General features: G+C 40.6%; 1 protein-coding gene, 1 long non-coding RNA gene and 1 pseudogene across 2 annotated transcripts; 1 reads left to right on the plus strand and 2 right to left on the minus strand.

Moving 5' to 3' along the window:
- Positions 1–8,322: 8,322 nt before the first annotated feature.
- LOC145823533 (uncharacterized) lies at positions 8,323–20,454 on the minus strand. Its single transcript, XR_014365817.1, has 4 exons — positions 20,363–20,454; positions 14,800–14,873; positions 10,036–10,083; positions 8,323–8,542 (listed from the first exon to the last, which is right to left on the minus strand). It is a non-coding gene; the product is annotated as an uncharacterized LOC145823533 (long non-coding RNA).
- Positions 20,455–27,953: 7,499 nt separating this feature from the next.
- LOC114285218 (phospholipase A(1) DAD1, chloroplastic pseudogene) lies at positions 27,954–30,567 on the plus strand (annotated as a pseudogene).
- A 2,282-nt stretch (positions 30,568–32,849) lies between these two features.
- Positions 32,850–33,413, minus strand: LOC114285217 (protein SRC2 homolog). The gene has a single exon (XM_028228243.2). It carries the CDS (start codon positions 33,411–33,413, stop codon positions 32,850–32,852), a length of 564 nt encoding a protein of 187 aa, XP_028084044.2.
- Positions 33,414–72,089: the final 38,676 nt, after the last annotated feature.

Raw genomic sequence — 72,089 nt, forward strand, 5'->3', positions numbered from 1 at the left:
GTATCCCAAAGATGGGAATCAAGCCTTACGTAGTTCGGGGTTAAGGTACACTCGGGTATTAACCTCTCCTTTTTAGGCTCTAACTTTTGCCAAGGCGCTCGTTGTGGGTTTTCGACCTTGCGAGCTTTGTTTTTCTTTTCAATTTTTGTGTTCTTTTCATTTCTTTTGATTTTCTTTTTTTGTTCTTTTCTTTGCATCTTTCTTTTTTTGTTTTTTGTTCTTTTCTCTTTTTTGTTCTTTTTCTTCTTTTATTGCTCTAACTTTTGCCTGTGTCGCCTTTTCGGGTTTTCGGCCCAACGAGCCTCTCAAGGGTAAAAGTGTAGCTTCGTCCATGTCCAATGGTTTTGAGATCCTGAAGTCGTCTGAATCCAGGAGAACGGCTGCTGTATTGATTCGCTGAAGAACCCATCTTTGGTTCTTCGAGCACATTTGAAATTCCTTTGCCCCTAGTTCGAGGGGTGCTTTTGATTGAGCTTCGCAAGCTTCCTTTGATCGCATCTGATCTTCTTGATCTGACTTTCTTGCCCCTTGTTCGAGGGCTGCTTTGAATCTGGCCACACAGGCCCCACATTGTGATTGGCCATTGAACATCCTGAATTTAAGTCCAAGGTTTGAAAATGAGGGGTCGAGTCTCGAGGCTGAGAGCGATCCTAAGCTGCACAATCTCAAGAGCGATTCTACACAGGTTTTTGCAGGACCACGCAAAACATTTTTTTGAAATCTTCTAAGGAAGCGACCAGTCGCTCGCGCTGAAGACAGTGTAGAACCAATCTGGATCAAGCCAGGATCCTTCCCAGTACTCACACTAACAAGCATAATTTCATTCATTAAAGGCTTAGCATGCCTCTCTTTCTCTCAGTTTGATCAAAGTTTTGCAAATCCCGAGGAATTCCTCCCTCTTCGTTTTCACCGCAGTGTTCAAAAAGTTTTGAAAAACTTAGGTCAATGCAATAATTTTAGGGTGCAGAAGAGTAAGCGAAAAGTACTTCCGTTTCATTCAAACTTTCTGGCACAATTGGCGCACGGCCGAAGCAAATGCGAGAGCATGAAGATCACTGCTGTTTTATTCAAATCTGTCGGCACAACTGGTTCCCTGGCAGAAACAGACTCAAAACAAAACGAAAAGATAAACACAAAACAAAGTGGTGACGCCCGAGGTAACACCCCCCGGAATCACCCGACTCCTATACAACAGGACTGACTCGATACAACAAGACAGACCCAAAACAAAGAGAGACTGACTCAAAACAAAAAGACAGACTCAAAACAAAACAACAAGACTGACCCAATACCCTAGTCAGAAAGTACAAAAACTAACATTCACAAATGCTCGAAACAGTGCGTGCCATACGCCGCATCAGGAGTAAACTGAGCGCCGCCCGCAGGTGGTTCATCCCTCGATCACATCACATTATCCCCCCCACAAGTTCACTTATCAAGTGCCGATAGACTTTGCAGGACCTGGTGCGGGGATGACCCCGTTGTCAATCAAATTTTGTACCTCGTGGCGGAGACGGACGCAACTGTCGGTGTCATGACTGGTTTGTTAATGGAAAGCACAGTACTTAGTCGGGTCATGTTTTGGAGGGAGAGGATCAGGTAGAGGTCGTTGCTCTAACGGTTTCAGATGTCCTTTCCTGAGTAGGACCCCCAGGGCTTTAGACAAAGACATATAGAGTGGGGTGAAAACCCTCTTGCCTCGGGGTAGATAGTCTGAAGTTCGGGGGTTTGAAGTAGATGCACCAACAAAGGGGGTGGCTGCTCTTGGTGTGGTGGTGGCGACCATTCCCACTTCGGCAAATCTTGCAGCTGCGTCACCGCCGGTGGTCGCATTCGAACTGCGGGTAAACGCCCTCCTGGACTGCTTCTTCTCCTGGTCAAAGAGGCCCTGCTTCATAGCATCCTCGATCTGCACTCCCATCTCATGCAAGTGTGGAAAGGCAGGGAAAGGGAGCACGATCATTTTCTGCATTAGCTTGGGCTGGAGATTGCGCACAATCATCCGAATTTGATCTTTGTCAGTGGGCCTAAGGGTCATCATTAAAGCCTTGGCCCTCCAGCGGGCTACGAATTCTGAGAAGCTCTCATTCGGCTCCTGCCTCATCGTCTCAAGATCACGGGTCGTAATCTCGATTTGGGTATTGTATGAATATTGTGCGACGAAGGCCTCGGCCATCTCCTCCCAGCTTCGTTTCACTGAATCCTCCAATTTGGCATACCAGGTGACCGCAATACCCGACAGGGTCCTGCCAAAAAAGGGAGAGCTTCTGTAATCTCGTCAAGCCCATCAGGCGCAAAACATCTGAAAACAAACTCAGGTGGATCATGGGATCTCCTGACCCATCAAAACGGTCGATGTGAGGCATCTTGAACCTGTCCGACAGAGTTGCAGCTGCGTCGGTGTGCCCGTCCTCAATGCCCGGGATGGACTTTACCCCCTGGGATTTCTTGAACAACTTTTCAAGCTTGCTCAACTTCAACGCTGTGGGGTCGACCTCGAACTCGAAGGGAGAGTCCGGCAGATTGGTAGGTGTTTTGGATAGTTGAGGTAAAATTGGGGGCGGAGCCGGCCCTACCGGAATGTCCGTACCTTCCTGGACATTTGGCGTCTCCCCAGGTGCTGGAGCTCCTGCTGAGGGAGGAACTTGTTGTGAAGCGGACGCGCCGCTTTGCTGTTGCAGCTTGGTGTTGAGCTCGGCCTGCTGAGCCATGATCGCAGCCTGCTGCTTGGCAAATTCTGCCTGACGAGCAGCATCCTGCTGCACGAGTTTCATACTTTCTTGCATCTGGTGCATCATTGCCTCCTTCCCTGACGTGTTCTGCTGATCCATATGACTGATTGGTATCTATCCCTGCAGTAGAAACTGAGACCTCAGCCTTACTGTTCACTGGTGGGGTGGATAAGGGCCACTGATCTGGTAACTGCTGAACCGGTGATTTGTGCCCGATTAACCCTTTTTACCCTGCCTCTGGCGAAGGAACACTGATTGCCCTTGAACTAAATCTCTGACCTAGCAAAGTCTATCAGCACAAGTTCGATGAACCTCGGGGGATATCAGAGCCTTTTGAAGCTATGGTTCCCAGACTACCTAGCAAAAGAGAAAACAGACAGCATCTCAACCTGATTCCATCTTAACAGATACGAGCATAGTTGAATGAGTGTGCCCTCTACTGAATTCTGCCCCAAAATTCGGCCTGTAAACTGTTACCCTTGGGTAAAACTGATTCCCAAATACCGATGCCCGCAGGCCCGATGCCCTATACTACTAAACTGGTGCCCATAGGCCTGATGCCCAAACTTGCAAACTGATACATGCATTCCTGTAGAGACGCACTCTAAAGCACATAGCAGATAAGTGAGAGCCAAAACACCCCTATGTTGGGGTAGGGTTTCCCTGTCCTATTTTGTCAGGAACTAGGGTTTCACTACGCACACAGCGGTTTCAAACAACCTATATCAGGTAAGCAACCTGTCCTAGTTTGGAATCGCCACTATGGATCCGAATATGCACTAGGTTGAATGGTCAAAAAGGGTGCCCCGGTAAAAAACGAGGTTTGTGTTCCCATACTGGCAGAGCCCACAACCGGTCAGCCTTATGGTCATGCCTTGACAAGACAAGCCTCCGGCAAACCGCTCAGGAATAGCAGATGGAAAACACGGTGTCCTAGGTGCACCAATGCACATGCAATGCAAAGAAACACATAAGTGTAGTCAAAAACAGATATCACGAGTTCGAGTCAAGTTCTCTAAATCCCCAGCAGGGTCGCCAGAAACTGTAGACGTCCCCGAATGCCCCGGGAGGGATGAGCTCCCGTTCTGTTCATTTGGGGGTTCACTACAGCTCAGGACTCTCAAATGTCACGGTTCTTAATCTGAACCAAAGAGTCCAAATCCGGCAAATCGTTTTGAGAAAATAGATTTTGAAAGAAGTGCCAAACATGGACTGCTTTGCCAGATAGAGAGTCGCCACTTAAATATTTTATTTTGGAAAATTTAGGAAACCCTGACTCATTTGCCTAAGGCCACGTGTCCGTCATCACCAAAGTTGCCTCGGCTCGGGAACTTGGGTACGATTGGGGAAGGTCACTTCGTGAGCACCCCCGCTCGCCCGATCAAAGATCGGCCTCTGCTAACCATGATATCTAGTTTTGAAAACTTTGTGTGCTCTTATTCCGGTTATTAGCCTAGTTTTGCTATGTGATGCGCACAGCATACAAGTATAAACTGGGTCGCCTGAATTGGAACAAAACATTTCACGTTTGTTTTTGAAAGATGGTTTGCTACTCGCAAGTAGGCTTAAAATGTAGATTTTGCCACCCTCGGGTGGGCTTAGAAAAGATGGTTTTGCCACTATCTAGTGGGCTTTAAAACAAACAGTTGATGATTTATTCCAATCTAAACAACCCAACCTCCACCCACAGGCATTCAGGCAGTTATATCACATAAGAAAATAGCCTCATGGTAAGCATGCTATTCATGGCAGTCACTCACACGCATGCAAGGATGCTAAAGCATAAAAACTCACCGAGTACTCCAAGCCAAAACAGGAACTCATTAGAAATCCATGCATGATCCTAATTATACAGAAATGCCTAATGCAACACATGCAAATATGCAACTATAGCAGGCTCGGCTATTTCTAAACATGGAATATGGAATGCTACAGCTAACATGTATTCAATTTGGAATTGAAAATACAATGCAGTTAGTATGATGCGCCGAGCCCGGTGCATGCAAAACAAATGAATGATGCAAACATGCTGTCATACTGTATGCTAATTGAAATATGCCCTAATCTAACCATCATAAGCAGGTAAATAAAAGAGAAGAAAGACGTGGGGTTGGAAGACATACATCACACTCACCCACACTTATTACAATTATGCCCTCGCACAGAGGGTCCAAATAAATAATACAGTCCCAAATGAAAGAATAGTATAGTCCAAATATTACAGTCCAAATAATGTACAAATTCCTAATTTAATTTACAAATTAACTAAGAAAGCTGTAAACTGGCATGCAAGCCAGGGACTGCCTTGACTCTGATGAATGATGCATGTCTGCGCTGCCTTGCGCGGAAATCCACTGGGATGCCCCGATTAGCCTCTGTTTTGTAATTTTTCTTGGAAAGCGCGCCAAGCTCCGAAAGTTTGCTGATTCTTGATTTGCTGCAACAGAGAGCAGGAAAGGGGCATAGCAATGTATTTTCACAAATGTATGCATGCCTCGATCCTCATGCCACCAATCACGCACCTCGATCCATGATGGTCGAGGAAGCGAAATATGCAACTCAATATAGAATGAATGCACATGAAAACTCAACTAAAACCTAACTCCATCATGGATAATCCGGAGTGTCGGTGACTGGGGAATTGAGACACATTCCGTCACTCGGAGTACGAAATGCACCTCGTTTCCCGTGCCCGGGCTAACTCCTATCCCGAACACGATGCAATATGCATGACATGCATGAAATGCAACTAAGATATAATCCTAACATACACGATGTTATGGAATGGCATACAAGCTACACGAGGTAATACACAACCGAGCATACACAATGCTTATGGATGAAATGGCATACGCAATGCAATAATGGGCTTACACCAACATGAGAGAGCCTCAGCCACACTCACATAGGAGGCTATCAGATGAAAACAAGACAACTCGAAATGCGTGCACGCATGCACGCAAACCGAGGACCGACCCTCAAGTACCGAAATGCCACTCTAACGAGACATGGCAAAGACATGGAATAAGATACACTATAATGCAAAAATCAGAGGTAAAATGAGATTCAAAACAACCCCGAAACCCGGTAAAATGAAACCCGATGCATGGAACGAGCCCCGAAACATGGATTTTGGCGCATGAAATGGCCTGTAGCTATGCAATGCATGCATAATTTAAGCATGAATTATGAAGACAGAAACAAGGCAGCCCCTAGACAAGCACTTTTACAGTTTAAAGCATGGCCAAACAGCAAACACAAATAGGGCAAAACTAGCATGCAAAAATGGCCCTAAATATGAGATAAAGAAGCAACTCACAGCTTCTGACCTCAAACGGATTAGGGCCCTTCAACAAAGTTGAAGAGAGGCCCAAAAAATGATCTTTTACAGTTTATGGAAAACCACAAAAACCAGCACAGGTATGGTTAAACTCTCATGCAAGAAATGGACCAAAAGATGGCCAAAGAAGCAAGTGGTGGTTGCTGGCTTTAAACACAAAGAGTCCCTTCAACAATGTTGAAGAGGGGCGAAAAATAATGCATTTTACAGTTGATGGCCGGACCCAAAACAGTATGCAAATATGTCCAAAATGCTATGCAAAATGGGGCCAAAAAGAGAGATATAACACAAAGTATATAAAATATGCCTCAAACCATGAAAGACCCTTAATGAAACATGAATAATGGGTCAAAATAAGACTGTTTTAAGTTCTGAAAAGAGCCCAAAAACAGAAGCACAATAGGCTAACAAATCATGCAAAAATGGAGCCAAAATAGAGATATAAAGGCAAGTGGAAGATAGAAGCCTCAAACAGCAATTAGCCTTCAACAATGTTGGAGAAGGGCTCAAAATAAGCAACTTTTCAATTCATGACAGAGCTCAAAACAGTTTTTACACAGGTCAAAAATATTACACAAGATAATGGCATATAAGAAGGATAATGAAGCAAGTGCATTAAGGGGGCCTCAAACAGTGAGGGGCCCTTAAACAAAAGTGAAAAGGAGCTCAAAAAAATGCCACTTTTAGTTAGGGTCGGAGCTCAAAACAGCAAGCATGTATGACTTATGTATTGAACAAAATATGGACCAAAAGAGGGGAAATGGAGCTTACCCTTGAAGACTTGACTTTGGCACCCTTTTGGCTTGAGATGTAGCACTCCTAGGCCTTGAAGAAGAGCCTCCAGCTTCTGGAAATGGAGTAGTGGAGGTGATGCTAGGTAGTGATGAAGAAAAAGGGGTAGAACTTGGTTGTTTGAGCTTGAAAGAGAGAGATGGAGGGAGATGTGTATACAAGGCTTTTAGGTAATTTTTCCAACCCCAAACCAGCAGCTGGAGCTGCTGTTATAAAGGCAAAAAGGGGGGGAAAAGGGGGGGAAAATGGAGGGAAAACCAACCAAGTTTCCCTCCAAAAAGGCAACCCCCTCCCGGATACCAAATCCGGGGAAAATGAATACATATTTGTAATGTACCAACCCTGAGGATCATGGCCGGCCAATTATCCAAGCTGTAGGTGGCCGGCCGGCCACCTCTTATGGCCGGCCGACCAAGGGTCAAAAAGGTCAATGAGAATTAGTAGCCGACCATATGATATTGGTGGCCTCCCATGTGTGCACAACACAACCATGTGGTCAAACACTAGAAAAAGTGACCCAAGAGAGAGAACAACCCACTTTTAGGAGGGGTTCAAAAGGGTCAAGCAACATTAGTGGCCGACCATATGATATTGGTGGCCTCTCAGGTGTGTACATCACAAATATGTGATTTTGGGTGCAAGAAAGTGGCCCTAGGGTGGTCAACATTGGCTTGGAAATGAGAAAAACGGGCGTCGGAGGGCGCCGAAAGAATATAACCGGTTGCTGAAACAATTGCTAGCCTCCCACCCTTCTACAGCCTTCATGGTGATGAAACAGAGGTACCTGCCAAAAATGAACGAAAACCGTTGCAAAACGAATGTTCGGGGGCCAGAACGCGCAGTTTGGGGCCCCGAAAACTGCCTGTTAAGCACCGAAAGTGGCATTCGACCATGAAGTGGGTCTCTCAGACCTCAGTGTCCCTCAAAAGGGAGCAAATAAGAAGTGTGCCAAAAATCGAAGCAAATGGAGGTGGTTAAGCGGTCCCGAACCGAGGCACACGGCTAACGGCTCCGAAAAATCGGAAACCGGACTCCAAACGGGCAAAATGGCCTACGACCACAAAACGTAGCCTACGGCCACTGAGAGATGACCTACGAGACCTCTCCCTCCCTTCGCGAAGAGAAAACAGAGAAACCGAGCCTGGTTCGCAAACCAAGGCAAAGCAAAAAAGAGTCCGGAAGTCCGGAGGCAAGGCTCGCAGCCGAGACTCTAAAACTTCTGAACGAACACAAAATGCAACATCACCAAGCGCTCAATCGGTGACGTCTGAGTCTTAAGGTCGGTCAAAAATGGGGTGTCTACAGTACAATATTATTTTAATAGCAACTTTACCACATCACAAAACCTACTCTAAAAATCAGCTAAATCAAATAATACAAATCAAGACGCAACTAAAATGACATAAATTACATATAAAATTGCACAATTGTGCATTTATTTATTACATTGCTGTTTGCACTTTGTGCTTTAAAGCTTCAAGAAATTTTGGTTTTATTGTACTTTAGTCCTTCAATGACATAAACAATTCTCAATATCACCCACCAAAGTAAAAAGGGAAGAAGAAATAAAAAAAGCAATGAAAGGAAAAAAATAGATGGCCCACTCATCAATTTATGCAGCCTCACTATCAAGTTGTTTTTTCTCTGCAAATACAAAGAGCAATTCATGTTCTACAACCTGTGATAAAAAACAAGAACTGAGAATGAGAAACAACATGCAGTTTCAAATTAAATTTCAATGAAATTATATTGGCAACATTTAAATTTTTTTTTTCTGTATAAAATGTTGTGACAATGACATTTTTATAATTCTGAACTAAAATGATGAATTTCTTTACTTTTAAGAGTGAATATATATGTACACGACACATCATTGTGTATATAAATTTTATTTGTATATTGTTACCTTTACAAACAAAATATTATACAGAATGATATTGTTAAGTCGTGGGTGCATCATTTAAAAAAAAAAACAAAAAAAGAAACCATCAAAATGTGTCAATTATAAAAATATTGTTGTCGTATCATTTGAATAGATAATTATAATTATGTGTAAAACTTTTGAAAGAATAGGATTTTCTAATAAGCAAGTTCTTAAATTCCATTCTCAGGTGATTTAGAGAATAAAAAGAAGAAAAAAAAAGAAAAATATTATAATAGTAATTTTTGCACAAGGTTTTGAAGCTGCAAAGGCCCCCAACAACTTATGTTGGCTTGTGTGTTGCAAGTAACAAGAAACTCTGTGGGGTTTATACTGGGCATGCCCAGGCTCTGTGGTGGATTTATTTGATTGGTGGATTGGCACTAGAATCAGGAAGAAGGAACTCCAAATATGGAATGCCTTAACACTTGTTTTGTAGTCAATTTGGAAGCTCAGGAACAATTGTGTGTTCAATAGAGCCCTCTCCCATCTTTGTGTAGATATCCAAAACATTCTTCACTAATGCTTGATCAATCTCCTCTCCTTCGCGCTCTTGATCAATCAGAAACATATCACATGGACGGGTCTAAACTGTTTATGTATTAAGATAATTTAATCCAGCAACCATTTAATAAATAGTATTAAGCAACTGGATTGAATAAGGTATGAGATTGACAAATCAATCTCGCCAAACCATTTACTTTATTAAACTCTTTTTCAATGGGTGGTGGTGGTGGAGATGTTTAAATTTTGAATTTGTAAATGAAATTCTTTTTTTTTTCCCTTGTTTTCTTTTTGCCTTTACAAAATTTCTCATCAAATTTAAAATTTAAATACAACTTAAAGGATGGCTAGGTGAACCTTCCCAACCAAAATCAAGTAAAAAGTAAGGATTTAAATTGTACTGAGACTTGTGATTCTCATATGAAAAGTTATAGATTCAAACATCAAGGTAGACTAATGGTTAAAAGTTTCATTCTCCACTTTTCCTTGAGGTCATCCCAAGACTTAGATCCGATAATTACCAGATATATATGAGATAGACGGGTTACATGTATTGGGAGAATTAGTAAGGTGAAAGACAAAATCGTGAGGGACAAAAAAAAAAAAAAAAAGGCAATCATGAAGGCTAAATTTGGTGAGGTGTAAGGGGGGGAAAAAAAAAGAAAAAAAAGGAAGACAATTAGCCTTGTTAAACTACAATGAGGATATAATTACATTCATTTCAAATATTGTGAAACAAAACATACCATAGATATTACAACATCCCTCACTTGATCATTCATTTCCCCCTAAACCTAAACATGAAAAAAAAGTTGTTAGAATAATTTATGTAGAAAACCAAACAACTTTTAACAACAAAAAATGGCATTGCCTCACTAAAAAATGAGCGAATTTACATACACATAATTAAATTTAAAAAATATATCAAGAATGTATTTACACGATGGGGTGTACCTGAGTGTTTTTATTTACCAACATTCTCATAATTTTTATTAGAAGTGGGTATCAACATGTTAACATATTCATTCTTGATATTTTTCGGTAACTTAACTTTAGTTAATTACATGGAGTACCCTTACACTTTTACTAATTTAACACTTTAGATAATTTATTTTCAATTGTGACAATTAACCTCTCACACTTTAAGTCTAATCATAAGGTTAACAGAACTTATTATGTAAGTGACACATACCATTTTCATATCCTCATTTGCTCCCCTACACTTTTACTAGAATCTCATTTTAATCTTTACACTTTCACCAAAAACTCACTTTTGAGTCTTGACCTTCCATTTTTAATTTTTGTCCGCCTCACAAATGATAGGTGAACGAAATAATAACATTTTAAGTTGACTTAAAGTGTAAAATGTTGATTATCACAATTAATAATAAATGGACCAAAATAAGATTTTAATAAAAATACATAAATACTAAAGTTGTATTTGGATCATGAATTTAGATAGAATTTAGAGAAAGGAAAAGACAAATAGAGAAAAAAATACCTTATATTTCCCTCATCTTTTTCTTTCTCCTTTTCAAATTTCTATTTAAATTTATAATTCAAGCACATATAAGTCTAAGTAACCCTTTAATTCTATGTCAAAAATATATAATTAGTAGCATTACCAACCAGTTCATAGAAGGTCATGAATCTAGTCTCTAGCAACTCCTCCAGGGATCTTAAACAAAGATAAGTAATAGACAGGGAGGTTACTCAAGACAGATCTAATCAAAAATAATCTGCCACCAAAAGACAAATGCCTTCTCTTCCAGTTGGCAAGCTTAACTTTAAACTTCCTAACAATAGGGGCCCAAGTTGATTTAAGTCTAGGGCTAGCACCAAGAGGTAGACCCAAAAAAGAAATAGGGAGCACACCTTTGGAACAATTAAGGATATCAACAACCGGATCTAGAAAAACCTCCTCCACACCAACACCAATAACCGAACTTTTACTATAATTAATCTTTAGACCAGAAACAACTTCAAAACATCGAAGCAACCTCTTGATACAAAGAATTTCCTCCTGATTGGCCTCACAGAACAAGATGGTGTCATCTGCAAATTGAAGGTGTGACACTTTTACCAAATCATTCCCAATAACAGCCCCCTTGAAGACTCCCAACTGTCTAGCCCTCAAAATCAAAATATTCAGACCTTCCACAACCATATTAAATAAAAAAGGGGAGAGAGGATCCCCTTGCCTTAAACCCCTTTCAGGAACAAACTCATCTGTAGGGCTTCCATTAACTAAAACAAAAATTCTAGCCTTGGTAACGCAGCTTTTGATCCAATTCCTCCATTTAAGCCCGAAATGAAAACTTTCCATTAGATTAAATAAGAAATTTCAATTTACACAATCATATGCTTTCTCAAAATCAATTTTAATAATCACCCCTTTCTTCTTTTTACTCCTCCACCAATCCAACATCTCATTTGCAACAAGCACCCCATCAAGAATGAATCTCCCCCCATAAAAGCTGATTGGGAAGGTCTAATAATAGATGGAATAATAAGTTTCAACCTGCCAAATAACACTTTGGCACGAATCTTATACATGGAACCAATAAGACTAATTGGTCTATAATCATTGAGGCTATTTGGGTTCTCAGACTTGGGGATGAGAGCAATGAAGGAAGAAATAAGACCAGAGGCCAGCTTTCCATTAGCAAAAAACTCTTTAAAAAATAGCATGATATCCCCTTTCATAAATTTTCAGCACTTCCTAATAGCCAAAAGGTTAAAACCATCTGGCCCAGGGGCCTTGTTCCCATCACAAGCCTTCAGAGCACTCCAAACCTCTGACTCTGAGAACTCCTTTTCAAGATCAAGAACTTGGGAACCATCTAAGGTCTGAAAAACCCCTCCTAATTTTGGCCTAACCTTCCATGATTCTGAAAAAGCACTCTTAAAATGATTCCAGACCTGGCTTTTAACTGCTAGTGGATCATCAACCACCACTCCATTTACTACCACTGAGTTAATGAGATTAATGTTCTGCCGACATTTAACCATCAAATGGAAATACCTTGTATTTTTATCATCTCTGAGAGCCCAGTTTTGTCTGGATTTCTGAAGCCAAAACCACTCTGCCCTCTTACTTAACTTCCAAATTAGCTCCCTCAACTCTGCTTTTCTGGATAACTCAGCTGCAAACAACTCTCTAGACTCAGCTAGCAGGTCCAGCTGATGGAACTCCTCCTCAACAAGTTTCAGTTGGGATGTAAGGTTACCAAAAACGGATACATTCCACTCCTTAAGATGCTTCTTTAAAAAAATCCAACTTTTTGGACAGTCTAAAACCAGCCCACCCATCAACCTCTGCTTCAATCCAAACCTTTTCAACCATAGGCAGAAACACAGAATGGAGAACCCAACAATTCATGAACCTGAAAGGTTTAGGACCCCAGTCCCTACTATCTTCCTTCATAATAATAGGACAATGATCAGACACAGACCTAGGCAGCCCCCAACATTTAAAATTGAAAACAGCAAGCCAATCAAAGTCTAATATGAACCTATCAATGCGACTCCATTTACCGTTATCACTGGAATTGCTCCAAGTGAACCTTCTCCCTAACATTGATAGCTCCACCCCTTCAAGCTTGTCAATGAACTCATTAAAGTCCTGCATACCCACATTTCTCCTGGAACAACCAATCCTCTCACTCATACACCTAATCTCATTAAAATCGCCCCCAATGCACCAAGGTTTGGGAAACAATGGCTTGATTCTGATGACCAAATCCCATAAGTCCCTTCTCTTTACAACATCATTAGGAGCATAGAGGTTTACTAACACACCTTCAAACTCAGAATTCATCTTAATAAAATTCCTAGAACAACAACTACTATGAAGAGAGAAGACTCCTGGATTCCAAACGCACAAAAGACCACCAGCAAAGCCAATTGCACCAACATCCAAAAACTCAAATCTATCAAAAGGCCAAACGGATCTCACCATATCAGAGCTAATAACATCTCTCTTGGTTTCTTGAAAAAACACCATGTCTACTTTCTCATCCTTAAGGACTTTCCTAATTTTCCTCCTTTTAATCTCCCTCTCCAAACCTCGGATATTCCAGGACAGAAGATGCATGATAAAATAATAAAAAACTCCAGCACTCCCAAAACAATCAAAAACTTACCTGATTTGCTGGTGCCTCCTTTACTCGATTCTTGCCACATCTTGCCGTTCCAGATCAGCGATTCTGTTAAGCACAGCATCCTCTTGATCATCAAAATCAATGCCTAAAGCTTTACCCAACTGCACAGTTGCTTGAGCTTCATTAAGAATAATTCGACCATTGCTAGGCCCCAACTCAGAAGAAGAAGCCAAAGAAAACGTCGCAATCGCAGCTTTTAGAGAGGCTCCCTTCTTAGAAGTGGACAACTGATTACGGCTCATCTGCCTAGCATATTTCAAAGCGCCCTTGAACACTTCTACTGGAACTGAATTCTTGCATCTCTTCCTGACATCCCTAATCTCTGATTTGGTCTGCAGATTGGCCGTGATCTTAGCACTACTAGTGCTTCCAGAAATATCCTCTTCCACCGACCCAACTAGAGCTTCCTCTATGAGCCCTGCCTTAAAATTTTCCCCAATATTAAGAGGCTCAACCAACAAATTATGGGCCACCTCCTCAATATCAGTAATAGTGCACCTATTGCCAAGATAAGGCCTAACAAAAGTAGGTTCACCCAACACGACTTCTAAATTCAGCCCAGGTTGGGGCCCAATAGATCTACTAAAACTCCTCATGCACCTATTGCTTGGTGCATTTGGTCTAAAGTGGTTAAGTGGTGGAGCTTGGTGTGGGTTATGCCTCAGAGTATATCTCAGCTTTTGGATTGGTGGGGTGGTTTTAAATTTAAGAAAATGCTCAAGTGTATGTGGAATGCACTGCCATTTGTGGTCATGTGGTTTGTGTGGAAGGCTAGGAATGAAATTAAATTTTCTGGTTCACAGGTAAATTGGTGTGGTGTCTGTGAATCCATTAAGATGCATATTGCTCTCTTGGTTAAGTACCATTCTAAGGGGGTGGTTTTCTCAGTAAATGACTTGCTCTTTAATTTGAAATCTATCAGGGGGCTTTGAGTTGTGGTTGTTGCTACCTTTCCCTTTGTTCTGGGTTACAGTGGTTGCTGCTATCTAGTTGTTGTTGTGTTGTTCTTCTTGGTGTCTATTTTGCTTCTTGTTTCTTTTTTGGTTTATGCTGGTTGGTCTCTCTCCAACTAGCTTTTGGCTTGTGTTAGTACATGATTGGGTGGCTTTCTTGTGCCAACCTAGTTGGGATGAGTATAGTTCACTATGATGCTAGTAGCACGGCCTTTTTTGATCCTTTATTGATGTCAGATGTAAGGATTTTTTCCTTGGTTCTAATTCAATAAAGTTTTACTTTTGTTGATAAAAAAAAAATGAAGCTAGTCTCTAGCAGTTTGGGTAGTCTTTTGATTGCGGTGAGGTATCTATCAAAAAATTTTAAAAATCTTGAGAGCCGGTGAGTCATAACCTTGTGTTATTCCATCTTTTTGCTAGTTCTTGTAACAAATTCTCATCTTTCTTTTCCCTTAAAGATGGTAGTACCTGACAACAAAAAAATAAAAAAATAATTATATCTCTAGTGAGAGAAATTTTCAATGTGCACTCTTTTTTAATGTAATCAGTGTATTTGATTTCAATTTTTTAAATTCAGTTTTTTAAAAATTAAGTGTTTTTATTTTTCATATTTTTTTGCTTTTAGCGAATATTTTTTAAATTTTAAGCAATTTTTTATTTTTATTTTTTTAGATACACCTTACGTAGATATATCTAAATAGTAAAATATTTGTGAAAAAATATTTTAAAAAATTAATAAATACACAAAATATGAAAAATATATTGAATTTTCATTTTTTTTGTATTTTTGGTATTTTGTGAATTTTTAAAAGTTTTTTCCAAAAATATTATACTTTTAAGTGTATTTATGTTAAGTCTAAAAATTAAAAAAATTACTTAAAATATTAAAAAAATTAAGTGAATAAAAAAATACGAAAAATGAAAAAGTAAAATTTTTTGAAAAGTGAATTTTGAAAACTGAAATTAATCAGAGTGATTTTTTTTTATGAGAAAAGTTATTAATTATTTGATATATGTTATGATATTTTAAGATAAAATTACAAATAAATATTGAATGATGTGGCTTTTGACTTAGCCTCCGTTTGGGAAGTGGCTTGGCTTTTTAGCTTTTTGGCTTTTTTGGCTATTTTAGCCTGGGCTTAAAAGCTTGGTTTGGGAAGGACTTTTTGACTTTTTGACTTTTTTGAGTTTTTTTGTGAGAGAAGAATGTAATGATTATGGGTTGGATGTGATGTTTTATTTGTTATGGCTAAAATAGCCTATTTTATTTTTTGTGACTAAAATAGCCAAAAAAGCCCAAACCATGGCTTCCCAAACGAAGCCTTATCATTTTAGAACAAAGTGTCTATTTCAAGGACATATAATTACAGAAATGCCATCCTACATAATCTTGCATAAAAATTCTGTTTCATTAGCATTTCACAAATGATATATGTACAAAATATTTATACTAACTTTTTTCACAAGGATGTTGTGACATTGGAATTTTAGAAAATACAAGCCACTTTGATGAGTTTTTGTTTTAAAATGAAAAAAATTAAATAAAAATACTCATCACATTATTATGAATTGATTTTACATTTTTTCAAAGATATTTTTTATTGAGAATAGCTATGGCACAAATAAATTCATCCATGTCTGGCACTTGCAAGTGAGGAATATGTATGTTTAAAAAAAAAAAAAAAAAAAACTCAAGAAAATCTCTTGCACTTGTCTTGGATGAGATATAATCTTTAAAGATCTTCTTGTATTCATCATATCGCCAAGTTTGACTAACCTAAAAAAGTGCACTTATTTCATCTTTTTATCTTTTTTGGGTCACATCAATCAACATCTCATCTCTACTTTTTCTACACATAATACAAAAAAAGTCAAAAAGTACACTTATTTAGTCTTCACAAACTTGGCCGTTCGGCCTTTGAGGACCAATAGGTTTACCACACATATTTTAAACAGTTCTGTTGAGCTCTGAGTTAAAGATATTAAAGTAGTATAACCAAAATTCATGTAAATTTTTTTTAAAAGCAAACAGATAATAAATTTGAAATAAGGTTAATTACATACTCATATGGTCTTGCAGAAAGCACCTAACCCTTTAAAATGTAATTAAAGTTGTGTTTTTAGGTTAGATCATAAGGAAAAAGTGTAATTGGAGCAATTAACTCTGTAATTAACCTTTTAAAGTGTAATTGATCCTTTAAAATATAATAATAAGAAATGAAACATATAAAGATTCATGTAAATTTAGGCAATCATGTTCATGAGGATCTGACAGCTAATAATAGTAGCAGTAGTCAAATTGAGATTGTTCAAAATAATCAGATAGCCAAATTTTTGTTTCGATCTAGAATGTATGGAGAGAGAAAAAAAAATCACAATAGACACTTTTGCTCAAAAACAAAAACAACATCCAGACATGAAGTTGGATCCATGTTATGCCTTAAAGAAGGGTTACTTTGGGCTCATCTTTATAATTTAAATACCAAATCAAGCCTTAAATCTCATCAAATGGGGTCGACTACATGAATCTTTCTTCTCCACGCGGCCCTATCAAAGGCCATTTCATTAGTCAAATTAAGTAGATTCATATCTCTATTTATAACGCTAGTCAACGTTAATCTAGGCCTACCCCGTCCTCTAACACTTTCATCTACTGTTACAGCATCGCATCTCTTCACTACTGCCTCTGTTGGTCTCCGTTGAATATGACCAAACCATCTCAAACGATTCTCTCTCAACTTATCTTCTATCGGTGCTACTCCTACCCATTCCCGAATACACTCATTCCTAATCCTATCTTGTCTAGTCTTACCACACATCCACCTTAGCATCCTCATCTCAGCCACACTCATCTTATCTACATGTTGTTTCTTGGTTGCCCAACACTATGTCCCATACAACATAACTGGTCTAATAGCCGTTCTATAAAACTTACCTTTTAGTCTAGTGGGTATTCGTTTATCGCACAATACCCCAGACGCACTTCTCCACTTACACCATCATGCCTTAATCCTATGGGCCACATCTGCATCAATCTCTCCCGTTGTTGTGATAATCGACCCTAAATAACGAAAATGTTCACTCTTAGACAGTTCTTGGTTCTCAATCTTCACTTCTCCCCTACTTTCATTGTTACTGTTACTAAATTTACACTCCATGTACTCTGTCTTAGTTCTGCTTATCCGGAATCCTTTAGATTCAAGAGCTTTTCTCAAAATCTCCAACTTTGTGTTAACTCTTTCTCTAGTCTCATTCACTAACACAATATCATCTGCAAAAAGCATACACCATGGTACGTCATCCTGAATATTTATCGTCAACTCGTCCATAACTAAAGCAAAAAGATAAGGACTTAAGGTAGATCCTTGGTGTAACCCTACAGTGATAGGAAATTCATTTGTCTCTTCAGCTGGCGATCTAATAGTGGTCACCACCCCTTCATACATGTCCCTAATCACGTCAATGTAGCCTTTTGTCACCCCTTTCTTCTCTAACACCCACCATATTATATCTCGGGGCACTCTGTCATATACTTTCTCAAGGTCGATAAACACCATATGAATGTCTATTTTCTTTTCTTTATACTTTTCTATTACTCTCCTCAAAAGATAGATCGCTTCCATTGTTGACCTACCAGGCATAAACCCAAATTGATTCTCTGACACCTCTGTTATGTCTCGCAATCGGCATTCCATCACCCTCTCCCACACTTTCATTATATGACACATTAGCTTGACTCCTCTATAGTTGTTACAATTCTGGACATCACCTTTATTCTTATAGATTGGAACTAAAATACTCTTCCTCCACTCATCTGGCATGTTCCTAGTCAACAAAATTTTGCTAAACAACCTAGTCAACCAAGCAACTCCCTTTTTACCCAAACACTTCCAAGCTTCAATAGGGATATCATCGGGTCCTAAAGCCTTATTTGATTTCATCTTCTTAAGTGCAATCTCTACTTCAAAGTACATAATCCTGCGATAGAACCTATAGTCTTGGTTTATCGTATTATTGGCTATTTCTTCCCCTATTGTCGTACTTCCATGTTCGTCATTTAACAGTTTCTCAAAATAATTCTTCCATCTTTCCTTAATCTCATCATCCTTCACTAATACCTTAGAATCCTCACTCTTGATGCACTTTACTTGATTAAAATCTCTTGTTTTCCTCTCCCGTATCTTAGCAAGTTTGTAAACCCTCTTCTCTCCCTCCTTACTATCTAGTCTAGTGTATAGGTCATCATAAGCTTTCAACTTAGTCTCTCTCACTACTTTCTTGACCTCCTTAGTAGCCAATCTATAGCTCTTAAGGTTTTCCTCAGTTCTATCATTCTGCCACTTTTTAAAGTACTCTTTTTTTACCTTAACTACCGCTTGAACCTCTTCCCTCCACCACCAAGTTTCTCTAGAGCTGGGTCCCGTTCTTTTCGACTCTCCAAGCACTTCCCTTGAGATTCTCCTCATACAATTGGCCATCGAATTCCATATAGTGTTAGCATCACCTTCTAAGTCCCAAGTACCTTCCTTATCCATTCGATTCTTAAATATTTCTAGTTTATCCCATTTTAGGTCCCACCATCTCGTTCTACGACGCCTACCCTCCTTCTTAGCTTGGTATTGCCCTCTAAAACATACATCTAGTACCAAAATCCTATGTTGAGAGACCAGACTCTCTCCAGGAATCACCTTACAATCATTGCATTTTAGGCAGTCCACTTTTCTCACTAAGAAATGATCTATTTGGCTCTTAACTAATCCACTCTTAAAGGTTATCGAATGCTCCTCCCTCTTCTTATACATAGTATTGGCCACTACCAGGTCAAAAGCCAACGCAAAATCTAAGATTCTCTCTCCAGCCTCATTTCTCTCACCAAAACCGTATCCACCATGCACTCTTTCATAACCTAGTTTATATATGCCCACATGGCCATTAAAATCTCCACCTATAACCAGGTTCTCTCCTACGGGTATCTCCTGTAAGATCTCATCCATTTGCTCCCAAAAATCTCTCTTAGTCTGATCATCTAACCCTACTTGAGGGGCGTAAGTGCTAATAATGTTCACTATATTCCCTTCAATAACTAGTTTAACTAGCATAATCCTATCTCCTTTCCTAGTGACCGCCACCACACTTTCCACAAGACCCTTGGGAATTATGATTCCTACCCCATTCCTGCGTCTATTCTTACCACTATAGTAAAGTTTAAAACCAGTATCCTCAATTTCCCTAGCTTTCTCTCCCGTCCACTTAGTTTCTTGTATGCAAGCTATACTAACTCTCCTCCTACTCATAACATCTACCAATTCCATCGTCCTACCAGTTAAGGTTCCTATGTTCCAAGTGACTACCCTAAACCTATAGTCTTGGACTAGCTTCTTTACCCTCGCTCGTCCAGAAAAACGCGGAAACCTTTGCCCATTTTTCATCGCACCCAGGCGTCGATGCGGCGCCCCTTGCTCACTTTTCGAAACACCCGGAGGCAGGCGCAACGCGTCACTTGAGGGGAACGACCTAGCATTTAAACGATTCAAAGTAGGATTCATTTTCATAAGGGATCCGAGCGGCTTTTTTACGTGTTGGATGTCGGCTACCTAACACACAACCCTCCTTCTTAATCCGGGCTTGGGACCGGCAGAGTTGTTAACAACCCCGGCGGAGTTATCTTTATAATTCAAATAATTTATTTTATTTTTAAAATTAAATTTGCTGTCAAATTTTTTTTAAAAAAAAATTCTGATCATTTAGTTACTACTATCTAATCAATTTACTTATTTATATGAATGATTTAGCTACGCATCCCATAAAATTAACATTTGAATTATAAAAATAGACTAAAAATGAGACCCACCTCATGGTTATTGTACTTGAGGTGGGGCAGGGATCTCAAACTCCTCTAAACACAGATAAAGAGTAAATGAATATGAAAATTAAAGATTAAGAGAGATAGAGGATACGTGTAAAGAGTCATATACTCTTCAGGAGTGAAAGTGTGGGGACAAACTCCTTCCAAACTGCCAATGAGTTTGTTGATTGCATCTTGTAGCACGGGCCATCTTTGTTGATTTAATCAATAATCATTCATATCTTATATACATTGTTGACTCTAAAAAGTAAACTTTTATATATATACATACTTATATATATATATATATATATTTTCCATATATTCACTAGCTAGTAGCACTTTTACTAAATTTTCGGTTTTGCTAGAATTATAACTAAATTACTAACTTATTTTTAACAACACTATTCACATGTGTGTAAAAAAAGTTGGTATCTTTTTTTTTTTTTTTCAATAAAATAGATATGCAAATAGGCTGCTTCAATATATTCGTCCGGAAGTATTGTCCTTTAGCGCCCACAACATATTTGCAAAGAATCCTATCGCACCTACATTGGGGCCGAAGCTTAGGCCTCTCGTATGCTCCAGACGCTAAAGAGTATGTTTACCCCTAACAAGGGCTATAGAGACTCGAACCTAAGCTTTGAGCGAGGGATTCAAAGGTCTTTTTTTTTTTTTTTGGTCACGATTTTTATAAATTATCGCTAAAACTTTCAATTAGTAACGTTTTTCTGACGAATTTTCAAATTGTCGCGGCAAGTTAAAAGTTAGTGACATTTTTTTGTGATGATTTTTTTAAATTGTCGTTAAAACATATAATTAGTGACATTTTTTGTGACACAATTTTCAAACTGTCGCCGAAGTTAACAAGTAGTAATGTTTTTTAATAGTGTTTAATAAAAATATCATTAATTATTTTAAGACCTATTGAATAATAAGTACGTCCCTTTTTTATTAATAAATCATCAATTCAATTAATAATTTTTAATAATGTCCAGAATTTATTTTAATTGATAATTCAAGTAATTTTACTATTGTATAAGAGATCACCTAAGAATTTTATTTTCTTAATTAATTTTGTTAAATAAAAAATTTTAATAAAAGAATATTTATAATTTTTTAAATCATATAAGATAATTTATATTTTAAATTAAAAATAAAAGCATTGAGGTCTCGTTTGGGAACAGGCTAATTTAGTAATTTTTTGACTATTTGGCTAAAATATGAGCTAAAAAAACTAGTATGCTTGGGATGACTTTTTGACTTTTTATGAAAAGATGTACAAAAAGTAAAGAGAAAATAAAATCTTTAACTTTTTAGTATAAGTTATTGATTTTTTGATTTTTTTAATAATATTTTAACTTTTTTAATTAAATGGACTGATTCCCAAACCAGGCCTAAGAGGTGGATGATGGTTCTGCCAGAAGGAGAGTGCTTTTGTTGATCGAGGTTAAACGGTATAAAATTAACATTTATTAATGAACACGTGGCAGCTAATGAGGAATGGAACAGGGACTTGGGATAGGAAATGGGGACAGGGGATTTGAACCCATCTAAACTTAATGAGAAAGCCTGGCCACCACATTCCATAACCGTATAGCTTATAAGGAAAATGTTAGGACGCACCAGGCAATCATACCATCAATAAATCATAATTGTCCTAATCTTCCAGAATAATATTAGAGATGATAAAAAAAAAAAATTTTTAGTGATAAGTCTAATTTAGAAGTATTTTAACTCAAGAAGTTTATGAAGGAATCTTTTAATCCATTTAATCCCATGTATGTATAGTTTTATTCCATAAAGTCCATTTTCTTGATTTACACTATTTTCTTGGATACTTATGCCCTTATATTTAATTTTGATATCCTTATAAATATTTTTCTAACGATTAGCAATTTAATGATGTGAATATTCATATTTTAAAATTCACATTTATAGGAATGTAAATTGGCCCACGGGCGGCCCGAAACCCGCCCACGAAACAGGGCGGGCCCGGTTCGTTGACAATGTGAATATTCACATTAACATGTTAAAATTCACATTAATAGGAGTGTAAAATTGACCCCCGTCCCGTGGCGGCGCGAAACCCGCCCGCGGCCCATGGGCGGCCCGGGCGCGAGCCCGGTCCGGCCCGTTGACAATATGAATATTCACATTAACATGTTAACATTCACATTGATAAGAGTATAAAATTGAGCCGTGGCCCATGAGCGCCTAAAAGCCCGCCCGTAGCCCGGGGCGGGCCCGGCCCATTGACAATGTGAATATTCACATTGACATGTTAACATTCACATTGATAGGAATGTAAAATTAGCCCGCGCCTCGAAACTGCTCGAAACCCGCCCACGGCCCGTGGGCACGCCCGACCCGGCCTGTTGACAATGTGAATGTTCACATTGACATGTTAACATTCACATTGATAAAAGTATAAAACTAGACAGCAACCCAGGACGGGCCCGACTCGGCCCGGCCCGACCCGTTGACAATGTGAATATTCACATTGACATGTTAACATTCACATTAATAGGAGTGTAAAATTGGCCCCCGTCCTGTGGCGGGGCGAAACTCGCCCGCGACCCATGGGCGGACCCGGTCCGACCCGTTGACAATGTAAATATTCACATTGACATGTTAACATTCACATTGATAAGAGTATAAAATTGGCTCGCGGCCCATGGACGGCCAAAAGCCCGCCCGCGGCCCGGGACAACCCCGGGCCCGCCCGTTGACAATGTGAATATTCACATTGACATGTTAACATTCACATTGATAAGAGTGTAAAATTGGGCCGCAGCCCGTTGGCGGCCCGAAGCCCGACCGCAGCCCGATACGGGCTTGGCCCGACCCGTGACAATGTGAATATTCACATTGACATGTTAACATGCACATTGATAGGAGTGTAAAATTAGCCCATACCCCGTGGCTGCCCGAAACCCGTCCACGACGGGGCGGGCCCGGCCCAGCCTGTTGACAATGTGAATATTCACATTGACATGTTAACATTCACATTGATAAAAGTGTACAATTGGCCCGTGACCCGTGGGCAGCCCGAAGCCCGACTTCGGGCCAGGGCGGGCCCGGCCCGTTGGCAATGTGAATATTCACATTGACATGTTAACATTCACATTGATAGGAGTGTAAAATTGGGCCGCAGCCCGTTGGCGGCCCGAAGCCCGACCGCAGCCCGATGCGGGCTTGGCCCGACCCGTGACAATGTGAATATTCACATTGACATGTTAACATGCACATTGATAGGAGTGTAAAATTAGCCCATACCCCGTGGCTGCCCGAAACCCATCCACGACGGGGCGGGCCCGGCCCAGCCTGTTGACAATGTGAATATTCACATTGACATGTTAACATTCACATTGATAAAAGTGTACAATTGGCCCGTGACCCGTGGGCAACCCGAAGCCCGACTTCGGGCCAGGGCGGGCCCGGCCCGTTGGCAATGTGAATATTCACATTGACATGTTAACATTCACATTGATAGGAGTGTAAAATTGGTCCGCAGCCCGTGGGCGGCCTGAATCCCGATAGCAGCCCGAGGCGGGCTTGGCCCGACCCGTGACAATGTGAATATTCACATTAACATGTTGACATTAACATTGATAGGACTGTAAAACTTGTCCGCTGTCCGAAGCTCGCCCGCGGCCTGGGGTAGCTCCGGACCCAAACCCGGGCCACCCCGGGCCGCCCATGGGACGCGAGTTAATTTTACGCTCTTATCAATGTGAATGTTAACATGTCAATGTGAATATTCACGTTGTCAACAGGCCGGGCCGGACCCGCCTCGGGCCGCCCACAGGCCGTGGGCGTGTTTCAGGCAGCCACGGGGCACGGGCTAATGTTACACTCTTATCAATGTGAATGTTAACATGTCAATGTGAATATTCACGTTGTCAACGGGTCGGGCCCGCGTCGGCCCGGGGCCGGGCTTCGGGTTGTCCACGGGTCACGGGCTAATTTTATACTCTTATCAAAATTAATGTTAATATGTCAATGTGAATATTCATATTGTCAACGAGCCGGGCCGGGCCCGCCTCGCCCTGGGCAGCGGGCGGGCTTCGGGCCGCCCACGGGCCACGAGCCAATTTTACACTCCTATCAATGTGAATATTAATATGTCAATGTGAATATTCACATTGTCAACGGGCCAGATCGGGCTGGCCCCGAGCCGCCCATGGGACGCGAGTCAATTTTACACTCTTATCAATGTGAATGTTAATATGTCAATGTGAATATTCACATTGTCAACAGGCCGGGCCGGGCCTGCCCCGGACCGCCCACGGGCCGTGGGCTAGTTTCGGGCAGCCACGGGGCGCGGGCTAATTTCATACTCTTATCAATGTGAATGTTAATATGTCAATGTGAATATTTACATTATCAACGGGTCGGGCCGGGCCCGCATAGTGCAGCCCACGAGCCGCATGCGGGTTTCGGGCCGGCCATAAGCCGCGGGCTAATTTTACACTCCTATCAATGTGAATGTTAACATGTCAATGTGAATATTCACATTGTCAACGGGTCGGGCCGGGCCCGTCCCGACCCGGGCCCGGGCTTCGGGCTGCCCACGGGTCATGGGCCAATTTTACACTCTTATCAATGTTAATGTTAATGTAAATATGTCAATGTAAATATTCATATTGTAAACGGGCCGACCCGGGCCCGCCCCGGGCGACGGGCTGGATTCGGACCGCCCACAGGCCGCAAGCCGATTTTACACTCCTATCAATGTGAATGTTAACTTGTCAATGTGAATATTCATATTATCAACGGGCCGGGTCGGGCCTATTTTTTTGGCTTGTGGGTCGGCCCGGCCCGACTCGAATTTTTTCGGGCACCCACGAGGATCGACATGAGCCGAGCCCCTACACATTGACGATATAAACATTTATATTGACGGTGTGAACATTCACATTACGGGTATTTTGGTAATTATGTCACCCATAGGACTTATTGAAACATAAGAAAATAATGTGAACTAAATGGAACATAATTAGATGAAAAATTGTATTTTGGTCTTCTTATCTCAAATTGGACCTAATGGAATAGTCAAAAAGAATATGGATTGGATGGAATAAAGTTCTTAAAAAATGGATTTATCAAAAAAGCTCCCTAAAAAAATGTTACGAGATATTTCATGATTTTTTTTATCTTTTGATTAGTACGTAATATTTTATTATATGTGTAATTTAACAATAGACTTAGAAATTATTTGGGATGATCTAAATAAGTGTATGTTTTGACTTTTTATGAAATATGAGTTGGGTTTGATGTGATGTACTAGAGAGGTGATGTGACTTAAATAAGATGATATGACTTAAATAGGATAGTGACTTTTTAACTTTTTGACTTTTTCAAGTTATGTCAAACCTAACCTAACTTTCATGATTATTTTCATAATCCGTAGTATAACGCAGGTGTGTTTTAAAAAATTAATAAAAAATTAACATTTATTAATGAACACGTGGCAATTAATGAAGAATGGGACTGGGACTTGGGATAGGAAATGGGGACAGGGGATTTGAACCCATCTAAACTTAATGAGAAAGCCTGGCCACCACATTCCATAACCGTATAGCTTGTAAGGAAACTGTTAGGAGGCACCAGACGATCACACCATCAATGAATCATAATTGTCCTAATCTTCCAGAATAATATTAGAGATGATAAAAAAAATGTTACGAGACATTTCATGATTTTTTCTCTCTTTTGATTAGTATGTACCAAAATGAGCCTCAATCTTCCACGACCATATCTTTAGTGTCTATACTCCCCCACCTAACTTCCCAATAAAAGGTCTATACTCCCGAGTAGGGCTGTTAATGGATCGGATTTAATTCGAATCTGGTCCGAATCCGATCCGATAATTTGAATCCGTTTACAAAAAAAATCCGATCCGATAATCCGATAATTCGAATCCGTTTAATCCGTTTATTAAACGAATTGAATATGCAAAAATCCGATCCGATCCGATAATCCGATAATCCGATCCGATTATTCTCAATTTGAATGAAAAAAACACAAAATGAAAAAAAAAAAATCAAATTATATAAAACTATAGCTCAATAAATAAATAAATGGATTGGATTGGATATCCGAAATCATCAGATTCGGATTCGGATATCTATAATCGGATATGGACTAAACGGATTCGGATCGGATTCGGGTTTGCCTTAATCGGATCGGATTCAGATTTTGACAGATCAAATCCGAATCCGATCCACTTACAGGCCTAATCCTAATACAATCAATCCCCAAACCTAATAGCATACCATTAATTTGATTGTTTGGTATATTAATTTGTGAAAATTAATTTTAAATATATTTGATCAACTTTTGGATTTTTGGTTGAAATATAATTTTGTTTTAAACTAGAAAAAAAATTATAATTATATGTTCAGTGATGTTCTTCCTATTATATATTTCAAACCCACCCAATCCGTTCAAATTGTTGTTTAAAATTGACAAAATATTCAACTAATTCGCCAATTTTGAGGATGGATTGTTCGATGAAATATTAGAAAATTCTCAATTTGCCAAGAGCAATTTTGTTGATATATTTTCTCAAAATTTAACCAAACTGACCAACGCACACCTCTCTCTTTATTCATGGCAAGAGAGTGAAACATTTTAGAATCCAATTTTATTCACTCACCATCACCTTCCTTTGTGATTGTTTTTTTCACTGTAATACACCAATCTAAACTCACTTAAAACAGTGAATCTGAATAAAATAAACCATTTACATAGTAGGTTAATATTTACCTATACATCAAGTGGATAAACAAATTTATTTTGAAAAATTCTATTTACACAGTGCAAAAATCTCAATATATATACTGTTTATGTCATTCACACATAAATTTTAGAATAAAAGTCAAATATTCTAACATAAACTTCCAAATAAAATATAATTATTCAGATATATATTAAACAAAATATATATTTAAAGAATTTATTTTTGTTTGGACACAAATGATGTATATTGAAATTTTTTATAATGTGCGAACAGAATTGCTCATTTATTTTTGGCATTTTGGGCACAAAAAAAGGAGTCAAGATCTCCTCCTTGCACTCGCTCCTTGCATTTCCTACTTGCAGGGTTATTGGGCCCACTTTTAGGCCCAATTTTGATCATTCGAACCGTTCATATTTTAAGATTTGTTCAGTATATTATACCTGCAAAAAATTAAGTTGATCGGATATTAGAAAGCATGCATTAGGAAAACTGTTTATTAAATTTTTAAAAAAATAGTTTTTAGTTCGATTTTTCCGAACACATGCTTTCTGATATCCAATTAACTTAATTTTTTACAGGTATGATATACTAAACAAATCTTAAAATATGAATTGTTCGAATTATTAAAATTGGGCCTAAAAATGGGCCCAATGACCCTGCAAGTAAGAAATGATAGAAGGACGGATCCTTGCACACAAAGCAGATGCACCCTTTTAAAGCCTGGAAGCAGAAGCACTTTTCCTTGAGCAATGCCAATGAAATGAAAAGTCAGGAATTTCAGTGAGGCTGAAAGCTTGAGCCCCTTAACTATAAGGTCAAAAAATGGTGAAACATGCAAAACGACTTATCCAAAGTAAAACCCAAGTCATGTGGCAACTTAGTAATTCTTGAAATATAAATATTTAGGTCTCAAGTTTCACTCTCTACGAGATTAACTACTCAGGTAACAGTACATATGGTTGATAAAACAAACCTTTTAAACCTGAGCAAATTGTACCCAGTATCAGGTGTTTAAGTTTAAATATCCACCTATATAAGAGTCCTCAACTTACTACTATATAGTTGAGTAGTCCTGCTATATAACACCATCTAAGGATAACCTCTGAAATCTCGACTCCTTAGAGTGAGATCACCCTATCTAATTAGGCCTTTGACTTTTTCAAAGTAACTTATTAGCAATATTTAAGAGTAACTCAATTTTACTAGTCATTTTTATTAGTAAAAAAAAAACAAAAAGTACAATCTTTATTTTAACTAATGACGTAGTCTAACACTTGTCTCTCTCTCTCGTTCTCAATTGCTATATTTTTTTTTAGGTACATCGGAAAACCTTAATTGCTATATTTGAATCATAAGTTTAGATAAGGATTTGAAAAATAAACGAAAAAAGAAAAAGATGAGTGGAATATAATTATGGAGAAGTAACAATAGTTAGTTTTTTTTCCTTCTATAATGTCATGAAAAACAGTTAAATAAACATGGGCAAAAATTGAAATTGTAATAGTGATAGTAATAGTAATTATTTATGGTCACTGATAATATTAAACAAGGAAAATGGATATAGATAGATGGGAAGATTAAATCCTAGTAACCAGCTCAAAGACAGAATGGAGCGCATAACAAGAAGAAAACTAGACTCACCAAGCAAATTTCTCCGACATGTGCAACATGGCAGCCGCCGTACAATAGCCGATAGGGGGAAAAAGGTTAATTTGTTCAGTTCAACATGAAATCAGCTTAACAAGCTAAGAAGCGCTCTGGGACTGGATAGAATCCAACTAATCCAGCTCAAGCCAAGATCAAATGAAGTAGGAATCCACTGAAACTAATGAGGAACCCACTACTTGGTTTGACCCAGCTCATTTTTACCCTACATATAAGGGTTACACTCTGTTTGTGTGTGCACATATTTAAGACACCCTCAATATACTTCACCCTCAAACTAAACCAGGTATATTTTCAAACAGCAAGGATAAACTAAATTCCAATCAATATTAACTAAGAGGCAAGATGGACTTTCTTGCACACATCACGGATTTCCAGTCATGTTCAACAACTTATTCTAGCATTATGGCAATACTTATTATTAAAATATTGAAAGACTATTTACATCACGTGCGTTCCTAAGACATCCTCAATATATTTCACTGTCTAAACAAGGTATATTTCCAAATAGCAAGGATAAAATAATTTCCAATCAATATTATCTTGCGGGGCAAGATGGACTTTCTTGCACACATTGCAGATATGATCCAGTCATGTCCATCAATTTATAATAGCATTAAAGGAATACTAAAACTTTCAAAGATAATTCCTTTCTAGACTGATATCGTAACATTAATATATAACCAACACATTAAAACTTATTCAAAAACAAGAAGAATTGAATTTGGAATTGAAAATTTACAGGGGTACTGCCACGTGTTTTGAGTGGATTGAAAATTTACGTGCCACGTCCCAAAGACGGTAGCCCTATGGTGGAAAGCGGATTTTTGAGCTTGTACACGTCACAGACTGTCACCTGTCTAAGTCTACGCGATACAGTAAAGGAAGAAGTAAAATGAATCCTCCAATCATACGGTGATGAGCCCCTTAGCATTACAATTGTAGGCCATAGTCTTGGAGCTGCACTATCTACTCTCACTGCATATATATGATATAACCACCACTTTCGATAACCCATCGTCGGTCACAGTCGTTTCATTTGGTGGACTACGTGTCGTGAATAGAAGTTTCCAATCTCAATTAGACAAAAGTTGGACCAAGATTCTCCGCATCGTGAACTTGGACGATCTCATCACTAAAGTACCAGGTTTTGTGGTCGACAACAATGACATGGCAGACAGCAAACCTGTCCAAGTTGCAGGGCTGCCAAGCTGGCTTCAAAAGCACGTCGAGGACACACGATGGGTATATGCTGACGTGGGAAGAGAGCTTAGACTCAGTAGTAGGGAGTTCCCCTACCTCTCCAAAGGAAACATCGCCACGTGTCATGATCTTAAGATGTACCTCCACTTGATCAATGGTTTTGTCAGCTCCACGTGTCCTTTTAGAGCAACTGCAAAGAGGGTGTTAGAAAGAAGAACAGCTACAATTCAAATGATGATAAGTACTAGGATTCATTGGTACATAGATTTTTGTATGTACAAAAAAGTGCACATGGCAAACGCATGTGAGCCCTCAAACCAAAAGGGAAAATTGCTCTGATTATTTTGTGAGCATCTTTCCTTGTATGACGAGGCTATTTATTTCGTAAAAATTAAAGAGCGATTTTGAATAATTACACCTTTTCACACTTTCTATGTGAATGTCACTGTATTCAAATCTCTCTCACATGAAGTAGTTGAGTTTTTTTGAACAACTCATTCAACAATTTATTATGTCTGAAAATTGATTTAAAAAGTGGTCAAAAAATCAAAGTATGTAATCAAATTTATTTTATGTATAATTTATATTACGTTAAATTTAAACCTAGCTGCACTATATATGTACTTTAATTTTTTGACTACCTAGTAGACTAATTTTCTTCACTCCTTTATTTTTTGTTTTTCAGTGATGGGAAGTTTTGAACCCTTGGCATTGAAAATTAAAATATAAAAAACATATGTATTAAAGTCAAAGGTTTATTTGTTGTTAACTTTTATATGTAAGTAAAAAGTTAAGAGTTTAAATATTATCGCATGTAAGAGCATTAAGAAAAACAATACGTATCTAATAGAGTAAAGACTACTTGAAATTTGACCTCAGAGCATTTTTGACAGTGCTATATTGTGAAATGATAAATTGGTCGATGTCGATGTAGTGATGCACTAATCATTTTTCAATTTCTTCACAAAAAAGTTAAAATCAAAATTTTATTTGTAAATCTCATTGTGAAAGAGAAAAAAAATAAAAATTCTAACAAAAATTTTATATTTTATGAAATTCTTATATAAAATTCAACAATATTAGGGTCCGTTTGGTTTAATTTTAAAATAATAATTTGAGTGTGGAGTTTTTGAATCATATTTGAAAAGAAAATATTTGTTTGGTTATAAGTTTTGAAAATAATTTTGGGATTATTTATATATATTTTTTTATTGATTGATATAAAATGTGAGAGAATGTGAGAGTAGAGATGAGTGAAAAAGTGATTGATTAATAATAATAATAATATATATATATATATATATATAAAAGAGGAGTTTTGAAAGTAATTCTGAATTGTATTTTAAAAATATATTTGATTAATATGTTTCATTCAAATCATCATTTAAAAACAAAATCATAATTTGAAAATTAAACCAAACGCTACCTTAGTTTTTGACATCATTTTCAACATTATTAAAGCTTTGGTTTTTAAGGCTATGTTTGGTATAGGCTTTTTTGGCTATTTTAGTTACAAAAAAATAAAATAGGTTAAAAAGTTAATAAGATAAAATGTCACATCTAAACCACAATTATTTTATTTTTTTCTCTCATAAAAGTAAAAAAAAACTAAAAAGTTCAACCCAAATAAAGATTTTTAACCCCAAACTAAAATAGTTAAAAAAAATTAAAAAAATCAAAAAATTAACCTATGTCTCAAACAAAGGCTAAGTAAAATTGTTAGTGTTTTGTGTTTTCTATATTTATTAAAATATTTTTAAATAGTACATAGATATTTTTTTATTGGTTGGATGCACCATAACTATACAATTCTAAAAACACTAGATAACTACTAAAAAATGTAATAGTTTGTTTGGTTTTGATTTTCAGAAAAAAGGTTTCAAAAAATCTACTTTTTTATTTTTCGTATTTTAATGTTATCAATGAATTTTTTTAATATTTTAAGTAATTTTTTTTAATTTTTAGACACACTTAACATAAATACATTTAAAGTATAATATTTGTGAAAAAATCTTTAAAAAATACACTAAATACCAAAAAATACAAAAAAAAAAACAAAAAAACAAAAATTTAGTATATTTCTCATATTTGTATGTATTTATTAATTTTTTAAAATATTTTTTCACAAATATTTTATTATTTAAATACATCCAAGTAAGGTGCACCTAAAAAAATAGAGAAAATTGCTTAAAATTAAAAACAATATTCACTAAAAACAAAAAAATAAACACGAAAAATAAAAAATAAAAACTCAATTTTTTAAAAATTAAATTCAAAAACTGAAATCAAATACATTTAATTTTTTTTTATTGGTTGGATACACCATAACTATGCAATTCTAAAAATATTAGATAAAAAACTACACGTGCTGGCTCCCTTTGAAATTTCACCACGTGAGCAAAGAAAAACTTTTTTTTTAACGCGCCTTACGTCATCACTGTTTTATGTTGGTACGTCATCATTACTTTGTCGTAATCAAGATTTTGTTGTTGTTAAAACGTCATTACTTGGCCCTAATCAAGATTGTCAACCACTAAACACTCAAGATTGTTGGCTGAGCAATGTTTTTGATTTTGTTTAGAAAAATTATTTAAGATGATCTAAATAAGTATATTTTTATACTTTTTATGAAAAGATATATTTATTTTAATTCAAGGTTTTAAATATATGCATAGTGATTTTTAAATATATGTATAGTGATAAAACAAATTATCACTATACATAAAGCAAGCATAATATAGATTATGAAATGATGAAAGTGTTCAAACACAAAATTTTGAAGCATCTCAGTTGAAAATATTAAAGCAAAACAAGCAAGCATAATATAGAGTATCACACAAAAGCAAAATAGGGTGCTGCCCGGACACTCGATTAAAAATAATAAATAAATAAATAAATAAATAGAGTATGAAATGATGGAATTGTCGAAACACATAATTCACCATCATCATCATTTAATCAGCAGCCCATGAAAGTGACTCTCTCAAAAGCCAAGGTCATCTGGTAGTGAAACATTATTGAGGACATGACTAATTGCCGCCGCGGCCAAGACTCGGGCAAACCATCCTCTTTTTTTCTTCTTTGCAGGCTCAGCCTGTTCTTGCACTTGCACCATAGCAGGCGGCGGAGGAGACGACCCCGCTCCGGTAACCTTCTCATCTTCCCACTCAAACATGAAATTGAGCGTACCGTTGGGATTTCCAGAAGGGCTTCGAACAAGAAAGGTCAGACTACCCTCGATGGAGCCCATCAGGGCATTAACCTTGATGAACACTTCGCCAATGACCTTATCTTCGCCGTTTTGATCGCAGCAGTTGAGCTCGAACACGAGAACCTGGGTCTCCGCGGACTCCTTATCTAAGTTGAAAGTGATCTGACCGTTCCAGGTCGGGTTTGTGTCACCATCTCTGTCCACGGCGGTCTTCTGCTTTCCACCGCCAGAGATGAAGACGTACGCGCACACCTCCATCTTGTTCAAAAGTTGGACTCTCTGGAGATCTTTGGCCGATATCAACGAGATCTTCAGAGTGCGTTGATTCTTCTCCATGGTGATCTTAATTCCTCAATTCAAACGGAAACGAAACCCTAAAATGAGAGAGAGAGAGAGAGAGAGAGAGAGAGAGGGGGAGAGCGCAGGGAGGAGAGGACTACGGAGTATAGACCTTTTATAGGGAAGTTAGGTGGGGGAGTATAGACACTGAAGATATGGTCGTGGAAGATTGAGGCTCATTTTGGTACATACTAATCAAAAGATAGAAAAAATCATGAAATATCTGGTAACGTTTTTTTTATCATCTCTAATATTATTATGGAAGATTAGGACAATTATGATTCATTGACGGTATGATCGCCTGGTGCCTCCTAACAGTTTCCTTATAAGCTATACAGTTATGGAATGTGGTGGCCAGGCTTTCTCATTAAGTTTAGATGGGTTCAAATCCCCTGTCCCCATTTCCTATCCCAAGTCCCTGTCCCATTCTTCATTAGTTGCCACGTGTTCATTAATAAATGTTAATTTTTTATTAATTTTTTAAAATACACCTGCCTTATACTACGGATTATGAAAAAAAATATTATGAAAATAATCATGAAAGTTAGGCTAATTTACGATGCAGATAAAATAATTTCATACATAAATATATAAATAAGTTTGATCAGTTTATAAGTGAGTAAATATGACAGCTGTGTTATTCCAAATATGAAATACACAAATGGAAGATAAAACTGTTCCTCATTATGTATTTAAAACTTTTTGTGCACTCAAATTTTTTCTTAATAAATTCTTAAATTACATATCAATAAATTTAGGGTTTAATTCACCTTACCCCTTGGGATTTGGGATTAGAGTACTTTACTCTCTTATTATTTAAATATAGGATGCAGATAAAATAATTTCATACATAAATATATAAATAAGTTTGATCAGTTTATAAGTGAGTAAATATGACAGCTGTGTTATTCCAAATATGAAATACACAAATGGAAGATAAAACTGTTCCTCATTATGTATTTAAAACTTTTTGTGCACTCAAAATTTTTCTTAATAAATTCTTAAATTACATATCAATAAATTTAGGGTTTAATTCACCTTACCCCTTGGGATTTGGGATTAGAGTACTTTACTCTCTTATTATTTAAATATAGGATGCGGATAAAATAATTTCATACATAAATATATAAATAAGTTTGATCAGTTTATAAGTGAGTAAATATGACAGCTGTGTTATTCCAAATATGAAATACACAAATGGAAGATAAAACTGTTCCTCATTATGTATTTAAAACTTTTTGTGCACTCAAAATTTTTCTTAATAAATTCTTAAATTACATATCAATAAATTTAGGGTTTAATTCACCTTACCCCTTGGGATTTGGGATTAGAGTACTTTACTCTCTTATTATTTAAATATAGTCAGATAGGCCTTTTACGGTTTTAGATCAAAGTGCTACTTTTAATTTTTCCATCAAAACTAATGGAAAATATATTACACACTATTTTTTAGAGTGACTTTTGTTTTTTTGAAAAATTAGAATAAAAGTAATACAACAAAAGGATAATTTTAACCCCATTTTCTCCAAATCAAAAATTAGATTAATAGGTTAATTAAAATAAAATAAAATAAAATAAAATAAAATATAAAATATAATTAAGAATTAATTTAAAATATAATTAAATAAATTATAAAATAAACAATAATTAAGATGTGATCTAAAATGTAATTAAATTAAAATTAGATTAACATAATTATAATAAATAATTAAGAATTTAGAATTAATTGTGATATAAAATATAATTAAATTAAAATTATATTAAAAAATTAGTAATTATAATTAATATTTAAATATTTAGGATTAATTGTGATCTAAAATACAATTAAATAAAAATAAAAATAAAAATTTAAGAATTACAATAAATAATTAAGAATTTATAATTAATTGTGATCTAATTGAATTAATAATAGACATTAAAAATTGGGAGATGCTTCTCTATAGTCCACTATGTAAACTGGAGTATACTGTTGGGCATGTGGAGTCCACCATAGGTCAAGTTTCGATAATCCGAATCGTTCAATATGTAGAACTCGTCGAGTACTTTATGCTTACAAAAAATCACGTTAATCGGATATCGGTAGCCCCTTGATCGAAACTCATTTTTGTCAATGGTAAATATAATTTCAAAAATAAATTGTTAATAAAAATATTTTTTGATCAAAGGGCTAACGATATCCGAGTAACGTGATTTTTTATAAGCACAAAATACCCGATGAGCTTTACACATTGTATGATTCAAATTATCAAAATAAAACCTGTGATGAGCCCCATGAATTCGATAGTACGCTCGAGTCCACACAATGGACTAGAGAGAAGTCTCTCTCTTAAAAATTATATGTATGAAAGATGAGGAAAAATAAAAAAATAAAAAATATAAGATTTGAGGGTATTATAGTCATTTTACGTTTATAATTAATGGAATTAACAGTTATATTTTAGTCTACAATTATATAATAGTATAAGACTATTTTTAAAAGATAAGGAAGTAAAATACGATCAAATGATGTCATAGAGAGATAAAATAAATCTTATTCATAAATTTATTAATTTTTATCATCTAACCATGAAATTGGTTTGGCCATTGATGAAAGTTGCGTTCGATTTTTTGTGCACCCTTATAAGAAACATGTGAATATATAATAACAAAAATATTTCATGCCCCCTTTTTCTCCCACCCCTTTTGACTCCCTCTTTTTCTCATTGGTTACATTTTTTTTTTCCTACTCCTCTGATCACCACCCGCCACATGTGTGTGGAGATTGTGGGAGTGGTGATTGGAGGGGGAGACACCCCCTCAAATCGCTGTTTACAAGAGTACTTGGTACTTAGAGACTTGTTTTGGGAGTAGAGAAAAAATTAATTTATTGATATTTTTTTTTAAAGAAATTGTGTAAAAAATGTAACTCAAATAAATTAATAAGTTGATTTTATTTTTTAATATATATTTTTTATTTTATACTACTGTTGGCTTTTTGGCTTTCGAAGGTTATTTTTGTAATTGCGAGCGTGCCAGCAAGGATCAATCAGTCCTTACAAAAAATTAATTGCCAACTAATTATCAAACGATTGTGTTTTAGTTTTTTCAACCTCAATGAAGAGGACTTTTACTGGTGGCTTGATTTAGGAGAATTAAGCAAGATAACAATTAAATGAATAACAATTGAAATATTTCATAGAATGAAAAACTTACAATGATCCAAACTTAGCCTCGTAGAGGTTTACAGCAACAATCTATCACTTGAAACTACTCCTATGAACGAAGTGCAGTGCAAGAATTTAAAGTATAGGAATGTAAAGAACAGGAAATGTAAGACTGAAAATGTAAAACTGAAAAGGAAAATAAGTAGAATAAGACTGGTTTTTTGAATCTGAGTCTGGGTCTTTTTTTCTGCGTCTTCTCTGCTATTTATACTTCTCAAGGATGACCATCGAACTGCATTTCCAACCGTCGAACTGCTCCTCCATGATCGTTGATCATGTTGCCTTATAATTAGCTCCACTATGCTATCTCTTGCAGTTAGACTTCCCTCATAAATTTTGAATTTAAATGTAAGTAACCGTTAAAGTCACGTCACCCTGTATCTCTTTGTTGATCCACTGCTACTCAGATCTCGTAATAACCAATATTAACTGTCACATGTACGATCAGGATCGAAGACTTGAATAGTCTTCATGTACTACCCTTATTTTGCCACACGTCGAATTATAATTGGCTTGTACAAAATATGTAGCCAATATTACCCCCCGCACTAATATATCCAATACTTGATCATATTAGTAGATCAAGGTCTTTTATCCACGTGTGGATGCGCCCCGAGGGACTTATGCTACCACAGTTCGGACTCGTTTTGTCACGGTTCTTAATCTGAACCAAAGAGTCCAAATCCGGCAAATCGTTTTGAAAAACAGATTTTTGAAAAGAATTGCCAAACATGGACTGCTTTGCCAGATACAAAGTGGCCACCTAAATATTTTTTTATGAGGGAATTTAGGAAACCCTAACTCGGTGCCAAAGGCCACGTCTCCGTCATCACCAAAGTTGCCTCGGCTCGGGAACTTGGGTACGATTGGGGAAGGTCAGCTATGAGCACCCACTCTTGCCCGATCCGAAGATCGGCCTCTACTAACCATGATATCCGATTTTGAAAACGTTATGTGTTCTTATTCCAGTTAATTAGCTAGAATTACTATGTGATGCGCACAACACAAAAATATAGACTAGATCGCCTAATTTGGAACGAAGCATTGCATATCCATTTGTTTGAAAAACAGTTTGAAATTTGCTACTCGCAAATAGGCTAAAGCACGGATTTCAACGAGTTGTTCCAACTCAAACAATCCAACCTTCACCCACAGGCATTCAAGCAGTTTATATCACATAAGCATCTAGCCACATGGTAAGGATGCTGTCATGTTGACATTCACACTCATGCGAGATGCTAAAGCATAAAAATACTTACAATGTACTCCGAGCCAAGACAAGAACATGTTAGCAATCAATGCATGATCCAAGTCCATGTTAAGTGGCTAATGCAACGCATACAGAATGCAATCTAGAATAGGCTCGGCTAATCTAAGGATGACATGTGAAAATACACAGATAGCATGTATTCAAGTTAGATTTGAAATACTTTATGCAGTTAGCATGATGCACCGAGCCTGGTGTATGCAAGACTAATGAATGATGCACGCATGCATAGCATAAGGTATGCTAAAGTAAACATGTCCTAATACTAACCATCAAAAGCAGGTAAGTAAAAGGGAGAAAGAAGTGGGGGTTGGAAGACATGCACACACGCACCCACACTTATTACAAATTTGCCCTCGCTCGGAGGGACCGAAAGAATAATACAAATTAATTAACCTATAAGCTAATTAAATATTACAGACCAATTAATTAATTAACAAATTAACTAATCTAATGAAAGTAGTAAACAGCCTCGGGAAGAGGACCCAATGCAATGCGCGCTCGGCTTCGCTCGGAAAGCCACTGCCATGCACAAGTTGCCTCTGCTTTGATTGTTATCCTTCTCTGAAGACTGCACAAATCTCCAGGTTGCTTCCCTGAATGTTGTGGAACACCACCGACTGAGGGAATTGGTCACCGGCCATGGAGAATGGTCACAAGCCACAAATTAATCCATCGGCCACTTATGGATGGCCGGTCGGCACTGCAGATGGCCGGCCGGCCAAATCTTCCTGTAGAATCCATTTTTGACAACAGCAGAGGGCAAAACATAGCATGGCAATGCATTTCAAGCAATGTATGCACCAATCACACCCCTTATCATATTCATGACTCAAAGGGATATGATTCTCGATTCTCGGACTACCAATCGCGCATTTCCATGCATGATGGCCCAAGGAACCAAGTATGCATTTTGATATGGAATGCAATGCACATAATCAAGGAAAGGGGGCTCAACCTCTATCATACTCAACTCAAGAGGTGAAGCATGCATGCCAATGCAATGCATCCTAGGTATGGAGGCTAGTATGCAACATGGCAATGCAATGTGTAATGTAGGTTAGGCACACAACCTAACTAAAGAAGCATGTAAGGCATGAAGCAATGCAACCTACAAGTATGCAAGACACAATATGGATGTTCAAGCATGCAAGCAAGCATGTGACTTCATTTAATCATGCAACAACACACTAGTATGCAACAACACCCAAGGTGCGCATGCAACAACATGCAAAGGGGTGGACTTAAACTAATTTAGGCAGCCCTCAAACAAGCCTAAAACAGTGCCCAATGCTATGGAAATGAGGGCCTACATACACACACACACATGTACATGTTAATGGGCCAACACTTAAGCATCAAACAAGAAATCTTTAAGCACACTTAAAAGAGCCTATACATGGACAATTAGCATGCAATGTAAACTCTGGAAATCATGTTAATAATGGTGCCAAACCAATTTAAACAAGACAAACATGGCATGCAATTGGTCCAAGTATTCGAGGCAAGTCAAGGAGACTTAAACCACGGCTAAGTCAACCAAGCCTCACAAGGCCAAGAGGACTTAAAACAGGTTCAAGGCAGACCTAGACAATGCTAAGGGAACACCTAGATGGCATCTAAGTGGCTTAAACATGCAAGCATACAAAGGAGCACATTCATAGAGCATGAGGCAACAACCTTTTAAAGCAACAAAGGAGTTTCAAATGCAAGTATGCAAGCATGTTATAAGGACTAAAATAACATAGTAAGTGGTTCCAAACCACTGAAATAATGCAAGTAATGCATGCTACACACTCACACACCTAAGGCTAACAAACCAAAATGCAAGGTGGCTATACTAACCATGCTATGGTCGACCAAAACAACCAAGAACAGAACTTAATCATACTAAAACAAACACAAAAGCTTCACAAAGCTTGGCCAAAATTATGCTAGAACAAGGATCAAAACCTAAAGCATGTTAAGACCTAAAGATGGCATTACAAGACAAGTATGCTAAGCAAGCATGGTGTGTCTAAACCAAGTAAAAAAAGAGCTATATTATGACATAATAAGCATAAAAATCAGTTAAGGCATGGCCAACATGAACCTAAATTAGAAGCTCCCTCAAGAGGCAAAAATAGCCATTTTCAAGGACAACAAGGTGAGGGGGTGGCCCTCTCCTTCTTAGGACCTCAAGGCACCATCCTCACCACTGAAATCCCTCAAGATTTCAGTGGTGAGGAGGCCCAAACACAATGGTCCCGGAGCTCACCAAAATAGCACAAAAACAAAGGCCAAACAAGCCTTAAGAGGGGTCAAACAACCTCAAAGCTCAAAACACTCTTAAACAACTATTTAAAGGACTCAAAAACAGAACTTCTATATATTATATGCAAAGCCTAAAAATAGTTGCAACATAGGTAAAAAAGCTATGCAAAAATGAGATATTTAAAGGTAAAGTCCTTACCCTTGAAGACCTCTTTCAAGAACAGCACTCCAGCTGCTTGTTTGGCTCCAAACCAGTCTAATAACTTCAAGAAAAGACCTTTGGCCCCTCAGCAATCAAGGTAAGGTGTGATGGTGGGTGTTTGTGTGCAATACTAAGGCTAAACACACACAAATGCAAGAGAGAGAGAGAGAGATATAGTTATAGGATAGATACACAACTCAAGTCCTAAAACCAGAGCTCTCTATCAAAATCTTGTCTAACCTAAAAGAGGGAGAAGAGGCCTCCTCTTATAGAAGGTTCAATCTTGCAAGCTTACAAGACAAGCTAGCCAAGAGGGAGATCCCTCCATACATGTGTATGGAGGGGAACAAAGTGTATGCCAGCTAGCATAAAATATCTGCAAAAGCAGATGCACAATGGTCGGCTGGCCAAAAATGCAATTTGACCAAAAAAGATGGCCGGTCGACCATCTATAGTGCCGGCCGGCCAAACATTTGGCCGGTGGCAACAAAACACAGCCGGTGGCCTCAAGCCATGGTCGGTGATGTGTGGGGATGGCCCACAAGCTATTCCCTGCCCCTCCAAGGAAAAACACAAGTGTTTGGTGCAAAACCAGACACAAAACAGTCGAGTCGAGAGATCCTGAGGCAAGGCGCGTAGCCGAGACCTCCGGAAACTCAAGATAAACACAAACAAGGATGATCACCGGGTGTTCAAGCGGTGACGTCTGTAGACGTCCCCGAACGTCCCAGGAGGGAATCCCCCCCCCCTCCCCCGGTTTTGTTCATTTTGGGCTCACTACAGTTCAGGACTCAATGTCACGGTCCTGTATCTAATCTCGCAGAGTGCAATGCAAGACCGATGAAATCATCAAAGAGTCCAAATCCGGCAAATCGTTTTTGAAAATAGATTTTTTGAAAGAAGTGCCAAACATGGACTACTTTGCCAGATACAGAGTCGCCACCTAAATATTTATTTTGGGAGAATTTAGGAAACCCTGACTCGTTGCCTAAGGCCACGTGTCCGTCATCACCAAAGTTGCCTCGGCTCGGGAAATCGGGCCTCTACTAACCATGATATCTAGTTTTGAAAACATTATGCGTTCTTATCCCAATTATTAGCCTAGATTTACTATGTGATGCGCATAGCATACAAGTATAGACTGGGTCGCCTGAATTGGAACAAAACATTTCATGTTTGTTTTTTTGAAAATGGTTTGATGGTGCTACCCGCAAGTAGGCTAAGACGTGGATTTGCCACCCTCGGGTGGGCTTAGAAAACATGATTTTACCACTATCTAGTGGGCTTAAAACTCACAATTAATGAATTGTTCCAATCTAAATAACCCAACCTACACCCACAGGCATTCAGGCAGTTATATCACATAAGAACATAGCCTCATGGTAAGCATGCTATTATGGAAACACTCACACTCATGCAAGGATGCTAAAGCATAAACACTTAACGAGTACTCCAAGCCAAAACAAAAGCTATGTTAGAAATCCATGCATGATCCTAACTATACAGAAATGCCTAATGCAACACATGCAAAATGCAACTAAGATAGGCTCGGCTATTCTAAAGATGGCATATGAAATACTACAACTAACAAGTATTCAACTCGGAATTGAAATACAAATGCAGTTAGTATGATGCGCCGAGCCCGGTGCATGCAAGACAGATGAATGAATGCAAACATGCTATCATACTGTATGCTAATTGAAACATGTCCTAATCTAACCATCATAAGCTGGTAAATAAAAGAGAGAAAGACGTGGGGTTGGAAGACATACATCACACGCACGCACGCTTATTGTGCCCTCGCTTTGAGGGTCCGAATAAATAATACAGTCCGAATAAGTACAAAATCCTAATTATTTAACAAATTAACTAGGAAAGGGAATAAATTAGCATGCAAGCTATGGACCGCCTCGGCTTTGTTCCAAATGATGAATGATGCATGCTCGGGTTGCCTTCGTCGGGAAATTCTTTACGATGCCCCGGTTTTCCCCTGTTCGCAATTGTTCTCGGAATATTGTGCAAAGCTCCAGAAGGCTACTAATTTCTGATTTGCTGCAACAGAGAGCAACAAAGGGGCATGGCAAAGTATTTTCATATATGTATGCATGACTACTCTTCAGGGAGTGTAGTCCTCGATCCTCGTGCCACCAATCACGCATACCGTTGCATGATGGCCGAGGAGCCGAATTGCACGACTCAATGTGAAATGAATGCACATGAAAACACAACAAGACCTAAACTCCATCATGGGTAATCCGGAGTGTCGGCGACGGGGAATTGAGACACGTTCCGTCACTTGGAGTATGAAACGTCCCTCGTTTCCCGTGCTCAGGCTAACTCTTATCCCAAACACAATGCAAATGAGATGGCATACACAATGCGACTAACATACAACCTAGCATACGCAATGCTATGAGACGGTATACAAAATGCGACTAACATACAACTTAGCATACGCAATGCTATGAAATGGCATACACAATGCATAATGGACTTACACCGACATGAGTGGACCTCAGCCACACTCACATCAGTGGCGATAAGATGAAAATGAGATGACCGAAATGCGTGCACACATGCACGCAAACCGAGGACCGAACCTAAGGCATTAAATGCCACTCTACCAAAACATGGCAAGGATAAAGCATGGCATTCAAACATGTAATTTTCAGCACTGAAACATAATGCTAAATGGTCCCGAAACATGGAAATATGGCAGCCGATGCATGGAATAAGCCCCGAAACTCAAAACTAGCCCAATGCATTGAACCACAAGTATACAAAGCAAGCATTATTTGATCATGAAGTCTAAAGACAGAGCCAAGGCAGTCCCAAAGCATGCACATTTTCAGTTTAAAGCATGGCCAAAAGATGCTAACATGATAGGCTAAAATAGCATGCAACATTGGATAGTAAGTATGGGTTGTATGGCATGTATATGAAGAAAATGAGAACTCATCAAACCAGCCAAAAACAGTGAATAAAACATGCCAAAATATGCCCAAAAAATCACTGAAATGTAGCCGATGCATGCAAAAATGAGGGGCTTCTTTGGAGGGCCTTGCAAGGGGTTGTTAAGAACATACAAGATCGACACTTAGAATGACCAAACCCACTCTAGAAATGAGTTATGACAGCCCTAAAACTCACAAAATTTACCCTAAAATCAGTCAAGGAAGCATGCAATGAAAGGCCCCCTTAAAAGGCCTTGAATGGAATTGCTCTACACATACACTATAGACATAAATATGATCAAAAGGGCCCCAGACAGACCTAAGGCGGACCTTAAAACCCACAAAATTGAGCCCAAAAATTGACTTCAATGCATGCAAAATAGGGTCCCTTTGGAAGGCCCAAAAGATCCCCAAATAAGAAAAGGAGAGAGGGGGTCACCCCCCCTAATTTTGGCCCTCAAGAATGCATCAAATCCACTGAAAATCCATTGGATTTCAGTGGCTAAGAGGCCAAACCATGGCCAATGCAAATGCTCTAATGCATAGCCTTAATCATGAAGGGATGAAGCATGCATAGGGGGAAGATGGCCCGAAACAGAAATGGGACCTTAATAAAACTTAAATAGGAGGTCAAAACAAGGCTTTCTTCAGTTTAGGTAGAGGTCCAAAAATGCTCACAAATAAGGCTAATATATCATGCAAAATAAGCCCTAAAAGAGAGATAAAGCATACAAGGGGGTAGGAGACCTCAAACAGAAAAGTACTCTTAAACAAACATGAAGAGGAGCTCAAAATATGACACTTTCTAGTTTACACCAAGGCTCAAAAATGCTTTCAAATGGAGCTAACGTATAGAGCAAAATAATGCAAAAATGGGGGAAATGAGGACTTACCCTTGTAGAGCCGACCTCCAGCAGCTTTTGGACCAAGTTGGTGAGCTTTCAACCTCTGCAAATGGCTTCCAAGGTGCTGGAATGGATGATGGAGGTGTGGTGCTAAGGGTTGTAGTGTAAATGGACCAAGAAAGTTAGGGTTTTGGGGCTTGGAATAGTGGCAATGGAGGAGGGAGGTTATAAGCCTTGGCAAAAAAAGTCTAACCCCTAGCTATGAAGAGGAGGGCCTCTCTTACAGAGAAGAGAGGCTTTGGAGGATCACCAAATGGTCTCCAGCTGGCACAGCTGGATTACACTCAAAGAGAGCAAAAAGCAAGAAGCAGGCCGGCCAGTTCAAGTGGCTGGCCGGCCACTCCCCCTGGTCGGCCGACCAGGGGTCAAAAGGTTCAAGCTCCAAAGCTGGTCTTCCATGAATCCCTTGAAGTTAGCTTTCCAATGCCGCAAACTTTGCATTAAAATTCTTCCTGTGCAAAACGTTATGCCAGTTTTGGTGAAGCCGCACAGATTCGGTCCAAACGGATTTCAACCAGCCATATCTCCCCCACCCGGACTTGTCCTTAGGATATTCTTGAGTGAAAAATGAAGCCCCGGAAGTAATCTTTCCAACGGTGGTGACCTAATATCTTAATTCCTCTTGTGTAAAGAGTTATGCCCATTTCGGTGAAGCCGCGCAGATGTTTTTTCTCCTTCCTGGATTCATACTGAACCACTTTTGACCAAAAAAGCTGGTCGGCCATCTGATTTTCTGGTTTACAATGTGGCCACATTGAAGCCCCAAAAGTTATCTTTCCAATGGCGCCAACCTCGCATCAAAATTCCTTCTGTGTAAAGAGTTATGCCCGTTTCGGTGGAGTCGCGCAGTTTCGGTCCTACCCGGATTCATGCCGAACCTCTCCCAAACTAGTTTTCGTCTTTCTTCTCCTCTTTTCTTCAACTCCAAACCCCTAGACAAGGTGTTTTGAAAGATTTTTCAAAGATTTCATCTCTCTTTCATTCATTTCTACTTTGTCCTTTCTCGATTTACCGAAAAGCGCAACATTTGACAAAATGCGAGCCTCGGAACATCGTAAAAACTTTATTTTGAAAACGTTTTTAAAAAGAGGGTTTTAAGGTCTAAAATCTTTTGATTAAGATTGTTTTGGTCCAAAAAGGGATATGAAGTTGAGATTTAACTCTCTCCTTTCTGAAGAAACTGAACCTTTCCCCTGCACACCTTTCTCCACCGTATAAACCATCAGTCGCGTCCAAGTCCTAAGGGCGTAAAAAATGGGGTGTCTACAGTTGCCCCTCTTTGACAGAACTCGAAAGTCAAGAAGTGACGGGAGTGAATGTCAAAGCCTAGAGACGACCGATTTTTGACAAGGCCGAAGACTTGGACAAACAAACAAAGTACAGACAAATAAATGGTTGCGCCCGTAGGCTGCCTACGTATCCCTCTGCAAGGAATCAAACCAACGTAGTTCAGGGACAGGATCCAAAATGATATGTCGAAAGATTTTGATAATTGGACTTATACGCTACGCGAAGCCGGTTTGAAAATTGGACTTATACGCTACGCGAAGCCGGTTTGGTAATTGGACTTATACGCTACGCGAAGCCGGTTTTGAAAATTGGACTTATACCTACGCGAAGCCGGTTTTGAAAATTGGACTTATATGCTACACGAAGCCGGTTTTGAAAATTGGACTTATATGCTACGCGAAGCCGGTTTTGAAAATTGGACTTATACGCTACGCGAAGCCGGTTTGAAAATTCAGGATTTATGCAATGCACTGTAATGACTAAAATGCAATGTGATAGCTAGGAAAAGGGAGGTACCTTACAGGGGCAATTGGCAATGACTTACCTTGGCAATGTCCTACCTCATGCTGATGTGGGAATCTTCCTCTTTTTTTCAATTGAACTACAGGTACTACTTTTCTCCCTGACTATGGTCGCAACTTTCCCTATTCTCCAACAGGGTGACAGACTAGGTTGATTTAGTATCCAGAATTGAGGTGCATACATATGCTATCTCAATCTATGGGGCTGCCATACATATTTCAAGCCGAGGATATACCCCTGGGTATTTAAACCAGACTTTAGTCTCAGAAATCCCGAACCTTTGCGTTCTAGGCAAGAGCCATTTGAACTCTAGTTTCCACCGTCTCAGTTGGTTTCCTAGGAACTCACTGAAAACACAGGTAGGTGGCTATACCAGACCGCCGGAAGTCGTTCGGGCACGACAAACACCAAAGGAATTGCACCTTTAGAGAATTTAAGGTCTCCTAGACCAAAGGGTGCACAAGACAGTGTGATGCAGAGTGAATGTACAAAACAGTGCTAAGAAGATGCACAAAATAGTGCGATGCTAAAGGTGTACAAAACAGTACGAGCATGGTGAATGCACAAAACAGTGCGATACAGATAAGGTGCGCAAGATAGCGCGATGCAATGCACTAACAAGTGCAGGTATGGTAAGCAAGGTAGCGCGATGCAATGCACTAACAAGTGCAGGTAAGGTACGCAAGATAGCGCGATGCGATATGCAAAGCATAAGACAGTGCGATTGAGGTGCATAAAATAGCGCAAATGTAAACTGCACAAAACAGTGCGATTGAGGTGCGCAAAATAGCGCGAATGTAAACTGCACAAAACAGTGTGATTGAGATGCGCAAAATAGCGCGAATGATAAACTGCACAAAACAGTGCGATGCGTAAAATAGCGCGAATGATTTGAAATGCACTAAACAATGCGATACGCTAAATAGCGCGAGTGATTTGAAATGCACTAAACAGTGCGATACGCTAAACAGCGCGAGTGATTTTAAATGCACAAAACAGTGCGATACGCTAAACAGTGCGAGTGATTTAAAATGCACTAGACCGTGCGATACACTAAATAGCGCGATTGATTTTGAAATGCACAAGAAAGTGTGATACGCTAAACAGCGCGATTGATTTTGAAATGCACAAGACAGTGCGATACGCTAAACAGCGCGAGTGATTTGAAATGCACAAGACAGTGCGATAAGCTAAACAGCGCGATTGATATGCAATGCACAAAATAGTGCGAGTGAGATACAACCACAAGATGCAAAAGACAGTGCTAATGAGATACAAAGTATAAGTGCACAAGACAGTGTGAGTGAATGCATGTTCTATGCAAATGAGGTGCATTTTCTATGCAAGTATGGAAGAATATATTTTCTATGCAAAAGATACGAGCATTTTCTATGCAAGAAACAGGAACATATTCTATGCAATATTGAAAGCATATTCTATGCAGAATCAAAAGCAAGCATATTCTATGCAGAATCGAAAGCAAGCATATTCTATGCATGAATCATAACGATGTGCGGCACGCATGTAACAGAAGTATATGAAAGTTCACATTCTATGCAATAGAAGAGCATCAAATATGTACTATGGTGCCTTTGATTTGCCTCTTAGAGGACTTCGCAACATACTCAGCTCAAAAAGGGCACACCCTGTTGATATTGGCGAGAGATAACATCTGCATGTGAAACCCCTTGGGTGCTGCTTGGACTGCCATTCTGACTTGAAGCAGGCTTACACTTGGGGTCGAGATACACTCATACTCCAGAGAAACGGCGAGGCCTGAGAAAGTGCACCTGGAATGCAGTCTCGGATTTTGCTAAAGTTGAAACATGCTAAGATGCTCCAAATTTTCCCTCTTTTCTTTTGCTTTGCAGTCCGGAACCTAAATAGCTTCAGATAGGTCCTTGCTTTACTATTCACACATGACCTGGGTTGAACTTTGCGGTTTTATGAAAGAACCAATCCTGTTTTGCACAAATGTGGAGAACGACACGACACTCTGAGCACAAAATGATTTTTGAAATTGAAATGAGAAAAGGGTTCTCAACCGGGTATTGAGCCTACAACTGACCACAGCCAAAACGACTCAACAATGGAAAACAAAGGTAGAACAACCTAAACACAACTCAACAAAGGAAAAACAAGGTAAAATGACCTAAACACATCTGTTGACACTCAAACGACTCAAAACAAGAATCGAGACAAACACAAACGCACAAACACAACACTCAGCTGTGTTACAAAGGCAAGAGACCTCTCGGTGCACGAGGAGCTAGTTTCTCCGGGTATTATTTCCCATCCTTTCTTATTTGTGATTCTCACATCACTCGGCCCTCAGGCTCAGCTTTTCTCACAAAATCCTTTTCCTCACTTTTTCTCTCAGCGCATATCTCTCTATTCTTTAATCTCTCATTTTTTTTCATCCCTTCCCTGGGTGGTTGATGGATAAACAAGAAGTTGCGGGCTCTTGCCTCTAGCATTCTGCTAGATTCCCTTTCTTCTGCGCACAGCTAGTGAATTCCTCCCACAGAGGAATTGCGCTACAACTGGGTGTGTAGCAAATCTGCAGCTGACATCGGTTGACGATGCTCTGCTGGGGAATTTGGGCGTGATCAGATTTGTCTAGATAAGGGAGTGGAATATCTTGCCCCATTCCAGTTCGTGCTTCGCACTTGGCTTGATACCTTATTGCTTGGAGGATGTGAGAGCTTTCTGCTCTTTTGTGGTCAGCTTCCGCTGTGCCCTTTCTGGCGAATACAGTGCCCTTTCCGGCAAGTAGAGTGCCCTTTCTGGCAAGTATGTTGACAAGGGGGGAAAAGACAGAACACCTGACTCAACTGTGCCCCTAGTTCATCATTTTGACCATTTTTTGTTTTTGGCTTCTGCTAAAACAATTTTAACCAAAATAAGGGTTAGATTAACATGCTTGTTCGATTTTTGATTTGAAATCATGCAAGTCAGGTTATGAGCACTGAAAATTTTCTTTTTTTGGATCCAAGAAAAAGGTCTAGTTTTTAGAAAAAGATGGAATAATTTTCGAGAAAATTAGTCAACCTCAGTAAAAATTTTCAAAAACTGTTTTTGCAAATGGTCACTGCTCAACAAGCACGGAACCTACTCTTGAGATGCACAACCTCAGATCCATAACAATGGCAAACTGCTCCTCATCTGAAGGACACTGCATGGCAACGGAAAGTTGCCCCTTGTTTGAATAGCACCGCAGCACATTGTATGGCAACAGAAAGTTGCCCCTTGTTTGAACGGCACCGCAGGGCATTGTAGTCAGTCCTCAGAGCAACGAACACAACCAGACTCTCGGATACAGAAGATGATCAGAACCATCACATGGACATAGTCGAATTTGAAGTGTTTTGCGGCTGGACTTCAGAATGAAGTTGCCTATGTATCCCAAAGATGGGAATCAAGCCTTACGTAGTTCGGGGTTAAGGTACACTCGGGTATTAACCTCTCCTTTTGCGCTCTAACTTTTGCCAAGGCCGCCCTTCCGGGTTTTCAACCTTGCGAGCTCTGTTTTTCTCTTCTTTCCAATTTTTTTCATTTCTTTTCTTCTTTTTTCTTTTTCATCTTTTCTTTTCATTTTCTTTATTTTTCTTCTTTTTCTTCTTTTTTTTTTCATTCTTTGCATTTTTCTTTTTTTTATTATTTTTTGTTCTTTTTCTTGCTCTAACTTTTGCCCGGGTCGCCCTTCCGGGTTTTCGGCCCAGCGAGCCTCTCAAGGGTAAAAGTGTAGCTGATCCATGTCAAATGGTTTTGAGATCCTGAAGTCATCTGAATCCAGGAGAATGGCTGCTGTTCGCTGATGACGTAGGAGTCCATCCAATGGGGGGGTTGAATTTGCTCCTAGTGTTGTGGATAGGAACTTGGTTGTCTTTCGCCAATACTTTCTTCTTTTCTCCCTTCTGGGATTTGGCATTCTCACTGATCTTCATCTTTGACTCTTCGAGCACATTTGAAATTCGTTTGCCCCTAGTTCGAGGGGTGCTCCTGATTTAGCTTCGCAAGCTTCTTGATCTGACTTTGTCGCCGCTACTTCACGGGCTGCTTTTGATCCGGCCACACAGGCCTTACATTGTAGTTGACCGTTGAACATTCGGAATCCAAGTTCAAGTTTTGAAATCAAGAGGGGTGGAGTCTCGAGGCTGAGAGCGATCCTAGGCTACACAATCTCAAGAGAGATTCCACACAGGTCTTCGCAGGACCGCGCAAAACATGTTTTTGAAATCTTTTAAGAAAGCGACCAGTCGCTCTTGCTGAAGACAGTGTAGAACCAATCTGGATCAAGCCATGATCCTTCCCAGTACTCACACTAACAAGCATGATTTCATTCATTAAGGGCTTAGCATGCCTCTTTTTCTCTCAATTGATCAAATTTTTGCAAAACCCGAGGAATTCCTTCCTTTTCGTTTTCACCGTAGTGTTCAAAAAAAGTTTTGAAAAACTTAGGTCAATGCAATAATTTGAAGGCACAAGAAAGCAGGTGGAATGCACTGCCGTTTCATTCAAATCCCGGCATAACTAGCACACGGCAGAAGCAAACACAAGAGTGCGAAAATCACTGCTATTTCAATTAGAATCTGGTGGCACAACTGGCTCCAAGGCCGAAACAAACTCAAAAGAAAACGAAAAGACAAAAACAAAACAAGCAAGTGATGTCCGAGGTAACACCCCCGAAATCACCCGACTCTAACAAAACAGGACTGACTCGATACAACAAGACAGACCCAAAACAAAAAGGCTGACTCTATACAAAACAACAAGACTGACTCAATACCCAAGTTAGAAAGCACAAAAACTGGCGTTTGCATATTGCTCAGAACAGTGCGTGCTATTCCCACGTCTGGAGTTAATCGAGCGCCGCCCGCAGGTGGTTCACCCCCTGATCACATACTCACATTATCTCCCAAGTTCACCGATCCAGTGCCGATAGACTTTGCAGAGCTTGGCGGGAGGACAACCCCGTTGTCAAATAGATCCTGTACTTCGTGCCGAAGATGAAAGTAGTTGTCGGTAGTATGGCCAGTTTGCTGATGGTACGCGCAGTACTGGGTAGCATCATGTGTAGCTGGAAGAGGGTTCAGGAGAGGCCGAGGCTCAAGGAGTTTAAGATAGCCCTGTCCAACAAGGATTTGGAGAGCTTTGGACAAAGGCATATAGAGGGCATGGAAGACCCTCTGACCTCGGGGTTGGTACTTCAAGGTTTGTGGATTTTTGCTGGGCGCACCAGAAAAGAGATTGGCAGGTGATGGCCTGGCTTGCTAATCTCTTTCGAGTGGAGGATTAGAGCTAACAGGATCGTCTCTGGTTTGACGGCCCTTCTCCCAGTTTTTCCTTTGATTCAGACTGCCCCCAACTTGAGTAGCGAAAGTGTCATCCACAGCCTTTGCAACAACTGCAATCACTTGCTGTTTGTTCAGTACTTCGGCTTTCAAAGCCTCAACAGCCCACATGAGGTGTTCATGGGGATCAATGTCTACCCCTACCTTGTTCTTACCACTGGACTCCACTTTATCAAAGGATCGGGTCGCTATATCCGAGCGGAGCCCAGTTGTTGTCGACACGCCAACACCCAGATCTGAGATGGCTTCAGGTTGGCCCTTTTCAGTTGCAGCTTTCTCCAAGATTAAGGAGCCTTTTCGATTGAAACTTCTAGCCTATGATGTGGTCGATGATGGAGCCAAAATTCCAAAGGCTAAGTCTGCCATAGTTCTCTGAAGATCTTCGATCATTCTCATCAACTCAGAAGTGGTGGGCTCACAGGTTTGAGATAATTGGGGTTCAGATGCACCCATCATGCATAAGTCCATGCTTTCTGGGATAAACACCTCAGGCTTGGGTAGATGGACTGGGGTGATGTATATGCTGGGGTCGTAAGGGACGGCCAGTGTATGGATTAGATTGAGATGTGGATGAGGTACTTGGTCATTGGGGTCTAAAGGTGGAGCTATTGTCCGGTTGTCGATGAGATTTTGGACCTCGTGACGAAGGCGGTAGCAACGGTAGAACCCATGACCGCGCTGCTGATGGTATACACAGTACTTGGAGGGGTTATGTCTGGCTGGGAGTGGGTCAGGCAGAGGTTGAGGATCGAGGGGTTTGAGATACCCTCTTTCCATCAAGACTTTTAGTGCACTAGTTAGGCTCATATAGAGAGGGGTGAAAGTTCTGCCCTGAGCTCGGGCTGGGCCGGCAGTTTGTAGGCTTGGATTGGCAAAAGGGTTGGCTGTGGCGACTGTATTGATTTTTGCGGGTTTGGGAATAGCGGTACTACCAGCATTGGCACTCCCTGAAATCACCCTCCTTGTCGCTTCACTTGTTCTGGGAATGATCCCACTGTTGAACGCATTCTCGATCTGAACCCCCAGTTCATGCAAACTTTTGAAAGTGAATAGCGGAGCGACTATCAACTTTTGCAACATATCATGCTCGAGGTTTCGCACCATCATTTGCACTTGATCCCTCTCAAAAGGGCGACGATCTGTCATTTGTGCTGCCTTTTCTCTCCACCTCGCAACGAATTCCACAAAGGGCTCTGTTGGGTTCTGGCGAGTTGCTTCAAGCTCTTGGATGGTCATTTCAACTTGGGTATTGTAGGAATACTGATCGACAAAGGCCTCAGCCAGTTCTTCCCAGTTTTACTTCACCGTATCCTCCAATTTGGCATACCAAGTGGCTGCTACACTTGACAGGGTTCTTCCATACAGAGAGAGTTTCTGTGGCTTAGTCAGACCCATCGGCTTCAGGATATCTAAGAAAAGTCGGATATGTACCATGGGATCTCCAGACCCGTCGAAACGGTCAATATGTGGCATTTTGAATCTGTCTGGGAGCCGTACGGCAACCTCGGTGTACCCATCTTCAATGTCGGGAATGGAGTTAAGGCCATGTACCTTTTTGAATTGCTTCTCAAGGTTTGCAATTTTCACTGCAGTCAGATCGAGCTCATTAACATCAAGGGGATAAAGCCTCTCATTAGGCTGCACCAGGGGTCTGAAAACTCGGGCTTGAGCCAACCCTTCTCGAGGATCTAGACCCTGCAAATCTTCAGCTAGCGGAAGTGGGTCAAAGTTCGGCTGGCGTCCCAAAGCTGGATGTAAGGCAGATGCCCCAGATGGGCGCTGCATTTCAATACTGGTCTCGGCCTACATGGCAGTTCCCTGATTTAACTATGCTATCATGGCCACAAATTCTTCCGAACCCTGTGCCATCACGGTCTGCTGAGTTCGAACAAAGGTGATGTGACTGGCGACTGACGGATCAGATGAACCGGTGAGCCCCAACTGGCCTTTCTTTGCCTTGCCTCAGCGAAAGAACATTGGTTGCCCTTAAATTGAATTTCTGACCTAACAAAGTCTATCAGCACTAGTCCAATGTACCCAGGGGATATTGGAGCCTTCGGAAGCTATGGTTCCCAGACTACCTAGCAAAAGAGAAAACAGACAGCATCTCAGCCCGATTTCACCGAAACAGATATGAGCAAAGCTGAATGACCGTGCTGTCTACTGAATTCTGTCCAAAACTCTTCCTATAAACTGATACCCTTAGGTAAAACTGATTGCCCCAAAATACTGATGCCCGCAGGCTTGATACTCAGACTTGCAAACTGATACACACAACCTGTAGAGACACACTCTGACAGCACATTGCAAACAAGTAAGAGCCAAAACACCCCTATGTTGGGGTAGGGTTTCCCTGTCCTATTTTGTCAGGAGCTAGGGTTTCACTACGGACACAGCGGTTTCAAACAGCCTATTGGGTAAGCAACCTGTCCTAGCTTGGAATGGTCACTATGGATTCCGAATATGCACTAAGTCGAATGGTCAAAAGGGTGCCCCGGTAAAACCGGGGTTTGTGTTCCTATACTGGCAGAGCCCGTAACCGGTCAGCCTTACGGCATGCTTTGACAAAGCAAGCCTCCGGCAAACCGTTCAGGAATAGCAGATGGCAAACACGGTGTCCTAGGCGCACCAATGCAAATGCAATGCAAAGAAACACATAAGTGTAATCAAAACAAGATATCATGAGTTCGAGTCAAGTTCTCTAATTTCCCAGCAGAGTCGCCAGAAACCGTAGACGTCCCCGAACGTCCCGGGAGGGAATCCCCCCCCCCCCCCCGTTTTGTTCATTTTGGGATCACTACAGTTCAGGACTCAATGTCACGGTCCTGTATCTAATCTCGCAGAGTGCAATGCAAGACCGATGAAATCATCAAAGAGTCCAAATCCGGCAAATCGTTTTTGAAAATAGATTTTTTGAAAGAAGTGCCAAACATTGACTGCTTTGCCAGATACAGAGTCGCCACCTAAATATTTATTTTGGGAGAATTTAGGAAACCCTGACTCGTTGCCTAAGGCCACGTGTCCGTCATCACCAAAGTTGCCTCGGCTCGGGAACTTGGGTACGATTGGGGAAGGTCACTTCGTGAGCACCCCCGCTCGCCAGATCAAAGATCGGCCTCTACTAACCATGATATCTAGTTTTGAAAACATTATGCGTTCTTATCCCTGTTATTAGCCTAGATTTACTATGTGATGCGCACAACATACAAGTATAGACTGGGTCGCCTGAATTGGAACAAAACATTTCATGTTTGTTTATTTGAAAATGGTTTGATGGTGCTACCCGCAAGTAGGCTAAGACATGGATTTGCCACCCTCGGGTGGGCTTAGAAAACATGATTTTGCCACTATCTAGTGGGCTTAAAACTCACAATTAATGAATTGTTCCAATCTAAATAACCCAACCTTCACCCACAGGTATTCAGGCAGTTATATCACATAAGCACATAGCCTCATGGTAAGCATGCTATCATGGCAACACTCACACTCATGCAAGGATGCTAAAGCATGAACACTTACCGAGTACTCCAAGCCAAAACAAAAGCTATGTTAGAAATCCATGCATGATCCTAACTATACAGAAATGCCTAATGCAACACATGCAAAATGCAACTAAGATAGGCTCGGCTATTCTAAAGATGGCATATGAAATGCTACAACTAACAAGTATTCAACTCGGAATTGAAATACAAATGCAGTTAGTATGATGCGCCGAGCCCGGTGCATGCAAGACAGATGAATGAATGCAAACATGCTATCATACTGTATGCTAATTGAAACATGTCCTAATCTAACTATCATAAGCTGGTAAATAAAAGGGAGAAAGACGTGGGGTTGGAAGACATACATCACACGCACGCACGCTTATTACAATTGTGCCCTCGCTCGGAGGGTCTGAATAAATAGTACAGTCCGAATAAGTACAAAATCCTAATTAATTAACAAATTAACTAGGAAAGCGAATAAATTAGCATGCAAGCTATGGACCGCCCCGGCTCTGTTTCAAATGATGAATGATACATGCTCGGGTTGCCTTCATTGGGAAATTCTTTACGATGCCCCGATTTTCCTCTGTTCGCAATTGTTCTCGGAATATTGTGCAAAGCTCCAGAAGGCTACTGATTTCTGATTTGCTGCAACAGAGAGCAACAAAGGAGCACGACAAAGTATTTTCATATATGTATGCATGACTACTCTTCAGGGAGTGTAGTCCTCGATCCTCGTGCCACCAATCACGCATACCGATGCATGATGGCCGAGGAGTCGAATTGCACGACTCAATGTGAAATGAATGCACATGAAACACAACAAGACCTAAACCCCATCATGGGTAATCCGGAGTGTCAGCGACGGGGAATTGAGACACGTTCCGTCACTCGGAGTACGAAACGTCCCTCGTTTCCCGTGCTCAGGCTAACTCTTATCCCAAACACAATGCAAATGAGATGGCATACACAATGCGACTAACATACAACCTAGTATACGCAATGCTATGAGACGGTATACAAAATGCGACTAACATACAACTTAGCATACACAATGCTATGAAATGGCATACACAATGCATAATGGTCTTACACCGACATGAGTGGACCTCAGCCACACTCACATCAGTGGCGATAAGATGAAAATGAGATGACCGATATGCGTGTACACATGCACGCAAACCGAGGACCAAACCTAAGGCATTAAATGCCACTCTACCAAAACATGGCAAGGATGAAGCATGACATTCAAACATGTAATTTTCAGCACTGAAACATAATGCTAAATGGTCCCGAAACATGGAAATATGGCAGCCGATGCACGGAATAAGCCCCGAAACTCAAAACTAGCCCAATGCATTGAACCACAAGTATACAAAGCAAGCATTATTTGATCATGAAGTCTAAAGAGAGACCCAAGGCAGTCCCAAAATATGCACATTTCCAGTTTAAAGCATGGCCAAAAGATGCAAACATGATAGACTAAAATAGCATGCAACATTGGCTAGTGAGTATGGGTTGTATGGCATGTACATGAAGAAAATGAGAACTCATCAAACCAGCCAAAAACAGTGAATAAAACAAGCCAAAATATGCCCAAATAATCACTGAAATGTAGCCAATGCATGCAAAAATGAGGGGCTTCTTTGGAGGGCCTTGCAAGGGGTTGTTAAGCACATACAAGATAAACACTTAGCATGACCAAACCCACTTTGGAAATGAGTTATGACAGCCCTAAAACTCACAAAATTGGCACTGAAATTAGTCAAGGAAGCATGCAATGAAAGGCCCCCTTAAAAGGCCTTGAATGGAATTGCTCTACACATACACTATAGACATAAAATATGATCAAAATGGCCCCGGACAGACCTAAGGTAGACCTTAAAACCTACAAAATTGAGCCCAAAAGGTGACTTCAATGCATGCAAAATAGGGTCCCTTTGGAAGGCCCAAAAGATCCCCAAACAAGAAAAGGAGAGAGGGGGTCACCCCTCTTTAATTTTGGCCCTCAAGAATGCATCAAAGCCACTAAAAATCTATTGGATTTCAGTGGCTAAGAGGCCAAACCATGGCCAATGCAAATGCTCTAATGCATAGCCTTAATCATGAAGGGATGAAGCATGCATAGGGGTAAGATGACCCCAAAAAGAAATGGGACCTTAATAAAACTTAAAGAGAAGGTCAAAACAAGGCTTTCTTCAGTTTAGGTCGAGGTCCAAAAATGCTCACAAATAAGGCTAATATATCATGCAAAATAGGCCCTAAAAGAGAGATAAAGCATACAAGGGGGTAGGAGACCTCAAACAGAAAAGTACTCTGAAACAAACATGAAGAGGCACTCAAAATATGACACTTTATAGTTTACACCAAGGCTCGAAGATGCTTACAAATGAAGCTAAGGTATAGAGCAAAATAATGCAAAAATGGGGGAAATGAGGACTTACCCTTGTAGAGCCGACCTCCAGCAGCTTTTGGACCAAGTTGGTGAGCTTTCAACCTCTGCAAATGGCTTCCAAGGTGCTGGAATGGATGATGGAGGTGTGGTGCCAAGGGTTGTAGTGTAAATGGACCAAGAAAGTTAGGGTTTTGGAGCTTGGACTAGTGGCAATGGAGGAGGGAGGTTATAAGCCTTGGCCAAAAATGTCTAACCCCTAGTTATGAAGAGGAGGGCCTCTCTTATAGAGAAGAGAGGCCAAATCTTCTCCATACACGTGTATGGAGGATGCACCAAATGGTCTCCAGCTGGCACAGCTGGATTACACTCAAAGAGAGCAAAAAGCAAGAAGCAGGCCGGCTAGTTCAAGTGGCCGGCCGGCCACTCCCCCTGGTCGGCCGACCAGGGGTCAAAAGGTTCAAGCTCCAAAGCTGGTAATCCATGAAGCCCTTGAAGTTATCTTTCCAATGCCACAAACCTTGCATTAAAATTCCTCCCGTGCAAAAAGTTATGCCAGTTTTGGTGAAGCCGCGTAGATTCGGTCCAAATGGATTTCAACCAGCCATATCTCCCCCACCCATATTTGTCATTAGGAGATTCTTGAGTGAAAAATGAAGCCCCAGAAGTAAGCTTTCCAACGGTGGTAACCTCATATCTTAATTCCTCTTGTGCAATGAGTTATGCCTGTTTCGGTGAAGCCGCGCAAATGCTTTCTCTTCTTCCCGGATTCATACTGAACCACTTTTGACAAAAAAAGCTGGTCGGCCATCTAATTTTCTAGTTTTCCATGTGGCCACATTGAAACCCCAAAAGTTATCTTTCAAATGGCACCAACCTCGTATCAAAATTCCTCCTGTGTAAAGAGTTATGCCCATTTCGGTGGAGTCGCGCAGTTTCGGTCCTACCCGGATTCATGCCGAACCTCTCCCAAACTAGTTTTCGTCTTTCTTCTCCTCTTTTCTTTAACTCCAAACCCTTAGACAAGGTGTTTTGAAAGATTTTTCAAAGATTTCATCTCTCTTTCATTCATTTCTACTTTGTCCTTGCTCGGTTTACCGAAAAGCGCAACATTTGACAAAATGCGAGCCTCGGAACATCGTAAAAACTTTATTTAAAAAACGTTTTGAAAGAGAGGGTTTTAAGGTCTGAAATATTTTGATTAAGATTGTTTTGGTCCAAAAAGGGATATGAAGTTGAGATTTAACTCTCTCCTTGCCGAAGAAACTAAACCTTTCCCCTGCACACCTTTCTCTACCATGTAAACTATCAGTCGTGTCCAAGTCTTGAGGGCGGTCAAAAATGGGGTGTCTACAACGTCCAAGTCTTATGGACGGTCAAAAATGGGGTGTCTACAATTGCCCCTCTTTGATAGAACTCGAAAGTTATAACAATGATGGGAGTGAATGTCAAAGCCCAGAGACGACCCATTTTTGACAAGGCCGAAGACTTAGACAGACATGCAAGATAGACAAGATATGCGCCCGAAGGCAGGGGCAAAATGCAACCGACAATGCACGAAGCCGAGCATAACTTATGATCATGCAAAGAAAGCTGTAACGAAGTATATCATGCGACCGTTTTAAGCAAGCAAACGCAAATCCAACTACACTACAATGCAGAAAGGATGTAAGAGAATTACGCAATTCTCGATACGTCTTATGCGGAGAGTACAATACCTGTCTGGCTCGTCTGGTTGCACCAGCCTCAAATGAACCGTACATACAATATCGTGCCTGCAAAAGAAGGCAACTTAACAGGTATGATATCATTAGCAACATGCATAACATGCAAAATGATATGCAATATATACAAAACTATGTATAATAATGCAAAAGAAAATGCAATGCAACTGAATCATGATCCAATCATGAGCGGTTCGAAACCACACAAATGTCAAATAGATTGATGGAGGTAACAAGTCCGTCTACTATAAAAAAGGTGCCGCAACCCTCAAAGCGCGTACACATGCAGAACTATAAGTGATGTAAACGGACACAAGAACAAGTTTTTGGGCGGAATGACATAAATGGGGAATGACCCGTTAACGAAAGAACATGATCCTAATGCAGGATGCAAAAATTACACTACAATATAATATATACAACGGATATGGCGCGCGGGCCAAACCAAATCTTGCCTAGGAAAGGCATGGACACATACAAACCGCGTCTAACACAGAAAAGGTGCCGCAACCCTCAAACCAACATACCAGTGTGGAATAGGCACGTACACATGCAGAACTGTGTTTTAACGTGAAAAGTATGGGCACATACCAGACCAAGCTCAACAAGGAAAGGCGCAAGCCATAAATGGAGATGATGCAGTGGATGCATGCAAGCTATAATGCAATATGCACTGGAATGGAATATATAAAATGGATAAGGCACGCGGGCCAAACCAAATCTTGCCTAGGAAATGCATGTACACATACAAACCGCGCCTAACACAGAAAAGGTGCTGCAACCCTCAAACCAACATACCAGCGTGGAATAGGCGCGTACACATGTAGAACTGTGCTTTAACGTGAAAAGTATGGGCACATACCAGACCAAGCTCAACAAGGAAAGGCGCAAGCCATAAGTGGAGGTGATGCAGTGGATGCATGCAAGCTATAATGCAATATGCAAATATGCATTGGAATGGAATATATACAACAAAATGCATGACATATGCACTGTATACAATGTAATGCATGACATATGCACTATTTACAATGTAATGCATGACATATGCACTATATACAATGTAATGCATGACATATGCACTATATACGATGCAATGCATGACATATGCACTATTTATTTTTGTTGTCTTTTGAAATGCATGACAAGTGCATGAAAGGGAAAATGCATGGCAATGCATGTTGCTCTTTTTTTGTTTTTCTTTTGAAAATGCATGATAATGCATGATTGTGTTTGTTTGTTTTTTTTGAAATGCAAATGATGCATATTGATGCATGCTGATGTAAATGCGTGACAACGCACGTCTTGTGATATGCATGACAATGCATATGATCTTGAATGCGCGACCATGCATGTCGCTCGAAATGCTTATGAACTCGAATGCGCGATGACGCGCATCGCTTGAAATGCATGATAATACATGTGAACTTGAATGTGCGACGACGTGAGTCGCTTGAAATGCATGATAATCCATGTGAACTTGCCAAAAGTCGTTCGGGCACAACAAACACCGAAGGACTTGCACCATCAGAGGATTTAAGGTCTCCTAGACCGAGCGTATTTAAGGTCTCACCAGACCATTGAAAAATGCAAGCATAATGACGTATAACTCAACACGTGTTTGCAAAACACCGCATGTGGGGCAACTTTGGAATCTTAAAAGAGACAAAAGGATACAAAAAGGATACACTTTGCACATATTCGAGTGCCATGCACAAAAGACACGGTCCAAGGTCAAAACGGTGGCCAGTTGAGCTTCGAAAATGCCATTTCCTGCACTATCTTGAGCAATAAATACCCCAAACTATACATCTGACCCAAACAAGGTTGTAGGAGGCTCACCGACCATCAGGGGAGGTCACCGGCCATCCACCGGCCATCAAAACATCTCACCAGCCAAATATTTGGCCGACCGGCCAAAAATGTAGCCGACCGGACAAATCTGGCTGAATCGGGGCAGTTTTGTCCTTTCGCCTTGGGTCTTTTAAAATAGGGTTTCAAACCCTATTCTTTTCATTCTCCTTGGCTGAAATTTCACACTCTCTCTCTAGGATATTTTCTTCCCTTCGCTCCTCCATTTTCTTGCGTTTCGCGCCCGTTTCATCGTTAAATTTGCGAAGTTCTTCGCGTTTCGAACATTTTGAACCGAACATTTCTTCATTTCGGTGTTTCTTTTGCTATTTCCACCTTTTAGGGTTTGTTCCCCTCGAGTTTCTCTTGATTTCCTTGCCTCTTTCATTTCCTGCCTTTTCCGGCCATTTTCCGCCCTCTCGGGGTTGACTTTTTAGTTGACCTTTCGCATTCTCCTCCGGTTTTCACTTTCCCGGTCATTTTCACACCATCTTTGACATGGCGGATGATATTCCATGGGGCGGGACTCCCCCGGATCATGAGATGGATCCCGGGACTGAGCTTTTCCCCTTGAACGTCCGCCCGTTCGACCCAGCGACCTACCGGCCGACGATTCATATCCTGCCTCCCGACGGACTCCGTCACTTCAGGAGCTTCGATAGGACGACGGCTCCAGAGCTTCTCTTGCGCGAGCTGACGTGTCATTTGTCTTTTGGTGCTTCCGAGGTATATTCTTCCCTCTGTTTTATTTTTTACGATGTAGAACACTTAACTGCCGTAGCTGATTATGTCCTTTAACTGCTTAGCCCAGATACACCTATACATTATATACTGTAGTTGACTGTGAACACACTTGCAACTGATATCTGTTTGAATCTGACACGTACACACACACTGACCCTGAACCACTCAAACACATTGACACAGTACACACTGTAGTTTACTGCAATCACACCGGCACCCGATGTTTGTTTGAATCTGAAAACATGCACACACGCTATATCTGTACTGAACCACCTAAACACGCTGACATATCGCATGTTATAGCTTACTGCAAGCACACTGACACCCAATATTTGTTTGAATCTGAAAACGTGCACACACGCTTTATTTGCATCAATTTTTGATTGTTCTTCAAAACTGTACATTTTATATTGCTTCGCAACGGTTTTGTTTTTGAATACAGGGAGATTCCCATGCTGTCCGGGGGTATGGGAACATTGTCGCTCGAGATTGGTACACAGAGCTACCTGATGCGGTTTGCCACATCATGGATCAGGCCGGCTTCAGCGCATTCTACAGGGGACTCTCGCGCCTCACTGCGAGCAGGCCTCTCCTTGCCGCTCTAGCGGAGAGGTGGTGGGACACCACTGACTCCTTCCACTTCTCTGCTACGGGAGACATGACGATGACTCCCTATGACTTCTCGATGCTCACCGGCATCGGGGTGGGGGGTGATCCGATCCCCTTCGATACCGACATGGATGAGTGGGAGGCCGCTCAGATCTACTTGCTTAGCGAGGTGTCGCCTCTCGCGTGTCCTGGTTTCGTCAGGTATTCATGGTTCGAGGTCTAGTTCAGAGTTCAGCCAGCCTTAGTTAAGGAGGCTCCGATGACCCAGGAGGCGGTGGAGTGATATGCACGCGGCTTCCTCATGTTTCTGCTGGGGATGACTATCTTCGCTGATCGGGCAAACACCGTGCCCCTCTGTCTGCTGAGCGCTCTTGTGGATGTCACACAGATCTTACGCTACGACTGGGGTGGCGCTGCCTTGGCCACTCTATACGAATACATGAGCTCAGCCTCTCGTTGCAGCGAACAGCTGCTCGGGGGCTACTGGCGAGCTTGGGAGGTACGTTTCCTTTTTCTATTTTACATTTCTACTTTACATTTTCTGTACTCTGCACACTGCACACACTGTGCTCTTTGCTTCACGCTGACTGTATACTGCACACTCGGCACACACATGCTCTGCTTTACACCGATTGTACACTGCTCACACTGTACACTCTGCACAATACATTGCATAATACACGGTTCTACAATTTCTGTTTTACTCTACAGTTGTGGGTCTACGCCTACTTTTCGAGACTTGCGCCTGTGCCAGACATAGAGACCCCTCTTGTCGTTCCGTTCTCGCGCCGTTTTGACGTGAGGTGTGTGCAGAGGCCCTGGGAGACGTTTATCTTTTTCCGCCGCTACTTCGACACCATCACCCCCGCAGAGGTATGTTTAACTTGCAGCTCATTTAAGCTTCACTTTACACTGTATTTTTAATAATAGTAGATAACAAACTGTATTTCATTTTCAGATCACCTAGCAGCCTTGGGCTCCATTGCCAGCGACGATGCGGGCGCGGTTCGTCGGTGCTGAGGAGACCTCGCACTTTAGGATTTTGCTAGAGGGCCCGGTCTGTCGGGCTTGGTACTTGGGTGAGCGTTTCCTATGCCAGACCCTAGGTTTACCAGAGCAGATAGTCCCGGTTCACCCTCTTGTGCACATGAGAGAGACAGAGAGGTTCACTCCCAAGTAGATGACTGACTATACGATCGACTAGGAGGTAGATGGTTTCAGGGGCGAGGGCGACTACTCAAAGTACGTCCAGACCTTCATTATGCGGCCTCTGAGTGGTGGCCACCGAGCTGAGCGAGAGAGGCCTGCGGCACCAACGGCCGGAGCGAGAGCAGGGGCAGGGACATCGAGGGCAGCTCGAGTCCGTGGCAGGGATGGAGCTCGGAGGGGACGGGGGGCTAGTTGGCCAGCACTGCCCACTATGATGACATGTCGAGGGCAGGGTGGGGCGACTTACCAGATTCCCATTGCTCTTCCTCCGGCTGATCATGAGTTGGTCGGGTTCTATGACTTACCTCCGGTATGTACTACTTCATCTTGCATCTTGCATTGCCATTTCATTTCAGTTTATTGAGATTCCGCAGAATACTGATGCATCTAATACTTTCGCAGTCCTCTTCCGAGTATACCCGCCAGTCCTTGGAGCTGACCGCCTCCATGATGGGGATGTTCCAGCGGAGTCTTGATCTTCTAGCCATCTATGGCATTCTGGTATGTTCTTCAACCGCAGTCTCAAAATCTACACAATCTGATGCATCATATTGCCAACACAACACCCGATACACGACCCTCACGGCATCTGGTATACTGCATTCATACACGGCATTTTGCACTAATTCACTGTTCACAGTATTCACACACTGTACTCATACACTGCATTCTGCACTGATAAACTGCTCATAGTATTCACACACTATGCTCATACACTGCATTCTGCACTGATAAACTGCTCATAGTATTCACACACTGTACTCATACACTGCATTCTATACTAATAAACTGCTCACAGTATACTGATGCGTTTGCCTTTTGTACTTTTCAGCACCCTTTTCAGATTCCTCCTGTGGGAGGTGCTCCGGCCGGACCTTCCGTTTCCACCCGAGATGGTAGAGTATACCCTCGCACTAAAGCGGGGCGTACCCATGTAGGGAGTAGTTCACAGGCACCCGTTCCTGATGATGATGATGAGTCCGAGGCTGAGGCAGAGGCAGAGGCAGAGTCATCTGAGGAGGAGATCGGAGACGGCTCGGGCTCAGACTCAAATGGCGATGCTGATGGCAATGCTCCTGGACCTTCGTCCAGGAAGAGGACGAGGACGGACCCCTAGGCCTGAGCCCTTTTGACATTGATCCAGATTTTTGCTATTTTTCTTCTTTTTTGTACGTTACTTGGTAGCTAGAGTACCTTGTACTGCCGCAGGCAGATTTTTGTTTCCAAAACTATGTACTTGAAAAAGATGATAAAATGAAACAAACTTTTTATCTGAAAAAGTGTTACATTTGTACATTTCATATATTGCATCGCATTGCATCATGTTGCATCTCAATGTAAATGAAATTGATCTGTTGTCTGAAAATTGAACACTTGCATTGTAATAATCAGATAATGAACCAGCCAACAGCAAAACAACCCACACCAACCACTGCTCATTCTGAACACTCGGCCCATACTCTGCTGAGGATTAATCTGCATACAGCCCATAACACAGCGTTTGGTTCGTTCTGCACACGGTAAACCCTGAACAACAGTCCAATAAGACGGCATACAGAGGTGGAAACGGCTAAAGTTGAAGCACACCCAGATGCCCCAAATTTTCCCTTTTCTTCTTTTGCTTCGCATAAATGTGGAGAATGGCACAGCACTCTGAGCATAGCATGATTAAAAATTTTGAATTCGGAAAAGGTTTTTTCAAACCGGGGTATCGAGCCTACGACTGAATGCAGCGAGAACGACTCAAACAAAAGGTACACGACCTAATCACAACGAGGCACGCTCGAAAAAGACTCAAAACAAAAGTTGAGGTAAACAAAACAAAAGGCACGACACACGGACGTGTTATAAAAACGAGAGACCTCAAATCACGAGGAGCCAGTTCATATGGGTATTTTTCCCACCCTTTCTCATTTGTGATTCTCACATCACTCGGCCTTTGGGCTCGATTTTTTCTCTCAAAACCCTTTCGCTCACTTTTTTTCTCATCGCACATCTCTCTATTCTTTATTCTCTCATTTTCCATCCCTCCCCAGGGTGATTAATAGATGAATAGGAAGTCGTGGGCTCACGCCCAACATTATTAGCTCGCGGTTATTTCTTCCAGCGACGTTTAGTCGATGTTCCGAATGGAGAATGGAGTATCTTGATTCATTCTGATTTGTGCTTCGCACTTGGCTTGATACCTCGTTGCTTGGAGGGTGAGAGAGCTTTCGGCCCTTTACTGAAAGCTTCAGTTGTGCCCTTTTTGGCAAGTATGCTGGTGACGGAGAAAAGACAGGTAGCCTGACTCAACTGTGCCCCTAGTTCATCACTTTGACCATTTTTTGTTTTGGTTTTCTACTAAAACAAATTTGACCAACGCGAGAGTTAGATTAACATACTTGCTCGATTTGGATTTGAAAATCATACAAGTTAGGCTATGAGCACTGAAAATTTTCCTTTCTTGGGTCCAAAAAGTGGTCCAATTTTTGGAAAAGATGGAATAGTTTTCGAGACATAGTCAACCTCAGTAAAAAAAACTCAAAAACTATTTTTGCAAACGGTCAATGCTCAACGAGCACGAAACTTACTCTTAAGATGCACAACTTTGGATCGGAGGCAATGGGAAATTGCCCCTGGTATGGATGGCACGGCACGGCAACGAAAAGTTGCCCCTGGTTTGAATGGTGCCTCACGGCAACGGAAAGTTGCCCCTTGTCTGGACGATGCCACAACATTTTGTAAACGGTCCTCATTAGCGATGATCACGACCGAACTCTCGGACACGGAGAAGACGAAGATGATCAGAATCAATATATGGACACAGTCACTTTGAAAGCGTTGCTAGCCGGACTTCAGGATGAAGTTGCCTACGTATCCCAAACATGGGAATCAAGCCTACATAGTTCACGATGTCACAACCGAACTGTCGGATTCAGAGAAGGCAAGAATGATCAAAACCATTACATGGACAAAGTTGCTATGAAAGCGTTGGGGGCTGGACTTCAGGATGAAGTTGCCTATGTATCCCAATCTGGGAATCAAGCCTTACGTTGTTCCGGTTAAGGTACACTCGGGTATTTTAACCTTCACTTTTTAGGCTCTAACTTTTGCCAAGGCGCTCGATGTGGGTTTTCGACCTTGCGAGCTTTGTTTTTCTTTTCTTTTATTATTTTTTTGCTTTCTTTTCTTTATATACATCTTCTGCATTTTTTTCTTTTTCTTTGTTTCTTTTTTCTCTTTTTTTTCTTTCTTTTGTATTTTTTCTTTGGTATTTTTATTTTTTCTTTGCTCTAACTTTTGCCTGGGTCGCCCTTCCGGGTTTTTGGCCCAACGAGCCTCTCAAAGGGTAAAAGTGTAACAAGTCCATGCCAAATGGTTTTAGGGTTTTGAAGTCATCCGTATCCAAGAGAGTGACTGTTTGATTTGCAGAAAGACCCATTTTCGGCTCTTCAAGCATATCAGACACTTTTGCCCCTGGTTTAAGGGGTGCTTCTGTGCTAGCTTCACAAGCTTCTGTTGACGACGTCTGACCTCCTTATCTGACTTTGGTGCCTCTTGTCCGAGGGCAGCTCCAAACCTGGCCACACAGGCCTCATATGGCAGCTGACCGTTGAATGTTCTGAATGGGTTCAAGATTTGGAAACAAACGGATTGAATCTTGAGGCTGAGAGCGATCCTAGGCTGCACAATCTCAAGAGCGATTCCACACAGGTCTTCACAGGACCGTGCAAAACATTTTGTTTTTGAAAGTTTTTACGAAAGCGACAAATCGCTCGCGCTGAAGATAGTGTGGAACCAGTCTGGATCAAGCCAGGGTCCTTCTCAGTACTCACGCTAACAAGCATGATTTCGGTCATTAAAGGCTTAGCACGCCTATCTTTCTCTCAAATTGATCAAAGTTTTGCAAAACCTGAGGAATTCCTTCCTCTTCGTTTTCATCACCACAGTGTTCAAAAAGGTTTTTGAAAAACTTAGGCCATCACAATGATTTTCGGGGCACAAGAGAGCAGGTGGAATGCACTGTCGTTCCATTCAGATCCTCTGGTACAACAAGCTCAAAATAGCAATAAGCACGGAAACGTGATAGCCGTAGCTGTTTCATTCGAATTTCCTGGTTGCAACTAGCTCCACAGCAGAGAGAGACCTGAAAAAAGGCAAAAGGGTAATTACAAAACAAAATGGTGTTCGAGGCAACAACCTCAGAACCACCCGACATTCTATACAAGGGGACTGACTCGCTACAACAAGACAGACCCTTAAGCAAAAAGAACTGACTCAAGACGATAAGACAGACGCAAAACCAAACAAAGAACTGACTCGATACACAAGCCAGTATTTACAAAACTAGCGTTCGCGGATGCTCAAAAATACGTGCCAGACACCACATCCAAAATACACCGGGTGTTGCCCACAGGTGGTCTAACCCTGATCACATACTCACAGTACCTTCGAAGTCCAATAGCTGGGTAGTAATAGACTTGGCTGAGGTGGGTGGGAGGATAACCTCATTGTCGATCAAATCTTGTACCTCATGACGAAGGCGGAAACAATTATCGATAGCATGACCAGTTTGCTGGTGGTACGTGCAGTACAAAGCAGCATCATGTGTGAGAGGGAGATTCTGAGAGAGAGGCCGAGGCTCGAGGGGTTTAAGGTGCCCTCTTTTGGCAAGGATCTGGAGTGCCTTAGACAAAGGCATGTAGAGAGCGTGGAAGACCCTGCGCCCTCAGGGCAGGTACTTTGAAGTCTGAGTATTCTTGCTAGATGCACTAGCGAAAGGGTCGGCAGGCACTGCCTTGACTTTCTGATCTTTCCCAGGTACAGGGTTGGGAGTGGAAGGAACTGTTCTAGCATGACGGGGCCTATCCCGATTTTCTGACTGGCTTGTACTGCCTTCGGTTAGAGTGGGGAAAACATCATCCACAGCCTTGGCCACAACTGTGAATACCTGTTGTTTACTCATCCCCCCGGCTTTCAAAGCCTCGACTGCCCACAGCAGTTGTTCAATGGAATCGGCATCTACCTCCATTTTGTTCTTGCCTCTGGCCTCAGCCTGATCGAGGGTTTGGGTTGATGTTGATACGTCATTGCTATAGCTTGAGACCACCTCGGGTTGGCTAAGTTCAATCACAATCCGCCCTAATAGCGGGGGATCCTGTGACACAAAATTTCCAGCATATGGTGCAGGTGGTGGCGAAGCCGACATCCCGTAAGCAAGATCCGCCACGGACCTCTGGAGGTCACCTATCATCCCCATCAATTCGAATGTGGTGGGCTCACGAGCCTGATACAACTGGGGGGCCCAGACAGGGTGCGCAGCAGGCGACCTGGGTGGATGCAGCACATCAACATTGCTTTCACTTTGCAAGGTGATTCCTTGATCTAGTGCGGCTGCCATCACCATAATCTCTTCCGAGTTCTGCGTCATGATAAGTCCGCCGTACTGAATGGTGACTGAAGAATCAGATATCTATCTTGCCTCAGCAAGGGGGAACACTGGCTATTCTGTATCAATTCTCTGAACTGAAAGGAAAAACAAGCAGCATTTCAGCCCAAACGGGTCAAACACAGGTGTAGCCGGACAACCGTACTCTACTACTAATCACTGTTTCCCAAAATCACTGCCCAAAATACTGAATCGGATACCCGCAGATATAACTGATTCTCACAAACACTGATACTGGTGCCCTCAGGCTTGATACTCAAATTTGTAAACTGATATGTGCATTCCTGTATAGATACACTGCAAAAGCACATAGCAAGGAAATGAGAGCCAAAACACCCCTACATTGGGGTAGGGTTTCCCTGTCCTATTTTGTCAGGAGCTAGGGTTTCACTACGCACGCAATGGTTTCAAACAACCTAACATCGGGTAAGCAACCTGTCCTAGCTTGGAATGGTCACTATGGATTCCGAATATGCACTAGGTCGAATGGTCGAAAAGGGTGCCCGGTAAAATCGGGATTTGTGTTCCCATACTGGCAGAGCCCGCAACCGGTCAGCCTTACGGCACGCTTAACAAAGCAGGCCTCCGACAAACCGTTCAGGAATAGCAGACGGCCAACACGGTGTCCTAGGCACACCAATGCACATGCAATGCAAAGAAACACATAAGTGTAGTCAAAGCGGGATATCACGAGTTCGAGTCAAGCTCTCTAAAATCCCCAGCAGAGTCGCCAGAAACTGTGGACGCGCCCCGAGGGACTTATGCTACCACAGTTCGGACTCGTTTTGTCACGGTTCTTAATCTGAACCAAAGAGTCCAAATCCGACAAATCGTTTTGAGAAGCAGATTTTTGAAAAGAAGTGCCAAACATGGACTGCTTTGCCAGATACAAAGTTGCCACCTAAATAATTTTTATGGGAGAATTTAGGAAACCCTGACTCGGTGCCAAAGGCTACGTGTCCGTCATCACCAAAGTTGCCTCGGCTCGGGAACTTGGGTACGATTGGGGAAGGTCAGCTATGAGCACCCCCTCTCGCCCGATCCGAAGATCGGCCTCTGCTAACCATGATATCCGATTTTGAAAACGTTATGTGTTCTTATTCCAGTTAATTAGCTAGAATTACTATGTGATGTGCACAACACAAAAATATAGACTAGATCGTCTAATTTGGAACGAAGCATTGCATAGCCATTTGTTTGAAAAACAGTTTGAAATTTGCTACTCGCAAGTAGGCTAAAGCACGGATTTCAACGAGTTGTTCCAACTCAAACAATCCAACCTTCACCCACAGGCATTCAAGCAGTTTATATCACATAAGCATCTAGCCACATGGTAAGCATGCTATCATGTTGACATTCACACTCATGCGAGATGCTAAAGCATAAAAATACTTACAATGTACTCCGAGCCAAGACAAGAACATGTTAACAATCAATGCATGATCCAAGTCCATGTTAAGTGGCTAATGCAACGCATACATAATGCAATCTAGAATAGGCTCGACTAATCTAAGGATGACATGTGAAAATGCACAGATAGCATGTATTCAAGTTAGATTTGAAATACTTTATGCAGTTAGCATGATGCGCCGAACCTGGTGCATGCAAGACTAATGAATGATGCACGCATGCATAGCATAAGGTATGCTAAAGTAAACATGTCCTAATACTAACCATCAAAAGCAGGTAAGTAAAAGGGAGAAAGAAGTGGGGGTTGGAAGACATGCATACACACACCCACACTTATTATAAATTTTCCCTCGCTCGGAGGGACCGAAAGAATAATACAAATTAATTAACCTACAAGCTAATTAAATATTATAGACCAATTAATTAATTAACAAATTAACTAATCTAATGAAAGCAGTAAACAGCCTCGGGAAGAGGGCCCAATGCAATGCGCGCTCGGCTCCGCTCGAAAAGCCACTGCCATGCACAAGTTGCCTCTGCTTTGACTGTTATCCATCTCTGAAGACTGCACAAATCTCAAGGTTGCTTCCCTGAATGCTGTGGAACACTACCGGCTAAGGGAATTGGTCATCGGCCATGGAGAATGGTCACCGGCCACAAATTAATCCATCGGCCACTTATGGACGGCCGGTCGGCACTGTAGATGGCCGGCCGGCCAAATCTTCCTGCAGAATCTGTTTTTGACACCAGTAGAGGGCAAAACATAGCATGGCAATGCATTTCAAGCAATGTATGCACCAATCACACCCCTTATCATATTCATGACTCAAAGGGATATGATTCTCGATTCTCGGACCACCAACTGTGCATTTCCATGCATGATGGCCCAAGGAACCAAGTATGCATTTTGATATGGAATGCAATGCACATAATCAAGGAAAGGGGGCTCAACCTCTATCATACTCAACTCAAGAGGTGAAGCATGCATGCCAATGCAATGCATCCTAGGTATGGAGGCTAGTATGCAACATGGCAATGCAATGTGTAATGTAGGTTAGGCACACAACCTAACTAAAGAAGCATGTAAGGCATGAAGCAATGCAACCTACAAGTATGCAAGACACAATATGGATGTTCAAGCATACAAGCAAGCATGTGACTTCATTCAATCATGCAACAACACACAAGGTGAGCATGCAACAACATGCAAAGGGGTGGACTTAAACTAATTTAGGTAGCCCTCAAACAAGCCTAAAACAGTGCCCAATGCTATGGAAATGAGGGCCTACACACACACACACACATGTACATATTGATGGGCCAACACTTAAGCATCAAACAAGCAATCTTTAAGCACACTTAAAAGACCCTAAACATGGACAATTAGCATGCAATGTAAACTCTAGAAATCATGTTAATAATGGTGCCAAACCAATTTAAACAAGACAAACATGACATGCAATTGGTCCAAGTATTTGAGGCAAGTCAAGGAGACTTAAACCACGGCTAAGTCAACCAAGCCTCACAAGGCCAAGAGGACTTAAAATAGGTTCAAGGTAGACCTAGACAATGCTAAGGGAACACCTAGATGGCATCTAAGTGGCTTAAACATGCAAGCATACAAAGAAGCACATTCATGGAGCATGAGGCAACAACTTTTTAAAGCAACAAAGGAGTATCAAATGCAAGTATGCAAGCATGTTATAAGGACTGAAATAACATGGTAAGTGGTTCCAAACCACTAAAATAATGCAAGTAATGCATGCTACACACTCACACACCTAAGGCTAACAAGCCAAAATGCAAGGTGGCTATGCTAAGCATGCTATGGTCGACCAAAACAACCAAGAACAGAACTTAAGCATGCT

The sequence above is a fragment of the Camellia sinensis genome, chromosome 4 (genome assembly GCF_055761805.1).
Source record: "Camellia sinensis isolate YWXY chromosome 4, ASM5576180v1, whole genome shotgun sequence".
In the NCBI taxonomy this organism is placed as follows: Eukaryota; Viridiplantae; Streptophyta; class Magnoliopsida; order Ericales; family Theaceae; genus Camellia; species Camellia sinensis.

Bases quoted from the DNA above. Each gene is read 5' to 3' on its own strand.
- LOC114285217 (XM_028228243.2), bottom strand. From the start codon at position 33,413: ATGGAGAAGAATCAACGCACTCTGAAGATCTCGTTGATATCGGCCAAA.